This window comes from Oncorhynchus mykiss, chromosome 6 (genome assembly GCF_057628025.1).
Source record: "Oncorhynchus mykiss isolate SJ-2025 chromosome 6, ASM5762802v1, whole genome shotgun sequence".
Classification (NCBI taxonomy): Eukaryota; Metazoa; Chordata; class Actinopteri; order Salmoniformes; family Salmonidae; genus Oncorhynchus; species Oncorhynchus mykiss.
In genome coordinates, this window is record NC_143027.1 from 3491795 (window position 1) to 3563883 (window position 72089).

General features: G+C 44.2%; 1 protein-coding gene across 3 annotated transcripts; it reads left to right on the top strand.

The window, feature by feature from the left end:
• The first annotated feature begins 19726 nt into the window (after positions 1-19726).
• Positions 19727-35866, top strand: fst (follistatin). Of its 3 annotated transcripts, none has more exons than XM_021604949.3 (6): positions 19727-19958; positions 21372-21563; positions 21795-22013; positions 22476-22700; positions 28573-28803; positions 34269-35866. In XM_021604949.3, the coding sequence occupies exons 1-6, from the start codon at positions 19865-19867 to the stop codon at positions 34373-34375; spliced, it is 1068 nt and encodes a 355-aa protein (XP_021460624.1). In that variant the 5' UTR covers positions 19727-19864; the 3' UTR covers positions 34376-35866.
• The last annotated feature ends 36223 nt before the right edge of the window (positions 35867-72089 follow it).

Here is a 72089-nt window from a genome sequence, read left to right on the forward strand (position 1 = left end):
AGACGAGGGAATAGACCAGCAGGACGGATCCAGCAGGGACACAGTACATCACATAGCTGACAAAAGGACCGAGAGAAGCATTGATATGGTGAGTGACCCCCCTGTAAGGTTACTGTAGCGAGGTCAGGTCTGGTCTGACATGAAATTCAGTCAGCGAGCATGCAGCCCAGTACACCTCATACAAATATAATTTAATAGAATACCTTCGAATAGAACAAAATATAAGTTGGTTAAAATATACGTTTTCATTGGTTAAAATAATAGTAAGAGAATATGATTGACATTTCTTTTCTTCTTCAGTTGTTAATATTCATCGAGTTGAAAACCTAAAATGCTAAATTACTATTTTAAAACCACTATCCGGATCATTAACTCTCTGCCTCTGAGATATTCAGCCACTGTGCCATGGTCGAAGGCCAGGGGATGCAGCTAGATGGCTAGTAAGCCATGCAGTGTGAAAATAACACTAGGTCATTATCTAAAGCTAATGAGATGTGTGTGTGTGTGTGTGTGTGTGTGTGTGTGTGTGTGTGTGTGTGTGTGGTGTGTGTGGTGTGGTGTGGTGTGGTGTGGTGTGTGTCTGTGTGTGTGTGTGTGTGTGTGTGTGTGTGTGTGTGTGTGTGTGTGGTGTGGTGTGTGTGTGGTGTGTGTGTGGTGTGTGTGGTGTGGTGTGGTGTGGTGTGGTGTGGTGTGTGTGTGTGTGTGTGTGTGTGTGTGTGTGTTGTTTTTAATTAATCACGGCAGTACAAAGGCAGTCAGTCAGTCGCAGGCGGCAGCGCGGCTTAAGTCCAAATCAATGGCACAAGCCAGAGGCCCGGGCAGTCGATATTTTACGAAGTGCAAAAAATCCCTGCGAGTCTCAGGCTCCCTTTGACTGACCTCACACACACACACGCACACACACACACACACACAGTTTATTGGAGGCCCTGGGGTGTGAGTCAGCCTGGTTTGGTCTGAGGGCTAGCTGACTGGTCTGGTCCTAAGTGTTTCCTAGCTGCCTGGTCTGGTCCCCAGTGTTTCCTAGCTGACTGGTCTGGTCCTCAGTGTTTCCTAGCTGCCTGGTCTGGTCCTAAGTGTTTCCTAGCTGCCTGGTCTGGTCCTCCGTGTTTACTGTCTGACTACCCAGAAGGTCTGACTTCTCTTTGTTCCTTCCTTGAGTATAGACGAGGGAATAGACCAGCAGGACGGATCCAGCAGGGACACAGTACATCACATAGCTGACAAAAGGACCGAGAGAAGCATTGATATGGTGAGTGACCCCCCTGTAAGGTTACTGTAGCGAGGTCAGGTCTGGTCTGACATGAAATTCAGTCAGCGAGCATGCAGCCCAGTACACCTCATACAAATATAATTTAATAGAATACCTTCGAATAGAACAAAATATAAGTTGGTTAAAATATACGTTTTCATTGGTTAAAATAATAGTAAGAGAATATGATTGACATTTATTTTCTTCTTCAGTTGTTAATATTCATCGAGTTGAAAACCTAAAATGCTAAATTACTATTTTAAAACCACTATCCGGATCATTAACTCTCTGCCTCTGAGATATTCAGCCACTGTGCCATGGTCGAAGGCCAGGGGATGCAGCTAGATGGCTAGTAAGCCATGCAGTGTGAAAATAACACTAGGTCATTATCTAAAGCTAATGAGATGTGTGTGTGTGTGTGTGTGTGTGTGTGTGTGTGTGTGGTGTGTGTGGTGTGGTGTGGTGTGGTGTGGTGTGTGTCTGTGTGTGTGTGTGTGTGTGTGTGTGTGTGTGTGTGTGTGTGTGGTGTGGTGTGTGTGTGGTGTGTGTGTGGTGTGTGTGGTGTGGTGTGGTGTGGTGGGGTGTGGTGTGTGTGTGTGTGTGTGTGTGTGTGTGTGTGTGTGTGTGTGTGTGTGTGTGTGTGTGTGTGTGTGTGTGTGTGTGTGTGTGTGTGTGTGTGTGTGTGTGAGCAATGAAAAAAAATGGTGGTTCTTCTACTCCGATTCTGTTTGACTGAACAATTTTAGAAGCTTTAATTTTTTTTTTAAAGGCCCAGTTGTGGTCATAGTCTGTGTTTTAGATCAGCTAACTAACACTGTAAAAGTGTGAAGATATGTGATCAGTGTTATTCCCTGGTAGTTGCTGGTTGAAAACACTATCCACACAGGACCTACCAATCAGCAGGTTTGCATGAGCGAGAGTTTTTGTAATTTCCATCACCAGGCAGTGCATTTATTAACTGTCTGGGAGTCATCTGAGTGGGGGGCTGAAAACGAGTTTTTATTGGCAGAGAGGTTTGGAACTCTCTTTCTTATTGGCCAATAAGCGAGAAAGTTCCAAACCTCTCTGCCAATAACAGCTAGTTTTCAGTCCCCCCCACCCCCCACTCAGATGACTCCCAGACAGTCCTTGCAAAATAGTTGAATGAGAAATAGTTTTTGCTGAAAAGCCTTTTATTTGCCAATTTAATGGTCATCTTTTACAGTAAGATATTAAGATATACTGCTTTCACATTGAAAATTAAAAATTTAAAACATGGCAATATTTATATGGCCCCCTTACAAACAGGCCTATTTTTACCACACTATACCTCTGGTGTGCATGCCGTGCTGTGCAGATGTTGCTGGGGTCTATTTTCATAAATCCATTGAATATACATAAAACATGATTCCATGATGTATTTGTTTAGGCAAAGAAGCATCATGAGACTAATAAAATGTATTGTCAAACAATAGAATGCCATATTTTCAGTTTAATTACGTTATGTCAAAATTGAGGAAATCAAGAGTTTATTATTTTATTCATTAAATATACAAGACACACCTACCCGATCACAGTCAACACACATATACTGTATTTGTAGTAAGAGTATAACGCTATAATACCGAATAAAATACAAATAATGTTTTTCTCACACAGGAACTGTGGAATTGCTGTGATATAAAAGATATATTTTGAAAAATAGCCTTTTTTCATCCATGTTTCATCTCTTTCCTTACCGTCCACTTTGTTAGGGAGCAGGTACAGTCGTGGACAAAAGTTTTGAGAATGACACAAATAATAATTTTCACACTGTTTGCTGCTTCAGTGTCAAATTAACAGGCCTACCCTTGATTTAGGTTACATTATAGCATGCTAAATGTTTATGATCAGTAATTTAGGCTACATTATAGCATGCTAAATGTTTATGATCAGTAATTTAGGCTACATTATAGCATGCTAAATGTTTATGATCAGTAATTTAGGCTACATTATAGCATGCTAAATGTTTCTGATCAGTGATAGATTAACAAATGATTTAGGCTACATTATTACATGGTAAATGTTACTCGTCGGTGATTTAGGCTACATTATAGCATGATAAATGTTTCTGATCATTGATTTAGGCTACATTACATCATGCTAAATGTTTCTGATCAGAGCTTTAGGCTACATTACATCATGCTAAATGTTTCTGATCAGAGATATATGAACACTTGATTTAGGCTACATTATAGCATGATAAATGTTTCTGATCAGTGATTAAGGCTACATTTACAGCATGCTAAATGTTTCTGATCAGTGATTTAGGTTACATTTACAGCATGCTAAATGTTTCTAATCAGTGATAGATGAATACTTGATTTAGGCTACATTATAGCATGCTAAATGTTTCTGATCAGATAGATGAACCAACAAATAGATAAGGTATACCACCTCTGTCACGGTCGTCGTCCTCCTCGTCTGAGGAGGAGTAGTTGGAAGGATCGGAGGACCAAAATGCAGCGTGGTATGTGTTCATCGTGAATTTAATAAACAGAGAACACTAGAACAAACTATACAAAACAATAATGAATAATTACAAATAAAACGAATAATGACCGTGAAGCTATAGTAAGAACTGTGCTGACACAAGCAACTAACATAGACAATCACCCACAACCCACAATGACAAAACAGGCTACCTAAATATGGTTCCCAATCAGAGACAACGACTAACACCTCTGATTGAAAACCATGTCAGTCCAAACACAGAAACAGACAAACTAGACATCCAACATAGAATGCCCACTCAGATCACACCCTGACCAAACAAAACATAGAAACGTACAAAGCAAACTATGGTCAGGGCGTGACAGTACCCCCCCCCCCCCCCCTAGGTGCGGACTCCGGCCGCAAAACCTGAACCTATAGGGGAGGGTCTGGGTGGGCATCTGTCCGCGGTGACTGGTGCTGGACGTGGCCCCCACTCCACCATAGTCTTAGTCCACCTTAGTAGCGTCCTTTGAGCGGCGACCCTCGCCGCCGACCCTGGCCTGGGAACCCTAATAAATGGGCCCACAGGACTGAGGGACACCTCTGGACTGAAGGATACGTCTGGAATGAAAAAAATACACTGGACTGAGGGGCAGCTCAGGACTGAGGGGCAGCTCAGGACTGAGGGGCAGCTCTGGACTGAGGGACAGCTCCGGACTGAAAAGCAATTCCGGCATCGCCGGCGTGACAGGCGGCTCCAGCGGCTCCTGGCTGGCTGGCGGCTCTGGCGGCTCCTGGCTGGCTGGCGGCTCCTGGCTGGCTGGCGGCTCCTGGCTGGCTGGCGGCTCTGCCGGCTCCTGGCTGGTCGGCGGCTCTGGCGGCTCCTGGCTGACGGGCGGCTCTGGTGGCTCAGGACATACGTGCGGCTCTGGCGGCTCCTGCCTGACGGGCGGCTCTGGCGGCTCAGGACAGACGGGAGACTCTGGCAGCTCAGGACAGACGGGAGACTCTGGCGGCTCAGGACAGACGGGAGACTCTGGCGGCTCAGGACAGACGGGAGACTCTGGTGGCTCAGGACAGACGGGAGACTCTGGCGGCTCAGGACAGACGGGAGACTCTGGCGGCTCAGGACAGACCTGGAGACTCTGGCGGCTCAGGACAGACCTGGAGACTCTGGCGGCTCTTGACAGACGGGAGACTCTGGCGGCTCTTGACAGACGGGAGACTCTGGCGGCTCTGGACAGACGGGAGACTCTGGCGGCTCTGGACAGACGGGAGACTCTGGCAGCTCTGGACAGACGGGAGACTCTGGCGGCTCTGGACAGACGGGAGACTCTGGGGGCTAAGGACAGACGGGAGACTCTGGGGGCTAAGGACAGACGGGAGACTCTGGCGGCTCTGGACAGACGGCAGACTCTGGCGGCTCTGGACAGACGGCAGACTCTAGCGGCTCTGGACAGACGGCAGACTCTGGCGGCTCTGGAGAGACGGGAGCACCTGTAGGCAAAAGACGGAGAGACAGCCTGGTGCGGAGGGCTGGTGCGTGGAGGTGGCACTGGATAGACCGGACCGTGAAGGCGCACTGGAGATCTTGAGAGCAGGGCTGGCACCATCCGCCCTGGCTGGATCTTCACCCTAGCCCGGCAGATGTGGGGAGCTGGGATGTAGCGCACCGGGCTAAGCACGCGTACTGGGGACACCGTGCGTTCCACCGCATACACGGTGCCTGACCAGTCCAATGCCCGCCACGGTTAGCACGGCTAGGAGTGCTGTAGCTCTGAGCTGGCACAGGACGTGCAGGGCTAGGGAGGTGCACAGGAGGCCTGGTGCGTGAGGCTGGCACAGTCCTCACCAGACGAATGGCACGCACCTCAGGACGAGTATGGAGAGCTGACCCAGGTGACATCAACTCCCCGACACGCTCCGTCGGGCGGATGTCGTGCCTCATGCACCAACACAGCACCTCCCTCATAACTTTCTCCTCCAATTTCCCAATTAACTCCTTCACTGTCTCTGCTTCGCTCACCTCCAACACCGCCCTGACCGCCTCTGGTTCCCTCCTTGGCTCCTTACGGTAAACAGGGGGAGTTGGCTCAGGTCTGACTCCTGACTCTGCCACACTCTCCCTGTGCCTCCTCCCAAGAAATGTTTGGGGCTGCCTCTTGGGCTTCCAGCCGCACTACCGTGCTAGCTCCTCGTAATGCCGCCTCTCTGCTTTCGCTGCCTCCAGCTCTGCTTTGGGGCTGCAATATTCCCCTGGCTGCTCCCAGGGTCCTTTGCCATCCAAAATCTCCTCCCATGTCCAGGAGTCTTGTGATGCTGGCCGCTGCTGCTGCCCGTTACCACGCCGCTTGGTCCTTGGTTGGTGGGTGATTCTGTCACGATCGTCATCCTCCTCGTCGTGAATTTAATAAACAGCGAACACTAGAACAAACTATACAAAACAATAAACGAATAACGACCGTAAAGCTATAATAAGAACTGTGCTGACACAAGCAACTAACATAGACAATCACCCACAACGACAAAACAGGCTACCTAAATATGGTTCCCAATCAGAGACAACGACTAACACCTGCCTCTGATTGAGAACCATATCAGTCCAAACACAGAAACAGACAAACTAGACAACCAACATAGAATGCCCACTCAGATCACACCATGACCAAACAATAGAAACATACAAAGCAAACTATGGTCAGGGCGTGACAACCTCCCATTGCCCAGAGAGAAACCAATTAACCAAATAGCCTATACAGATGGAGGTTCAGTGAAACACAATCACATGGATTGATTATCAGGCAAGTCAGTGAAGTCGCAGTCTTTTGGTAAGGAGGAGGCCTATAGGACCGTGAGTGAAGAGCAAAATAATTCACTTGTTAATTAAACTACGTAACATGGCAAAATGTTATATTTAAATGAATCAACTAGACAAGATGATCAGGTGAGCAGCACTCACCTTAACATAACTAACATTTACTCCAGCCTAATTGTAGCCGAACCAATATCCAAATAGAGATTCATTTGAAAACAAAAGAAAATGCGACAGTTGTCTGAAAGCAGCATGTCCCAGTCAAAACGATCCTGAACTTAACCAATTGACCACACGCGGGTAGGCTATCACTTAAAATGTATTGCAAAGATTGGATGTTTTTTGGGTGTCTCAGTAAGCAACAATTTGAAACATGCCTTCAATTGCCTACTTTATTCCAATATGTTTTGTCATTCAGTGATGTTTATCCCCACGGTAATTCATCATGGTTCCATCCAGTTATGCTTTAAGAAAACATGCTTAGTGACGGGCCACGCAAAGAGATGGGCGAAGTGTCACGCCTCGTAAAGTTTACAACTGCCAGGTGGAGAGTGAGGTGGTGCTGCCTAGCCACCAACAAGAGTTTAAGAGAGTAGTGTGTGCCAATGTCGCCTCAGCATTATGGCTATGTTTCATACTAAACCGTAGGCAGAACTTTACCCAAACGATTACTAGGTTGTTTGGCGGAAACACAAGTTTTGGTTTTGATACCGGCAGTACCATTCAGACATAAAGAAAAAGTGGAAAGAAATTGACAGTATGGTTAAGATACCGGTATGGTAAAGTTGGCAGTATGGTAAAGTTGACAGTAAGGTAAAGTTGACAGTTTGGTAAAGTTGACAGTATGGTATAGATACTGGTATGGTAAAGTTGCCAGTATGGTAAAGTTGCCGGTATGGTATAGATACCGGTATGGTAAAGTTGCCGGTATGGTATTGTGATGGTATGGTAAAGTTGACAGAAAAACATCTTAGTATGAAATTAACTTATTTGCTACCCAGAAATAATTTTATTTTGATATAGAAATGGCAGCATTGGGCCTTTAAAAACCTTCCGAAGTCAGTGCAAAGAGACGAACAGACAGACAGACAGACAGACAGACAGACAGACAGACAGACAGACAGACAGACAGACAGACAGACCTTCCATTATACACCACATCCATTACATTCTCTATTTCACCTCACTTCACACTGCCTCTTCCACTTATGTGACAATGTTGTTCACTGACTACAGCTCAGCGTTCAACACCATAGTGCCCACAAAGCTCACCTTCCGCTGCAGCTGGATCCTGGACTTCCTTACGGACCGCCCCCAGGTGGTGAAGGTAGGCAAGAACACATCCGCCACGCTGACCCTCAACACAGGGGCCCCTCAGGGTTGCGTGCTTAGTCCCCCCCCTGTTCACCCACGACTGCGTGGCCAAGCACGACTCCAACAGCCTATAGGGAGGAGGTCAACGTCAGCAAGACAAAGGAGCTGAATGTGGACTACAGGAAATGGAGGTCCGAGCACGACCCCATTCACATCGAAGGGGTTTGTTGTAGAGAAAGGTCAAGAGCTTCAAGTTTCTCGGTGTCACGACATCACTACGGCATTAACATGGTCCACACACACATTCACACAAATGTGAAGAAGGCACAACAACGCCTCTTACGCCTCTTTCCCCTCAGGAGGCTGAAAAGATTTGGCATTGGCCCCTCAGTTCCTCCAAAGAGTTCTACAGCTGCACCATCGAGAGCATCTTGACTGGCTGAATCACCACCTGGTATGGCAACTGAACGGCATCCGAGAAGAAAAAGAAACGCACACCTATTTAGACGAGGTGCTGGCTAGAGGTGCTGGCTAGAGGTGCTGGCTAGAGGTGCTGGCTAGAGGTGCTGGCTAGCGGAGTAGAAAACTTGAAAATAAAAGAGAGCCGCACACTCTAGGAGCTGGGAGATGGAGATGGAGATGCAAAAATGTTATTAACCAACGTTACGACAGCCAAGCTGTCTTCATCAGGGTGTAATGATCGGCATCCAGTAGTGTGTACGGCCCAGTACATCACTGGGGCCAAGCTTCCTGCCACCCAGGACCTCTATACCAGGCAGTGAAGCCCTAAGCATTGCCAAAGACTCCGGCCACCAAAGTCATGGACTGTTCTCTCTGTTACCGCATGGCAAGTGGTACCGATGCACCAACTCTGGAATCAGCTTCTAACCTCAAGCCATAAGACTGCTAAATAGTTTGTCCAGCTAAGTAATGGATAACTATATGGAGCAAACACTGCTCCTACTATTTATTATCTGTCCTGATGCCTAGTCACTTTACCTTTATGTACATATCTACCTCAATGACCTCGTACCCCTGTACATAGCCGCGATACTTGTACCCCGTGGATATAGCCAAGTTATCGTCACTCATTGTGTATTTATTCCTTGTGTTATTATTTTTCTCTCTACATTGTTGGGAAAGGCCAACAAGTAAGCAATTCACTTGTTAGTCTACACCTGTTGTTTGTGAAGCATGTGATGAATACAATTTGATTTTGGTTTGAAGTTGGCTACTGTTATTGACACCTGAGTGAGACAAGGTAACAGCTGAGGCCAAAGACAGACACAAGTCAGAGAAGATGCTGTGGTCATATGGCGGAGAGGACTAAGTAAGTGAGAATGTACCGTTGTTGGCTGCCACTGTTGTAATTTGGCTTGGCTTCTCCGACCATGGCCAGTCCTTCTCATGTATAGCATACAGCCCATACATCGATAGCAGCCATTACAATTTGACTTGTGTTATTGGCTTCCATGGCTTCTCCGACCGTGGCTATTCCTTCAATATTGACCTGTTGCTATAGCCAGGCAGAACTGACAGATGACCCAGATTGATTTTTAGCTAGTTTAAGTTTTTTTTTCTGAAACTGATATTCAACGCAGACCACCATGGGAATGGGCCTCACTCACACATGCAAACACACACCATGGGGACAGGCCCTCAGTTCTCTGATCAATGTTACGGGTGCCTGTGAAGTCCAAGAGAATCAAGATAACACTCTGTACTTGGAGTGTCCAAACACACACACACACACACACACACACACACACACACACACACACACAGGAAAAAGTGCTTGTGCATCTAATTTCTCCTGAGACCCTGATCTAGTCAAGGTCGAAGCAAACCTATACCAATACTGCCATCGTCTGGCAACTTTATGTACTTCACATGGACAGTGAATATTAGAGTAGGCCTAATTTTATTCTTTGTAAATGACAGGAAAATATTCGATAACAGTAAATATCTTTCATCTGACAAGCAACACAAAACATACTGATCATGGACCTTGATAATAACGCAAGAGACATCTTATAAATAGTATCATAGCTTCTATAGTAGCTAAAGCAAATTTTATGTAAAAAAAAACATGATTTATTATATATATTTGTTTTAAAAACTTGAGCTAAGGATATGCCTTTTTTGGGGGGGGGGGGGGGGGACTTGGGACAGGCCTCTACTTCCCTAAACTCTGTGTACCAATCTGTAACCAACATCTTGATCAACTCGAAATATATCAACAGAAGTGTCTGAATATCTTATGAGAATTTGACAGTTGGAATGGTTGGTTCTAGAACATTAACTTTATATACTAATGTGCCAGTCACTCCGTACCCGGCCTAGACTAATCATGCTATGTACAATTTCATAAAACAGTTTATGGAAATTGTTTTTTAAATGCAGTAATAGTAATATTTTTGTCATTTTGACTTTTGATCAAATACCACCACCGACTCTTTTTCGCTGCCATATTAACGTTAATGCGCCAATTGAAACTCAACGAGAAAAGAGTTGATCGTTTTATTAACGTTTTATTTAAAAAAGTATGGATTTCAGCAAACAAAGAAAGGCACGCAGCTAGAGAAAGACAAACGCTGCATGGTAAGGGTTTAAGAATTTGTTAAGTTTTGTTTTAAGAGCCCCGACCCTTGTTCTGAACGTTAAAAGATTTGCAGGTTTGGTTCTTGGAAACAATATTTAATATTTAATGTGAGCATGAAATTATTTACGAAAAAAAAAAAAGCAAAGTTAAATTACTACACACCTATAAAGAGTTAGGATTCCCACACGGCCATATTTCCATTTTACAGCGCATGTTGACGTAAGACAGAAGAAGGACAGATGAGGAGAGAGGCGGACCTGTCCTAATTAGCGCTCTGCGTCACCTGTGTGTAAACACAAGACGGATGTCACAGACGTGTTGTCAGTGGAAACATACTGCCGGGTACAACTGTGTTAAAACCTGTTAAAACCGTGCAGTAAGTGTATATTTTGCTACCGTGAAATCATTTTGGTGTGATATGGAAGTAGAGGGTTTTATGTTTCTAGAACCATACCCGCAATGGAGAATCGGTTCACGTTTAGATGGAGTACTTGGCTCTTTTGGCACCCAGAGCCGATTCACATTGAAACGGGACATGTAAAGGTCCTTGGACGAAAAGTAACTTTAGACTCATTTACTCCGTTATTGAGCTTGTCTCTGTTCGACTCCATGCCTGTGATTTGCATGTGATTTGCATGTGATTTACATGTTATTTGCATGTGATTTACATCATGGACTTGGGTGTAGTCAGCAATCTCAGTGTTTGTTTATACAAATCCACAGGTTTATTGCTTTGAAAGCTATACCACTCCGGTTTATTCTGTGATTGTTTGGAGATATGTAGATGGTGGCCCAAACCCCTATCCTCCAGTAACCTCAGGGTAATTGTTTTGGTGGTCCCGAACCCCTCTATCCTCCAGTAACCCCAGGGCAATTGTTTTGGTGGTCCCAAACCCCTATCCTCCAGTAACCCCAGGGCAATTGTTTTGGTGGTCCCAAACCCCTATCCTCCAGTAACCCCAGGGTAATTGTTTTGGTGGTCCCAAACCCCTATCCTCCAGTAAGGTCATTGTTTTTCAATTGTGCATGTTTGTATTTCAGTTCATATTTATTGTTTATTCGTAAATGCAGTGTTCACATTTACAAGAAGTGTTGGTCGTGGTCTCTTGGTTTTTCTCTTCTGTGGTTTTGGCTTTCTGTGTGAACTCGGTCAGTTGTCTCACTGAAAAAAACGGCAGCATGATAGAGCCTAGTTCTACTTTCCATGGACTGTTGAGTTAGTGGTAACCTAGTTCTACTTGTTATGGACTATTGAGTTAGTGGTTACCTAGTTCTACTTGTTATGGACTATTGAGTTAGTGGTTACCTAGTTCTACTTGTTATGGACTATTGAGTTAGTGGTTACCTAGTTCTACTTTCTATGGACTGTTGAGTTAGTGGTTACCTAGTTCTACTTGTTATGGACTGTTGAGTTAGTGGTTACCTAGTTCTACTTGTTATTGAGTTAGTGGTTACCTAATTCTACTTGTTATGGACTATTGAGTTAGTGGTTACCTATTTCTACTTGTTATGGACTATTGAGTTAGTGGTTGCAATGCTGATACTTCACCCCCTGACAGCACACTTGTGTGTTTATAGACAGCAATATGACAAGAACGGGACAGAGAATATTGGCCTGTTATTTACATGAAAAATTAAAAGTTTATATAGGCAATTATTTAATAGCTGTGAAAATAAACCAGAACAGTATCTACATAATGTGGTTAAACGTTACCATAAGGATGTACACTAATCATGTATACTTGATCACTACTTGATATATATTTACTTAATAACTGTGATAGTGACACTACTTTAGGGCATACTCAGTGTGCCCATGTACATCGATTGAATCCTCCACTCATCATGAACAGTTGATTTGGTTTCTAATCGAGGAACCAACTGTTTCTTCTCCAGTAAAACTCTACCCTCACATCTGTCACCGAGCCGGTCGATAGATCAACGGTGGCCAGGAGGCTCAACATGGTGGGAAAGCAACGTCTGTCTGTCTGTCTGTCTGTCTGTCTGTCTGTCTGTCTGTCTGTGTGTCTGTGTCTCTCTGTGTGTCTCTCTCTGTCTCGCTCTGTCTCTCTCTCGCTCTCGCTCGCTCTCTCTCTCATATAAAAAAATAAATGGCTCCATGCAGGTGGTGTCACGGAATTCTAAGAGTGGCAGTGTGCCCTCTCCGACCACAACTGGTGCAGGAGGAGGCTCCTCCTCCGGTCGCCCTAGATGCAGCACCCCCTAACTCCATGGGTGTTGGAGCGGGAGTGCTGGGAGGTGGAACAAACAGGACCTGCTCTGGATGCCCACTAGCAGGTTGTCTAGCCGGATTGACATGTTGATGAGTTCGTCCAGAGTCACGACAGGCTAGCTCCCTGCGGACGTTCTCCCGACCTATAACGGTCCATCGGGGACCCTGTCATTCCACCCGGCGGCCAGGGTCCAAAACTCCAGCGTAAAGTCCTGCCTAAAGGTGGAACAGCCGTTCACTCACCGGTGGTGGGTGGTCGAACACAGCCCGGAAACGGCGGGTGAACTCAGGGTAGTGGTCCCTCGCTGAGTCTGGACCCTCCCAGACCACGTTGGCCCACTCCAGGCCTCTGCCCGTTAGGCAGGAGGCTCACACTCTCCTCTCCCGAGGGAGTCGGGCGAACGGTAGCCAGGTAAACCTCTAGCTGGAGCAAGAACCCCTTGAACCTCCCTCGGGATCGGTGGCAGCTAGTAGACCGGTGACGATGACCACCGAGGGAGAGGAGCCGCCCGAACGGGGAGAGGAGCCGCCCGAACGGGGAGAGGAGACAGTAAGTTAGGTGATGTCCTTCCCTCTCCCATCCAGGTGGGGGTAATGTCAGTAAGTCAGGTGGTTTCCTTCCCTCTAACCTCTCCCATCCAGGTGGGGGTTAACAGTCAGTAAGTCAGGTGATGTCCTTCCCTCTAACCTCTCCCATCCAGGTGGGGGTAATGTCAGTAAGTCAGGTGATGTCCTTCCCTCTAACATCTCCAATCCAGGTGGGGGTAATGTCAGTAAGTCAGGTGATGTCCTTCCCTCTAACCTCTCCCATCCAGGTGGGGTTAACAGTCAGTAAGTCAGGTGATGTCCTTCCCTCTAACCTCTCCCATCCAGGTGGGGTTAACAGTCAGTAAGTCAGGTGATGTCCTTCCCTCTAACCTCTCCCATCCAGGTGGGGGTTAACAGTCAGTAAGTCAGGTGATGTCCTTCCCTCTAACATCTCCCATCCAGGTGGGGTTAACAGTCACTAAGTCAGGTGATGTCCTTCCCTCTAACCTCTCCCATCCAGGTGGGGGTAATGTCAGTAAGTCAGGTGATGTCCTTCCCTCTCCCATCCAGGTTGGGGGTAATGTCAGTAAGTCAGGTGATGTTCTTCCCTCTAACCTCTCCGATCCAGGTGGGGTTAACAGTCAGTAAGTCAGGTGATGTTCTTCCCTCTAACCTCTCCCATCCAGGTGGGGTTAACAGTCACTAAGTCAGGTGATGTCCTTACTCCTCCCATCCAGGGTTGACAGGTGGGGGTAATGTCAGTAAGTCAGGTGATGTCTTTCCCTCTAACATCTCCCATCCAGGTGGGGGTAATGTCAGTAAGTCAGGTGATGTCCTTCCCTCTAACCTCTCCCATCCAGGTGGGGTTAACAGTCAGTAAGTCAGGTTATGTCCTTCCCTCTAACCTCTCCCATCCAGGTGGGGGTAATGTCAGTAAATCAGGTGTTGTCCTTCCCCCTCCCATCCAGAGTTAACAGGTGTCGGTAATGTCAGTAAGTCAGGTGATGTCCTTCCCCCTCCCATCCAGGTGGGGGTAATGTCATTGTGTCAGGGGAGACAGCAGATGTACCTGTGGGGGTGATTGTGGGCAGTGTGATTGGAGGTCTGCTCTTACTGGCTCTGTTGGTGGGGCTGCTGTGGAAGGTGAGGATCGGGGCCCGTATTCACAGTCTTGGAGTAGGAGTGCTGATGTAGGATCAGTTTGGCCTTTTAGATCATAATGAATATGACTATATGGACGGGGAGGACCTGATCCTAGATCATAATGAATATGACTATATGGACAGGGGGAGGACCTGATCCTAGATCATAATGAATATGACTATATGGACAGGGAGGACCTGATCCTAGATCATAATGAATAAGATGATATGGACAGGGAGGACCTGATCCTAGATCATAATGAATATGACTATATGGACAGGGAGGACCTGATCCTAGATCATAATGAATATGACTATATGGACAGAGAGGACCTGATCCTAGATCATAATGAATATGACTATATGGACAGGGAGGACCTGATCCTAGATCATAATGAATATGACTATATGGACAGGGGGAGGACCAGATCCTAGATCATAATGAATATGACTATATGGACAGGGAGGACCTGATCCTAGATCATAATGAATATGACTATATGGACAGGGGGAGGACCTGATCCTAGATCATAATGAATATGACTATATGGACAGGGAGGACCTGATCATAATGAATATGACTATATGGACAGAGAGGACCTGATCCTAGATCATAATGAATATGACTATATGGACAGGGAGGACCTGATCCTAGATCATAATGAATATGACTATATGGACAGGGAGGACCTGATCCTAGATCGTAATGAATATGACTATATGGACAGGGAGGACCTGATCCTAGATCATAATGAATATGACTATATGGACAGAGAGGACCTGATCCTAGATCATAATGAATATGACTATATGGACAGGGGGAGGACCAGATCCTAGATCATAATGAATATGACTATATGGACAGGGAGGACCTGATCATAATGAATATGACTATATGGACAGAGAGGACCTGATCCTAGATCATAATGAATATGACTATATGGACAGGGGGAGGACCAGATCCTAGATCATAATGAATATGACTATATGGACAGGGAGGACCTGATCATAATGAATATGACTATATGGACAGAGAGGACCTGATCCTAGATCATAATGAATATGACTATATGGACAGGGAGGACCTGATCCTAGATCATAATGAATATGACTATATGGACAGGGAGGACCTGATCATAATGAATATGACTATATGGACAGAGAGGACCTGATCCTAGATCATAATGAATATGACTATATGGACAGGGAGGACCTGATCCTAGATCATAATGAATATGACTATATGGACAGGGAGGACCTGATCCTAGATCATAATGAATATGACTATATGGACAGGGAGGACCTGATCCTAGATCATAATGAATATGACTATATGGACAGGGGGAGGACCTGATCCTAGATCATAATGAATATGACTATATGGACGGGGAGGACCTGATCCTAGATCATAATGAATATGACTATATGGACAGGGGGAGGACCAGATCCTAGATCATAATGAATATGACTATATGGACAGGGAGGACCTGATCATAATGAATATGACTATATGGACAGAGAGGACCTGATCCTAGATCATAATGAATATGACTATATGGACAGGGAGGACCTGATCCTAGATCATAATGAATATGACTATATGGACAGGGAGGACCTGATCATAATGAATATGACTATATGGACAGGGAGGACCTGATCCTAGATCATAATGAATATGACTATATGGACAGGGGGAGGACCTGATCCTAGATCATAATGAATATGACTATATGGACGGGGAGGACCTGATCCTAGATCATAATGAATATGACTATATGGACAGGGGGAGGACCTGATCCTAGATCATAATGAATATGACTATATGGACGGGGAGGACCTGATCCTAGATCATAATGAATATGAATATATGGACAGGGAGGACCTGATCCTAGATCATAATGAATATGACTATATGGACAGGGAGGACCAGATCCTAGATCATAATGAATATGACTATATGGACGGGGAGGACCTGATCATAATGAATATGACTATATGGACAGGGAGGACCAGATCCTAGATCATAATGAATATGACTATATGGACGGGGAGGACCTGATCATAATGAATATGACTATATGGACAGGGAGGACCAGATCCTAGATCATAATGAATATGACTATATGGACGGGGAGGACCTGATCATAATGAATATGACTATATGGACAGGGAGGACCAGATCCTAGATCATAATGAATATGAATATATGGACAGGGAGGACCTGATCCTAGATCATAATGAATATGACTATATGGACAGGGAGGACCAGATCCTAGATCATAATGAATATGAATATATGGACAGGGAGGACCTGATCCTAGATCATAATGAATATGACTATATGGACAGGGAGGACCTGATCCTAGATAAGCTTGTCTACTCTGGTAATGATGTATAGTATAGGTGATGTGTATATGATGTCTTTTTCATAGGATGTAATAGAGATATTGATCAAAAGGACTTAGGACTGAGGATATTGATTACTGTGTTCTGCCACAATCAGAATGTTAAAGAAAGTCTGTGATTTTCCTTTTTAGTTTGTTTTTTCTTTAGTTAATGAGATTGTGTACTTTAACCTTTTCTAAAGATAAAATATATGTATACAGTGGGCAAAAAAGTATTTAGTCAGCCACCAATTGTGCAAGTTCTCCCACTTAAAAAGATGAGAGAGGCCTGTAATTTTCATCATAGGTACACTTCAACTATGACAGACAAAATGAGATGAAAAAAATCCAGAAAATCACATTGTAGGATTTTTACTGAATTTATTTGCAAATTGTGGTTTTACCAACTTCTGTATTTAATTACTAAACATTTTACCAACTTCTGTATTTAATTACCAAACATTTTACCAACTTCTGTATTTAATTACCAAACATTTTACCAACTTCTGTATTTAATTACCAAACATTTTACCAACTTCTGTATTTAATTACCTAACATTTTACCATCTTTATTTAATTACCAAACATTTTACCAACTTCTGTATTTAATTACCTAACAATTTACATACAGTTCAAATCAAAATCAAATGCTATTGGTCACATACACGTGGTTAACAGATGCTATTGGTCACATACACGTGGTTAACAGATGCTATTGGTCACATACACGTGGTTAACAGATGCTATTGTGGATGTAGCGAAATGCTTGTGCTTCTAGTACCCGACAGTGCAGCAATATCTAACAATTTCACAACATAATTTCACACAAATGTAAGTAAAGGAAGGGAATTAATAATATATAAATATATGGAGGATCAATGTCAGAGCGGTATAGACTAAGATACAGTAGAAAGTATAGAATACAGTATATAGATATGAGATGAGTAATGCAAGATATGTAAACATTATTAAAGTGACTAGTGATGATTTCATTGGCCTTTCTGTGCTAGTGATGGCTGTTTAACAGTCTGATGGCCTTGAGATAGAAGCTGTTTTTCGGTCTCTCGGTCCCTGCTTTGATGCACCTGTACTGACCTCTGATAGCGGGGTGAACAGGAAGTGGCTCGGGTGGTTGTTGTTGATTATCTTTTTGGCCTTCCTGTGACATCGGCTGCTGTTGGTTACTCTTATACCATAGTAATTGAGTTGATTGTTTTTTCTTATTAAATTATTGATTTCCATATCATTAAAAAGGCATCCAAACTTAAGCTAAAAGCACAATTTCTGTAATTACTGATAACTAGGCGGAGACTAAATAAGGACATAGTTGGCCGAGGTGGTCGTTTTTGACAACCAGGTTTCAACATCATATTAGGTACAATATAGCAAAGCGTTTGCGCTCTTAGACGGCTGCCCAAGTATGGACGCATTGGGTGTGTGTGTGTGTGTGTGTGTGTGTGTGTCTGTGAAAAAAGCTCAGTGAACAGAAACAAATGGTTAGAAGTTGTAGGAGTTATGTTGTCAACATCACACTTTAACCCGATTTCCATGATTATAACATCGTTATGTTTCGCTCGCCAATCAAGTAGGCACAACTCAATTGTGTGTTCCGTAGCCTTCTAGGATATCCGGGGAAGTCAATTATCAGCTGAACCTTAATATAATATGTTATGGTATATGGTTAGGCAGGTTAGTTGGAAAATGATTGCTGCTTTTTTTAAAATTGTTTTAATATATATTTAATTGGATACCTCAAATTACCCTCAATCCAAATCCTCCGCATGAATGTAATTTCGATGGGTTAACAGTGTCAAGTATTCCAATAATGAAATGTTCTCGGTGTTTTTCGGGAAAAAAAATACTTAGCGCTAGAACATCGAGTAATTACACAATTAATATTCTAGTGTCTTGTAAATGTGAGTACAACTTGAGAGGACAAATGCCAAACCACAAACTTCCCTCATTGCACTTGTCTTGCCAAGACAGTTGTATCGCCGACGGTCTGCAGAAGAGGTCGCCCGTGGACCTCTGTAAAGACCGTTCTGTGTTCCATTGTGGGGGAGAGTTGACGGTCTAGTCTAGCCTAGAGACTATTTCATTCAATGAAATGTAATACTCGCCTTCACTCTGAAGCCTCTTCGGAAACAGGGTTGGTTATATTTATCAGCTTGACCTGACAGAGAAACCCAAACAACTGTCTCCTCTAATATTAGCGTCCCTCCCTGTACACTGCAATCTATTATTGTCATGCGGCACGGAGAGAGGTCATTCATTCCAATAGAGGACTCTTATTAAAAGATTAACACCTTCCATCCGCAGTTGATGGAAAAAAAATATCAGTTATCACCAAGTCATTTGAAGTTTGGGGAATTGGCGGTCTGCACCCTTGATAGACGTGTCTGTTATATGTGAATGAAATATGGATACATATATACTGATATTAGCCTAGCAATACTTTACAATTAGGCTACTGCTGATGTTACTACTATTATGCATTTAGTCTATAGCCATAACCGCTCATATAAGGAGCAATATCATTATAATCGCTATGTCACACCTATCAATAAATGAAATCAAATAGAAAAATATCAATTAATTAAATGTAGCCTTTTTAAATGATTAAGAGGTCACATTGAAATAAACAGTTAATGTACATTAATGAACATGATAGATTATTTTAAGATTTTGATATTTCGTTGTTTTTTTTTAATGAATTTATTTGCCACCTCAATGTATCCACGTCCAATTGATCCTCTGCGATGCATTTTTAAATTTGCACCACAGCAATTAAGCAAGTGTACTATTAATCTGCTATAAAGTGTACTTTTACCAAACTGCTGTGAACAGACAGAGAAAGTTGAGACTAATCACCTGATTTAGCATTGAAAGAGGTTTACGTGTAATGTAAAAATCCCCCCCCCCCCCTCTCTCCCTTTTCCCTCACCCCCTCCCCTACGGACCAGAAGACCGCCTACCACAGATAGACGACCCGAGACCCCTTATAGATTTAAAAAGAGACGCTGCATTCTCAGACTGACATTCATTCAGCACTCACAGCCACCTTTTAAACAGATGTACTCTGTTCGCTTAGCTGCTAGTGTCAATTTCCGATACCTTGTTCACTTCACTTCGTCTCCAGCACCATGCTCAGGATGCTACAGAAACTCCGTCTCCAGCCAGGGATGAGTCTATTATTGATATGGCTCTGTCATTTCATGGAAGATCAAAAAGTACAAGGTATGTTATTTATTTTCCAAATCTTTCGATAAAAATAGTTTTTATTTTATTTGATTTTTTTTACGTGTTTTTACCAGTGTAGCCTGTTCTGTCTGCGTCCTGGTGTACATTGAAACGTTGGCAGAGTTCAACACTTTTCAAAGGGACATTTCAACATTCTTTCCATTTGGTTTGAAGTTGCCTACTATTAGACAGAGCGTGTAGAAAACGACTGCCAACCAAACAGGTGCCAGAAGGTTTAAAAGTGAAATGATTGTTATAGTTTTGGAACCCATACAATCGAGCCAAATGGAATTATTTTTTGTTGTTGTTTTTTGTTTGTTGATTAATTTCATGACACAGATTTGTTGGTGTGGAAGGTGTCAATATAACATTCCGTGAAAATAATCTTCGTAGTAATTTATATAATACTTTGAAAAAGTAACAGTATAACTGAGTGTCATAGCAGTGCGCCTTGTATAATAACATTTACCTCAAACTGAGATCGAGTTGGAGTGCAAGTCAGAGATTTAGGTGGTTTGAAATTTGTGACCGCATATTATTGTGACGTATAAGAATGTCATTTATCTAAACATATTGCTTAAACGTTTACTTGTATATCTGCAAGGACAGGATTTACGATATGTTTGCCATATGGAGATATTATTATTATTTTTTTTAGCATTTGTTACATTGATAAGAATCAAATACAGTTGGTGCTGATAACGATACATATAGTTGACCTCGTACAACAGAAACGGTCCCTTTTCTGCCATCGACATAAATATCAACAACGTAGCCTGCGTTTTAAGTGCATCCTTAAAAAAAAAAAAAAGTTATAAATCACTTGTCACCTATTAGTGTCTTTATGTGTATTTTGGCAAAGTCTTGTTATGGTAGCTATTCGTTATAAATACTGCTATGATCGACGTGTCTCACGGGTGCTGTGAGACCAGGGATGCTCATAGATATTTGGAACAAAAGTGTATACAACTACTGTATTCGTAAAGATCATGTTTTCTTTTTACTGTTCGAGCGTTGATAAATCAAGAATTTCAAGAATACAGTTATGACGAGGCCAAGAGGAAGACATTCGATGACTGTTATAACTTGTGACATTATGTGATAGGCAATAGAACAAGATTGTTCAAGTCTGTGAACATGGAGAACTGAACACTATATATAAAAAGCAATAGAACATCTCAGTTAAAGGTCAGTATTTTCTTCAATGCTGTATCCTACTGGCCAGCTGTCAGTGTTGAACATTTATTGGTCACTGAATAAGAAAGTGTTAAAACTGTTGCATGATATTGGAGGGAAAAAAAACTGAGAGAGCGAGAGTGTGACTGACGTGTTGCGTCTGGATCAGGTTAGTCAGTAAGCGGCACGGCTTCAGACTGTAAAAAGACTGGGCTAATTTGTGTTTGTTTCCAGCTGGTAACTGCTGGTTACAGCAGGGGAAGAACGGGAGGTGTCAGGTGCTCTACGTACCGGGGATGAGCCGAGAGGAATGCTGTAGAAGCGGGAGGCTGGGAACGTCATGGACCGAGGAGGATGTACCCAACAGCACCTTGTTCCGGTGGATGATCTTTAACGGCGGAGCCCCCAACTGCATACCCTGCAAAGGTACAGGGATGTTTATATGATATGGCTCACATAATATGGCTAATAATAATATTTCACATCGTCGTTTTAGAGTGAAAGCATGTCCGATGAAATAATGTTTAACTTCGTTTAAATGTAAGTGAAACTAAATTAGACACATTTTCTCGTTAATAAACCTAATTGCATCTTAGCAATGGCTGTTCTCCATTTATTTAATATAATTGAAGAACATCGACATTTATTCCTCTCCAGAAACGTGCGACAACGTGGACTGTGGACCCGGAAAGAGGTGCAAGATTAACAGGAGAAGCAAGCCGCGCTGCGTCTGCGCGCCAGACTGCTCCAATGTCACTTGGAAAGGACCTGTCTGCGGATCGGATGGAAAGACATACAAAGACGAGTGCGCGTTGCTCAAGTCCAAATGTAAAGTCCATCTGGACCTAGAAGTGCAGTACCAGGGCAAATGCAAGAGTAAGTAAACCTGCAGTCCGATGCGCAAAACAGAACACAGCCGTATTATTCATATAGAACAATCAATTGGATTCATTCTGGTGTTGGATAAAAGGGCAAGCAAACACGACGCATTCCAAAATTGGATCCGCACATAAGTACGTAAAACATGCTCCATTGCTGTGTATGAATAGTGTTTTACTAGGCAGGTCAGTTAAGAACAAATTCTTATTTTCAATGACGGCCTAGGAATATTGAGTTGTTCAGGGGGTGGGTTGTTCTGTCTTGTTCAGTGGCAGAACGACAGCTCGGGGATTCGAACTTGCAACCTTTACGATTTACTAGTCCAAGGCTCTAACCGCTAGGCTACCCTAGTTGATTCATAGTAGATGTCTACTAGACATCTGAGTATAGATATGGTTAGTTTCTTAACTCTGCAGATATTAAGCATTGCATTCATTTTACATATTCTTGTTCTGACAGAGACCTGCCGTGACGTTTTATGCCCAGGAAGCTCCACGTGCGTCGTGGACCAGACAAATAACGCATATTGTGTGATGTGTAATCGGATCTGCCCTGAACAGAGGTCACCGGATCAGTTCCTGTGTGGCAACGACGGGATCATCTATGCCAGTGCATGCCATCTGAGGAGGGCGACATGTCTCCTGGGCAGATCCATAGGAGTAGCATATCAGGGGAAATGCATCAGTAAGTATTGTCTCCTGGGAACATCAGTCAGTATTGTCTCCTGGGAACATCAGTCAGTATTGTCTTCTGAGAACATCAGTCAGTATTGTCTCCTTGGAACATCAGTCAGTATTGTCTCCTGGGAACATCAGTCAGTATTGTCTTCTGAGAACATCAGTCAGTATTGTCTTCTGAGAACATCAGTCAGTATTGTCTTCTGAGAACATTGGTCAGTATTGTCTCCTGGGACCGACGGTCAGTATTGTCTCCTGGGACCGACGGTCAGTATTGTCTCCTGGGAACATCAGTCAGTATTGTCTCCTGGGAACATCAGTCAGTATTGTCTCCTGGGAACATCAGTCAGTATTGTCTCCTGGGAACATCAGTCAGTATTGTCTTCTGAGAACATCAGTCAGTATTGTCTCCTGGGAACATCAGTCAGTATTGTCTCCTGGGAACATCAGTCAGTATTGTCTCCTGGGAACATCAGTCAGTATTGTCTTCTGAGAACATCAGTCAGTATTGTCTTCTGAGAACATTGGTCAGTATTGTCTCCTGGGACCGACGGTTAGTATTGTCTCCTGGGACCGACGGTCAGTATTGTCTCCTGGGAAAATCAGTCAGTATTGTCTTCTGAGAACATCAGTCAGTATTGTCTCCTGGGAACATCAGTCAGTATTGTCTTCTGAGAACATCAGTCAGTATTGTCTTCTGAGAACACTGGTCAGTATTGTCTCCTGGGAACGACGGTCAGTATTGTCTCCTGGGAACATCGGTCAGTATTGTCTCCTGGGACCGACGGTCAGTATTCTCTCCTGGGAACATCGGTCAGTATTCTCTCCTGGGAACATCGGTCAGTATTGTCTCCTGGGAACATCGGTCAGTATTGTCTCCTGGGAACATCGGTCAGTATTGTCTCCTGGGACCGACGGTCAGTATTGTCTCCTTGGAACATCAGTCAGTATTGTCTTCTGAGAACATCAGTCAGTATTGTCTTCTGAGAACATTGGTCAGTATTGTCTCCTGGGAACGACGGTCAGTATTGTCTCCTGGGAACATCGGTCAGTATTGTCTCCTGGGACCGACGGTCAGTATTGTCTCCTGGGAACATCGGTCAGTATTGTCTCCTGGGAACATCGGTCAGTATTGTCTCCTGGGAACATCAGTCAGTATTGTCTCCTGGGAACATCAGTCAGTATTGTCTCCTGGGAACATCGGTCAGTATTGTCTCCTGGGAACATCGGTCAGTATTGTCTCCTGGGACCGACGGTCAGTATTTCTCCTTGGAACATCAGTCAGTATTGTCTCCTGGGAACGACGTTCAGTATTGTCTCCTAGGATAGACGGCCAGTATTGTCTCCTAGGAAAGACAGCCAGTATTGTCTCCTTGGAACATCAGTCAGTATTGTCTTCTGGGTACGACGGTCAATATTGACTCCTGGGAACATCAGTCAGTATTGTCTTCTGAGAACATCAGTCAGTATTGTCTTCTGAGAACATCAGTCAGTATTGTCTCCTAGGAAAGACAGCCAGTATTGTCTCCTTGGAACATCAGTCAGTATTGTCTTCTGGGAACGACGGTCAATATTGACTCCTGGGAACATCGGTCAGTATTGTCTCCTGGGAACATCGGTCAGTAGGCCTAAACATCAAATCAATGTGTATTTGTCGTGTGCGCGGAGTACAACAGGTGTAGACCTTAAAGTGAAATGCTTACTTACAGGAGACAGCATAGTGGGTCTGTCCAAAAACAACCCCCTAGCCCATACCCCTAGACACTACCCCCTGGACCAGGGGTGGGCAATTCCAGTCCTCGAGGGACTGATTGGTGTCACACTTTTGCCTCAGCTAACACATCTGACACTACCCCCTGGAGACTACCCCCTAGACACTACCCCCTGGACACTACCCCCTGGACACTAACCCCTAGACACTAGCCCCTGGACACTACCCCCTGGACACTAACCCCTAGACACTACCCCCTGGACACTACCCCCTGAACACTACCCTTTAGACACTACCCCCTGGACACTACCCCCTGAACACTACCCCCTAGACACTAACCCCTGGACACTACCCTTTAGACACAATCCCCTAGACTCTGTCCCCTAAATGTCCCCAATATTCTACCATTTAGACACTACCCCCTAGACTCTGTCCCCTAGACAATGTCCCCTAAATTCTACCCTTTAGACACTACCCTTTAGACACTACCCCCTAGACACTACCCCCTAGACACTAACCCCTGAACACTAACCCCTGAACACTAACCCCTGGACACAATCCCCTAGACTCTGTCCCCTAGACAATGTCCCCTAGATTCTACCCTTTAGATTCTACCCTTTAGACACTACCCCCTAGACACCACCCCCTGGACACTACCCTCTGGACACTACCCCCTGGACACTACCCCCTGGACACTACCCCCTAGACACTACCCCCTAGACTCTACCCCCTAGACACTACCCCCTGGACACTACCCCCTGGACACTACCCCCTAGACACTACCCCCTGGACACTACCCCCTAGACACTACCCCCTAGACACTAACCCCTGGACACTAACCCCTGGACACTACCCTTTAGACACAATCCCCTAGACTCTGTCCCCTAGACAATGTCCCCTAGATTCTACCCTTTAGACACTACCCTTTAGACACTACCCCCTAGACTCTGTCCCCTAGACACTAACCCCTGGACACTAACCCCTGAACACTAACCCCTGGACGCTACCCTTTAAACACAATCCCCTAGACTCTGTCCCCTAAATGTCCCCAAGATTCTACCCTTTAGATTCTACCCCCTAGACACTACCCCCTGGACACTACCCCCTGGACACTACCCCCTAGACACTACCCCCTAGACACTACCCCCTGGACACTACCCCCTGGACACTACCCCCTGGACACTAACCCCTAGACTCTACCCTTTAGATTCTACCCTTTAGACACTACCCCCTGGACACTACCCCCTGGACACTACCCTCTAGACACTACCCCCTTGACACTAACCCCTAGACACTACCCCCTAGACACTAACCCCTGGACACTACCCCCTGGACACTACCCCCTGGACACTACCCCCTGGACACTACCCTTTAGACACTACCCTTTAGACACTACCCCCTGGACACTACCCTTTATACACTACCCCCTGGACACTACCCCCTGGACACTACCCCCTGGACACTACCCCCTAGACACTACCCCCTAGACACTACCCCCTGGACACTACCCCCTGGACACTACCCCCTAGACACTACCCCCTGGACACTAACCCCTGGACACTACCCCCTGGACACTACCCTTTAGACACTACCCTTTAGACACTACCCCCTGGACACTACCCCCTGGACACTACCCCCTGGACACTACCCCCTGGACACTACCCCCTGGACACTACCCCCTAGACACTACCCCCTAGACACTACCCCCTGGACACTACCCCTAGACACTTAACCATATGGCTTAAACCTGTCCAAACCTCTAAACACTAACTTTACAGAGGCAGCCCAATCCTGATATTTTACCTAATTATTGGTTGTTCTGATTGCTCTGTGTTTGAAGTGTTTTCCACAGAGATCTAGATGTAGGGGGTTAGGGGTCTTTCTGTCAAATGTACTTTATACCAAGTGTATAATTGGACAAATACAGTGATCTTAAACAATATTGTCTGAATGTAGGCTGTACCTCATAGGCTGCTTCTCTCTGTCAACATTCCAGTACTTTATGTGTCCACTCTGCCAACATTCCACTACTTTTTGTGTCCACTCTGCCAACATTCCAGTACTTTTTGTGTCCACTCTGCCAACATTCCACTACTTTTCGTGTCCACTCTGCCAACATTCCACTACTTTTTGTGTCCACTCTGCCAACATTCCAGTACTTTATGTGTCCACTCTGCCAACATTCCACTACTTTTTGTGTCCACTCTGCCAACATTCCACTACTTTTCGTGTCCACTCTGCCAACATTCCAGTACTTTTTGTGTCCACTCTGTCAACATTCCAGTACTTTTTGTGTCCACTCTGACAACATTCCAGTACTTTTTGTGTCCACTCTGACAACATTCCAGTACTTTTTGTGTCCACTCTGCCAACATTCCACTACTTTTTGTGTCCACTCTGCCAACATTCCAGTACTTTATGTGTCCACTCTGCCAACATTCCACTACTTTTTGTGTCCACTCTTTCAACATTCCACTACTTTTTGTGTTCACTCTGCCAACATTCCACTACTTTTTGTGTCCACTCTGCCAACATTCCAGTACTTTATGTGTCCACTCTGCCAACATTCCACTACTTTTTGTGTCCACTCTGCCAACATTCCACTACTTTTCGTGTCCACTCTGCCAACATTCCACTACTTTTCGTGTCCACTCTGCCAACATTCCAGTACTTTTTGTGTCCACTCTGTCAACATTCCATTACTTTTTGTGTCCACTCTGTCAACATTCCAGTACTTTTTGTGTCCACTCTGACAACATTCCACTACTTTTTGTGTCCACTCTGCCAACATTCCAGTACTTTTTGTGTCCACTCTGACAACATTCCAGTACTTTTTGTGTCCACTCTGCCAACATTCCACTACTTTTTGTGTCCACTCTGCCAACATTCCAGTACTTTATGTGTCCACTCTGCCAACATTCCACTACTTTTTGTGTCCACTCTGTCAACATTCCATTACTTTTTGTGTCCACTCTGTCAACATTCCAGTACTTTTTGTGTCCACTCTGACAACATTCCACTACTTTTTGTGTCCACTGACAACATTCCAGTACTTTTTGTGTCCACTCTGACAACATTCCAGTACTTTTTGTGTCCACTCTGCCAACATTCCACTACTTTTTGTGTCCACTCTGCCAACATTCCACTACTTTATGTGTCCACTCTGCCAACATTCCACTACTTTTTGTGTCCACTCTGCCAACATTCCAGTACTTTTTCTGTCCACTCTGCCAACATTCCACTACTTTTTGTGTCCACTCTGCCAACATTCAACTACTTTTTGTGTCCACTCTGTCAACATTCCACTACTTTTTGTGTCCACTCTTTCAACATTCCACTACTTTTTGTGTTCACTCTGCCAACATTCCAGTACTTTTTGTGTCCTCTGTCAACATTCCACTACTTTTCGTGTCCACTCTGCCAACATTCCACTACTTTTTGTGTCCACTCTGCCAACATTCCAGTACTTTGTGTCCACTCTGCCAACATTCCACTACTTTTTCTGTCCACTCTGCCAACATTCCACTACTTTTTCTGTCCACTCTGCCAACATTCCACTACTTTTCATGTCCACTCTGTCAACATTCCACTACTTTTTGTGTCCACTCTGTCAACATTCCACTACTTTTTGTGTCCACTCTGCCAACATTCAACTACTTTTCATGTCCACTCTGTCAACATTCCACTACTTTTGTGTCCACTCTGCCAACATTCTAGTACTTTTTGTGTCCACTCTGTCAACATTCCACTACTTTTTGTGTCCACTCTGCCAACATTCAACTACTTTTCATGTCCACTCTGTCAACATTCCACTACTTTTTGTGTCCACTCTGTCAACATTCCACTACTTTTTGTGTCCACTCTGCCAACATTCCACATAAATTGAGGTTCTCAGAGCAGAGATTCTCCATTTGCTTTGGAGGTTCATTTCAGTATACAAGGCTGGTACTACTTTGTAGTTGCTGCTGTTTAGAAGTTGGCAACATCACCCACACCACAGCTGGGGTGTTTTCCTGGGAAGCGTTTCACTCCCTACTACATGGATACTTGAAACATAGGACATGACTCATTAACCACTACGGTTTCACGGTGATATGCCAAGCAGCACCAACGAGGTGTCAGTCTGATAAGTTCTGTCTTTCTTCTCCTCTCCTCTCTCTGGCTCCAGAGGCCAAGTCGTGCGAGGACATCCAGTGCAGTGTGGGGAAGAAGTGTCTGTGGGACGCCAGGATGAGCCGAGGCCGCTGCTCCCTCTGTGAGGAGGCGTGTTCAGAGAGCCGGATGGACGAGGCGGTGTGCGCCAGCGACAACACCACCTACCCCTCAGAGTGTGTTATGAAGCAGACTGCCTGCTCTCTGGGAACGCTCCTGGAGGTTAAGCATTCAGGATCTTGCAACTGTAAGTAATCACCACCGAGCGAGACAATTCCATCTTCTTTCCCAACAACAATCTCACCCTGACACCAATCCCTTCCTCACACCAATCCCTCCCCCCACATCTGACACCAATCTGTCCCTGACACCATTCCCTCCCCCCACTCTGACACCAATCCCCCCTGACACCAATCCCTCCCTGACACCAATCCTACCCCCCATTTCTGACACCAATCCCTCCATGGCACCAATCCCCTCCTGGCATCAATCCTAGCTGACACCAAACCCTCCCTGACACCAATCCCTCCCCCCACCTCTGACACCAATCCCTCCATGGCACCAATCCCCCCCTGACACCAATCACCTCCTGGCATCAATCCTAGCTGACACCAAACCCTCCCTGACACCAATCCCTCCCCCCATCTCTGACACCAATCCCTCCGTGGCACCAATCCCCCCCATGACACCAATCCCCCCCATGACACCAATCCCTCCCTGACACCAATCCCCCCCAACTGACACCAATCCCTCTCTGACATCAATCCCACCCTGACACCAATCCCCCCCATGATACCAATCCTTGCTGACACCAAGTCTTCTCTGACACCAATCCTCGCTGACACCAATCCCTCTGACACCAAGTCACCCCTGACTCCTGACTCTTCTTGAGCCCCCTCCCCTCTAACCCCCCACCTCCCTGCCCACCCACCCGGCACAGCTCAGCTTACACATCTGAAAGGACTTGAGATGAGAGAATTGCATGATTTTGTCTGTGTTGCTGGCTTCTTTAACTTTTAGCATTTTTTTCAGCCCAAAAAAATAATAATAAACAAAAAAGTTAATAAACAAAATATATCAATAGGTAAAGATAGTTAAAAAGAAAACTATTTCTTGGAAGTTGTTGAGATTATATGCTAACGTCATTACACTAACAAGCATTGATGGAGACTAACATTTGCAATTAAAACAATCATTGTATTTGAAGTCTAGATGAGTTAGTGGTCATAGACATCCCATAGTGATCTGCTGTACTCAAAAGCAGGTTAACTTAGAGTAACTGTCCAGTGAAAATCTCACTTTTAAAAGTTAAAATTCTGTTAACTCATAACAAAATAATGTTGTTAACTCATCCTACACGCTTATTTTCCCAAAGCATAAATTTGAGATAAAACACTTTTTTTTTTAAATGCCACCTAAAACTTGTCTCAAACTGACCGTTTTAAAATGGCTTTCTATTTCCTGACAGAGTGTGATGTCATACTACTGAGGAAGATGAGCTGGCCAATCAGCTGTCTACTCGCATTTAATTTTTTTAATCTCCCCACTAACACCAATCCCTCCCTGACACCAATCCCTCCCTGACACCATTCCCTCCCTGACACCAATCCCTCCTGACACCAATCCCTCCCCCCATCTCTGATGTTGGGGTACGTCCCGCAACATTCTGTTGTTGGGGTACGCCCCTTTTTTAAATGCCACCTAAAACTTGTCTCAAACTGACCGTTTTAAAATGGCTTTCTATTTCCTCACAGAGTGTGATGTCATACTACTGAGGAAGATGAGCTGGCCAATCAGCTGTCTACTCGCATTTAATTTTTTTAATCCCCCCCTGACACCAATCCCCCCCTGACACCATTCCCCCCTGACACCATTCCCCCCCTGACACCATTCCCCCCCTGACACCAATCCCTCCCTGACACCAATCCCTCCCTGACACCAATCCCTCCCTGAAACCAATCCCTCCCTGACACCAATCCCTCCTGACACCAATCCCTCCCCCCATCTCTGATGTTGGGGTACGTCCCGCAACATTCTGTTTTTCGGGTACGTCCCGCAACATTCTGTTGTTGGGGTACGCCCCGTAACATTCTGTTGTTGGGGTACGCCCCGCAAAATTCTGTTGTTGGGGTATGTCCCGTAACATTCTGTTGTTGGGGTACACCCCCCCGTAACATTCTGTTGTTGGGGTACGCCCCGTAACATTCTGTTGTTGGGGTACGCCCCGTAACATTCTGTTGTTGGGGTACGCCCCGTAACATTCTGTTGTTGGGGTACGCCCCGTAACATTCTGTTGTTGGGGTACGCCCCGTAACATTCTGTTGTTGGGGTACGCCCCGTAACATTCTGTTGTTGGGGTACGCCCCGTAACATTCTGTTGTTGGGGTACGCCCCCCCGTAACATTCTGTTGTTGGGGTACGCCCCCCCGTAACATTCTGTTGTTGGGGTACGCCCCCCCGTAACATTCTGTTGTTGGGGTACGCCCCCCCGTAACATTCTGTTGTTGGGGTACGCCCCCCCGTAACATTCTGTTGTTGGGGTACGCCCCGTAACATTCTGTTGTTGGGGTACAACATTCTGTTTTTGGGGTACGCCCCGTAACATTCTGTTGTTGGGGTACGCCCCGTAACATTCTGTTGTTGGGGTACACCCCCCCGTAACATTCTGTTGTTGGGGTACGCCCCGTAACATTCTGTTGTTGGGGTACGCCCCCTAACATTCTGTTGTTGGGGTACGCCCCGTAACATTCTGTTGTTGGGGTACGCCCCCCCGTAACATTCTGTTGTTGGGGTACTCCCCGTAACATTCTGTTGTTAGGGTAAGCCCCGTAACATTCTGTTGTTAGGGTAAGCCCCGTAACATTCTGTTGTTGGGGTACGCCCCCCCCGTAACATTCTGTTGTTGGGGTACGCCCCCCCCGTAACATTCTGTTGTTGGGGTACGCCCCGTAACATTCTGTTGTTGGGGTACGCCCCGTAACATTCTGTTGTTGGGGTACGCCCCGTAACATTCTGGTGTTGGGGTACGCCCCGTAACATTCTGTTGTTGGGGTAAGCCCCCCCGTAACATTCTGTTGTTGGGGTACGCCCCCCCGTAACATTCTGTTGTTGGGGTACGCCCCCCCGTAACATTCTGTTGTTGGGGTACGCCCCCCCGTAACATTCTGTTGTTGGGGTACGCCCCCCCGTAACATTCTGTTGTTGGGGTACGCCCCCCCGTAACATTCTGTTGTTGGGGTACGCCCCCCCGTAACATTCTGTTGTTGGGGTACGCCCCCCCGTAACATTCTGTTGTTGGGGTACGCCCCGTAACATTCTGTTGTTGGGGTACGCCCCGTAACATTCTGTTGTTGGGGTACGCCCCGTAACATTCTGTTGTTGGGGTACGCCCCCCCCGTAACATTCTGTTGTTGGGGTACGCCCCCCCCGTAACATTCTGTTGTTGGGGTACGCCCCGTAACATTCTGTTGTTGGGGTACGCCCCCCCGTAACATTCTGTTGTTGGGGTACGCCCCCCCGTAACATTCTGTTGTTGGGGTACGCCCCCCCGTAACATTCTGTTGTTGGGGTACGCCCCGTAACATTCTGTTGTTGGGGTACGCCCCGTAACATTCTGTTGTTGGGGTACGCCCCCCCGTAACATTCTGTTGTTGGGGTACGCCCCCGTAACATTCTGTTGTTGGGGTACGCCCCGTAACATTCTGTTGTTGGGGTACGCCCCGTAACGTTCCAACACAGAACAAGCTACTTTTTAACATACTTCTTTTTTTGGAAGTAAAATGACTGAATGAAATCTTTAAACACTGGACAGTTACTTTTTAATTTTGATGCAATTTTGTTTCTCAATATTATAGTTTTTATAAATATATATATTTTTTTTCTAGACAGCCACATAGGGGTCATATCCTTACGTCTTGTCAATTCCATGGTCACTTTGCTAATTATATATTACTCATCTATTTACATTTTTATTTTGGCTGTAATTAATCAGTAATTAAAAATGCACAGTATTGGCACACACCACTCTGCCAACATGTAATATAGTCAGAATGAAAACACACACCACTCTGCTATAACATGTAATATATAGTCAGAATGAAAACACACACCACTCTGCTATAACATGTAATATAGAGTCAGAATGAAAACACACACCACTCTGCTATAACATGTAATATAGAGTCAGAATGAAAACACACACCACTCTGCTATAACATGTAATATAGAGTCAGAATGAAAACACACACCACTCTGCTATAACATGTAATATAGAGTCAGAATGAAAACACACACCACTCTGCTATAACATGTAATATAGAGTCAGAATGAAAACACATACCACTCTGCTATAACATGTAATATAGAGTCAGAATGAAAACACACACCACTCTGCTATAACATGTAATATAGAGTCAGAATGAAAACAGTTACATAGTCATATATGTGCATAAAGTGATTGCTACGTTGGTGCCATTATAGCTAAGATTATTTAAGGTGAACCTTAACATGTAGACTACTTATTTCCACCAGTACTTTGAGCCATTCCTCCTTAAATAAAGTACTCACTAAACTGAGGTTACCTGCCATAAAATAGCCTAAAAAGAAATGAGTTACATGCCAAGTCACGATATGTCAAAGATGGTTGAATGTAATTTCCATCATGATGAATAAGTCTGGATATCATCCACTACACTATTATATGATCTGACTGACCTCCTAAATGTAAAAGTATCTTAAAGTATGTGTGGAGTACAACTCCCAAAAAAGGACCAACGTCATGATCACCTCATGGCGCAGAGGAAAGTGGCACTTTACAATTTGCAGATAATAAACAGAGGAAGCCAGGTTTGCGGTCAAATCCATTACAATTCCAGTCAATTAAAGAAAATGAACTAAATTAAAATTCCAAATGTCGTTTTATTGAAAAGCATTGAAGTGAATTGGAAGTGGAATGTCAGTGTGCTTCCTGAATTGAAAGAAATGGAAATGGGAATGAATAATGACTACTCATACTTCGCCTCAGTCTCTCTCTGTCTGCCAGTAGTCAATTAACATGTATACCATCTATATGCATTGACTTCCCTGTGTGCTAATTGTAGTGAATGTGTTGTTGCCTATCAAACACGAACATCCATTTGGATTGGATGATGAGGGACTGTCTGTCGCTTGTGTTGCTTTTTTATTTCCCCCCCCCCCCCTTGCTTGGTAGAGGTCGTAGGTCAAACTGCTGCGACACATAGAGACTCTCCGCCCAATGGCAGCAACTGTACTGTGTCTGAGACAAACGGAGAAACATAAAGAAACATGAGAACGAAACCAGCAAAACCCTACAACATAAACAAAAACACTTTTGTGTGTCTGACTGTCTGCTTTCAGGATTCTGCTGCCCAAAAAAAAGACCTGATCCATTCAACCCCTCAGATCGCCATGCCCCCTGACCCCCCCCCCCCCCTCCCTTTCCCACTCGCTGCTCTGCTGTCATAGCCCTGGCGTCCTAGACCTAGATTATGTAAACAATGTCTCATCATTATGGGATGGATGACTCAGTGCCAAGTCCCCTCTCGGCCCTGAAACATAACAGCACCACGAGGCTATACTGGGGCTTCGTGGAGGGACATGGGGCTTTTGAGAACAATTAGATAAATACTCTTCTGCTACATTGCTGTTGTGGTCCTTATCTATACAACAGCTACCATATATTCTCCCATCTAGCCATTACAGAAGCCCCGGAGGAAGAGGAGGAGGAGGAGGAGGAGGAGGAGCAGGAAGATCAGGACTACACGATTTATATCCACCTGTCCTCCTTATTGGATGGATAGGCTGTCTATCATATCCACCTGTCCTCCTTAATGGACGGATAGGCTGTCTATCATATCCACCTGTCCTCCTTATTGGATGGATAGGCTGTCTATTATATCCACCTGTCCTCCTTATTGGATGGATAGGCTGTCTATCATATCCACCTGTCCTCCTTATTGGATGGATAGGCTGTCTATCATATCCACCTGTCCTCCTTATTGGATGGATAGGCTGTCTATCATATCCACCTGTCCTCCTCATTGGTGGATAGTCTATCTTCCTCCCCTCCTTATTGGTTGGATAGACTGTCTATCTATCTGCCTGCCTGGTCTGCACTAGAGGGACAGTCCAAGGGCCTGGAACCATGTTCATACTGTACAGTCCACATGTGTATGCTTATATATATTTTTTTAAAGAGGCAAAAGTATACATTTAGTTCAGTTCTAGATGTTTTATTTATACATTTGGTTTGTGTTTTTATAATTTATACAGTTAAACACTGTACTTACTATCTACCATGTTATTTCTACCACCAGTTTGTTTTTTATTTTTTATCATGGTTCTTTTTAGTTTTCATTATTTTTTTTTTATATTATGAAGACATATATTTCTCCAAAGAGAAGCAGTGTTATTTATTAAGTATCCATCTTCTTTCTGTAAATGGCATCGTTTTTCCCTGAGCTGTAAAAAAAAAAAGACAAAAAAAATCAAATCTGCTTTATGTTCACGTGAACTTTTATTATCACAGATGTTTATCATTCACACATTAACTCCATGTTTAACCTTCCTACGTGTTTATTTATGGGTTATCTATCTTATCCGTCAATCGTTTATATACAGAAAATGTTTCTGCTTTCTTGTTTACACCTCGTTGTAACTGGCCAAAGGGAATTCTTGTCTGTTCTGCGGTGGAACGGTGCTTTCGTATGGTGCAACGTGGTTATAGCTGGTAAGCCCCTGGTCCCAGATCTTTTGCCTTACTCCATTATTGTCGAGCTATTGTTTGGCATGACAAGTACATGAGTTGGCAAAAGAGCAGAAACCACCTGGCAATCAGGATATGGTGATATTAGTGAGGCTACTCCTCTACAAACGGTTTCCCAATGGAGTGTTTTACCCAGAAGTCACTCAGTAGTAGTATTTTATATATAATACATGTTAGAAAATATATGTTTTTTTTTTGGGACAACACTTGATTTTGTCCGAAAATGTGCCGTGAACAAATGTTGTGTGCTGCCAATGTTTTGTTCGATATTGCTCTTGCAGAGATCACCTGACTAGGATGCTACAGAGACGTACGTATGTAGCATATCAAACATGCTTTCTTTTTTTTCCACTGTTGTTGTTGTTTTCAGAATGCATTTTTTTATTTTCAAACATCACAAGAGAAATACAATTAGACGTCTGTAGTTTTGTATTTTTTTTAATGTAAATGTCATATGTACATACAAAGGGTGATGGTATTTGTACAGATATGAAAGAGTGAAACAATAAAATATAATATTCCCATATGTTTTGTATTTACTGATTACTGGAGTCTATCATTAGATATTTACTGGAGTCTATCGTTAGATATTTACTGGAGTCTATCGTTAGATATTTACTGGAGTCTATCGTTAGATATTTACTGGAGTCTATCGTTAGATATTTACTGGAGTCTATCGTTAGATATTTACTGGAGTCTAAAGTTAGATATTTACTGGAGTCTAAAGTTAGATATTTACTGGAGTCTATCGTTAGATATTTACTGGAGTCTATCGTTAGATATTTACTGGAGTCTATCGTTAGATATTTACTGGAGTCTATCGTTAGATATTTAATGGAGTCTATCATTAGATATTTACTGGAGTCTATCGTTAGATATTTACTGGAGTCTATCGTTAGATATTTACTGGAGTCTATCGTTAGATATTTACTGGAGTCTATCATTAGATATTTACTGGAGTCTATCATTAGATATTTACTGGAGTCTATCATTAGATATTTACTGGAGTCTATCATTAGATATTTACTGGAGTCTATCGTTAGATATTTACTGGAGTCTATCGTTAGATATTTACTGGAGTCTATCGTTAGATATTTACTGGAGTCTATCGTTAGATATTTAATGGAGTCTATCATTAGATATTTACTGGAGTCTATCGTTAGATATTTACTGGAGTCTATCGTTAGATATTTACTGGAGTCTATCGTTAGATATTTAATGGAGTCTATCATTAGATATTTACTGGAGTCTATCGTTAGATATTTACTGGAGTCTATCGTTAGATATTTACTGGAGTCTATCGTTAGATATTTACTGGAGTCTATCATTAGATATTTACTGGAGTCTATAATTAGATATTTACTGGAGTCTATCATTAGATATTTATTGGAGTCTATCATTAGATATTTACTGGAGTCTATCATTAGATATTTACTGGAGTCTATCATTAGATATTTACTGGAGTCTATCATTAGATATTTACTGGAGTCTATCGTTAGATATTTACTGGAGTCTATCATTAGATATTTACTGGAGTCTATCGTTAGATATTTACTGGAGTCTATCATTAGATATTTATTGGAGTCTATCGTTAGATATTTACTGGAGTCTATCGTTAGATATTTACTGGAGTCTATCGTTAGATATTTACTGGAGTCTATCGTTAGATATTTACTGGAGTCTATCATTAGATATTTACTGGAGTCTATCATTAGATATTTACTGGAGTCTATCGTTAGATATTTACTGGAGTCTATCATTAGATATTTACTGGAGTCTATCATTAGATATTTACTGGAGACAATCATTAGATATTTACTGGAGTCTATCATTAGATATTTACTGGAGTCTATCATTAGATATTTACTGGAGTCTATCATTAGATATTTACTGGAGTCTATCATTAGATATTTACTGGAGTCTATCATTAGATATTTACTGGAGTCTATCATTAGATATTTACTGGAGTCTATCGTTAGATATTTACTGGAGTCTATCATTAGATATTTACTGGAGTCTATCGTTAGATATTTACTGGAGTCTATCATTAGATATTTACTGGAGTCTATCATTAGATATTTACTGGAGTCTATCATTAGATATTTACTGGAGTCTATCATTAGATATTTACTGGAGTCTATCGTTAGATATTTACTGGAGTCTATCATTAGATATTTTACAACCAACGATACCAAAACAACTATGTCTTTTTCCAAATCGTTCCTCATATTAGATATTTAACACAACCGTTCAAAAGTTTGGGGTCGCTACGAAATGTCCTTGTTTTTGAAAGAAAAGTTGGAAAAAATTGTCCATTAAAATAACAGAATTGATCAGAAATACAGTGTAAACATTGTCAATGTTGTAAATGACTATTGTAGCTGGAAACAGCAGATTTTTTATGGAGTATCAACATAGGTGTATAGAGGCCCATTATCAGCAACCATCACTCCTGTGTTCCAATGGCACGTTGTGTTAGCAAATGCAGGTTTAGCATTTAAAAAGGCTAATTGATCATTAGAAAACCCTTTTGAAATTATGTTAGCACAGCTGAGAACTGTTGTTCTGATTAAAAAATAAATAAAACTGTCCTTTAGACTAGTTGAGTATCTGGAGCATCAGCATTCGTGGGGTTGATTACAGGCTCAAAATGGCCAGAAACAAAGACATTTCTTCTGAAACTCATCAGTCTATTCTTGTTTTGTGAAATGACGGCTATTCCATGAAAGAAATTGACAAGTAACTGAAGATCTCGTACAACGCTGTGTACTACTCCCTTCACAGAACAGCGCAAATTGCCTCTAACCAGAATAGAAAGAGGAGTGGGAGGCCCCGGTGCACAACTGAGCAAGAGGACAAGTACATTAGAGTGTCTAGTTTGAGAAACAGACGCCTCACAAGTCCTCAACTGGCAGCTTCATTAAATAGTACATGCTAAGTAACAGTCTCAACATCAACAGTGAAGAGGCGACTCCGGGATGCTGGCCTTCTAGGTAGAGTTCCTCTGTCCAGTGTCTGTGTTCTTTTGTCCATCTTAATCTTTTCTTTTCATTGGCCAGTCTGAGATATGGCTTTTTCTGTGCAACTCTGCCTAGAAGGACAGCATCCCTGAGTCGCCTCTTCACTGTTGACGTTGAGACTGGTGTTTTGTGGGTACTATTTAATGAAGTTTCCAGTCTTTTCCTTCTTCTTCTACTTCTTTGTCTAATATCCCATGATCCTATAATAGCCTATATTCATTTAAGCATCTCAGAGTTGGAGTGCTGATCTTGATATAGGTTCTGTTTTGCTTTTTAGATCATAATGAATATCATAATGATCTATAATGAATATCATAATGATCTATAATGAATATCATAATGATCTATAATGAATATCATAATGATCTAAAATGAATATCATAATGATCTATAATGAATATCATAATGATCCATAATGAATATCATAATGATCTATAATGAATATCATAATGATCTATAATGAATATCATAATGATCTATAATGAATATCACAATGATCTATAATGAATATCATAATGATCTATAATGAATATCATAATGATTCATAATGAATATCATAATGATCTATAATGAATATCATAATGATCTATAATGAATATCATAATGATCTATAATGAATATCATAATGATCTATAATGAATATCATAATAATCTATAATGAATATCATAATGATCTATAATGAATATCATAATGATCTATAATGAATATCACAATGATCTATAATGAATATCATAATGATCTATAATGAATATCATAACCTATAATGAATATCATAATGATCTATAATGAATATCATAATGATCTATAATGAATATCATAATGATCTATAATGAATATCACAATGATCTATAATGAATATCATAATGATCTATAATGAATATCATAATGATCTATAATGAATATCATAATCTATAATGAATATCATAATGATCTATAATGAATATCATAATGATCTATAATGAATATCATAATCTATAATGAATATCATAATGATCTATAATGAATATCATAATGATCTATAATGAATATCATAATGATCTATTATGAATATGACGACATGGATGCCATGATCCTCTTCGTTAAGGAGGTATAAAGTGTAGAGGACTTCATGTCAAAAGTTTTAGAACACCTACTCATTCCAGGGTTTTTATTTTATTTTTCATTCTATTTTCTACATTGTAGAATAATCGTGAAAACATCAAAACTATGAAATATCACATATGGAATCGTGTAATAACCAAAGAAAATGTTAAACAAATCAAAAATATTTGATATTTGACATTATTCAAATAGCCACCCTTTGCCTTGATGATAGCTTTGCACACTCTTGGCATATTCTTAACCAGCTTCACATGGAATGCTTTTCAAACAGTCTTGAAAGATCTCCCACATATGCTGAGCACTTGTTGGCTGCTTTTCCTTCACTCTGCGGTCCGACTCATTCCAGACCATCTCATTTGGTTTGAGGTCATCTGATGCAGCACTCCATCACTCTCCATCTAGGTAAAATAACCCTTAGACAGCCTGGAGGTGTGTTGGGTCATGGTCCTGTTGAAAAACAAACGATAGTCCCAATAAGCCCAAACCAGATGGGATGGCCTATCGCTGCAGAATGCTGTGCCTTGATTTCTAAATAAATCACAGACAGTGTCACCAGCAAAGCACCCCCACACCATTACACCTCCTCCTCCATGGTTCACGGTGGGAAATACACATGCTGAGATCATCCGTTCACCCACAACGTGTCTCACAAAGACTCAGCGATTGGAACCAAAAATCTCAGATTTGGACTCCAGACCAAAAGACACATTTCCACCAGTCTAAAGTCCATTGCTCGTGTTTCTTGGCCCAAGAAAGTATATTCTTATTATTGGTGTCCTTTAGTAGTGGTTTCTTTGCAGTAATTTGACCATGAAGGCCCTTTTCACGCAGTCTCCTCTGAACAGTTGATGTTGAGATGTGTCTGTTACTTGAACTTTGTGAATCATTTATTTCGGCTACAATTTCTGAGGCTGGTAACTCTAATGAACTTATCCTCTGCAGCAGAGGTAACTCTGGGTCTTCCTTTCCTGTGGCGGTCCTCATGAGAGCCAGTTTCATCATAGCGCTTGATGGTTTTTGTGACTGAACTTGAAGATACTTTCAGAGTTCTTGAAACGTTCCGTATTGACTGACCTTCATGTCTTAAAGTAATGATGGACTGTCGTTTATCTTTGCTTATTTGAGCTGTTCTTGCCATAATGTGGACTTGGTATTTTACCAAATAGGGCTATCTTCTGCATACCCCCTTAATTAAATTGTCACAACACAACTGATTGGCTCAAGAAGGAAAGAAATTCCACAAATTCACTCTTAAGAAGGTATACCTGTTAATTGAAATGCATTCCAGTTGACTACCTCATGAAGCTGGTTGAGAGAATGTCAGGAGTGTGTAAAGCTGTCATCAAGGCAAAGGGTGGCTGCTTGAATGATTTCAAATATTAAATATATTTTGATTTGTTTAACAATTATTTTTTTTTGGTTACTCCATGATTCCAAATGTGTTATTTCATAGTTTTGATGTCTTCACTATTATTCTACAATGTAGAACATAGTAAAAATAAAGATAAAGCCTTGAATGAGTAGGTGTTCTAAAACTTTTGACTGGGATTGTTTGTCTGTGTGAAACGGAGTGTATGGGGCCGGATTAGGAGATCATAGGCATTTAAAAAAAAAACAATCTACAGATTAGTCTTCTCTTTTCTGTTGTAGGCATTTGCTCTCCAAATTGTACGTTTGTCCCGTGATTGTATATTGAAATTTGCAAAAGAGAAGCAGACAACCGCAACCAAACATAGAAATATAATCGATCGATGGAAGTTCCCATTCAAATCAGGACTGGCAGCCATTTGCCAGTGTACCCATGAGTTTAACAGTTAAATTGCCAGGGCTAGAGGTTCCATAACCCTTCTATAGATTATATGTCTATAGCCACAACAAGCTGTGTATTTGATATGCATGCTGTCCAAACCGCAGCCTTCCTGACGGCAGACATACTGGTAACTACCAAAATAAAGGAAACACTTGAGTAAATGAGGAATACAAAGTTGATGTTATGGTGTGGGGTGCATTTTCCTAGCTTGGTTAAGGTCCACCAGTAGAATCTATGCCAAGGCGCATTGAAGCTGTTCTGGCAGCTTGTGGTGGTCCAATATCCTTTAATATTTTTATGATGATGTCCTAAATTTTGTCAATTACTTTTATGCGCTTGTAACGAAATTTAATCCACAGTTATTTTTTTTAAAACTGTTGATCCTCTGTGGATAAATGAGTGTCTGGTGTATTTTGAACATTGAGAGTTGGCTCCACTCTCACAGAGCAACAATTATTTTTTTTCAGATCCTCAGAGAGTTCTTTGCCATGAGGTGCCATGTTGAACTTCCAGTGACCAGTCAGTATGAGGGAGTGTGAGAGCGATGACACCAAATTTAACACACCTGCTCACAATTCACACCTGAGCCCTTGTAACACTAACGAGTCACATGACACCGGGGAGGGAAAATGGCTACTTGGGCCCAATTTGGACATTTTAACTTTGGGGTGTTCTCACTTTTGTTGCCAGCGGTTTAGACATTAATGGCTGTGTGTTGAGTTATTTTGAGGGGACAGCAAATGTACACTGTTATACAAGCTGTACACTCACTACTTTACATTGTAGCAAAGTGTCATTTCTTCAGTGTCACATGAAAAGATACACTCAAATATTTACAAAAATGTGAGGGGTGTACTCACTTTTGTGATATACTGTATATAAATATATCTAATGTACACTACATATATAATATATAATATAAACTATATATCTAATATACAGAGCATTCGGAAAGTATTCAGACCCCTTGACTTTTTCCACATTTTGTTACGTTACAGCCTCATTCTAAAAAATATTAAAAACCCCATAATGACAAAGTAAATGTAGAATTATTCAGACCCTTAATCAGTACTTTGTTGATTACAGCCTTGGGTATGACATTACAAGCTCGGCACACATGTATTTTGGGAGTTCCTCCCATTCTTCTCTACAGATCCTCTCAGGTTGAATGGGGAGTGTCGTTGGTTCTCAGCTATTTTCAGGTCCAGATGATGATCGATCGGGTTTGTATTTCTATTTGTTTTTATTATTGATTCCCAAGGCAGCAGATTTCACAACAAATTAGGTGTGTGCCACTACCACTTATCCGACCGATTCGGTCTTATGTAGAAAAATATGAATGCTTTTTTTTTTTTTTTTACATTGGATAAGAGTAGAGACTGGTATATCATAGACTGCAGTTGAGAAAGAATGGGAAAGTAATTCAATTTTTAAGAAGATGGTCCTTAAATAATTTGGTACGCCTACTGGAGAGCTCTTCTTTGTCTACACCCATTCAGCATCGTTCACACCTTTAGCCCCACCCATCTTAAGCCCTTAGCCCCAACCATCTTAAGCCCTTAGCCCCACCCATCTTAAGCCCTTAGCCCCACCCATCTTAAGCCCTTAGCCCCACCCATCTCTTTAAGGATTCACACATTAGGCAAACACACACCATAAATTAAATCAAATCCAATTTTATTTGTCACATACACATGGTTAGCAGATGTTAATGGTCACATGGTTAGCAGATGTTACTGGTCACATACACATGGTTAGCAGATGTTAATGGTCACATACACATGATTAGCAGATTAGCAGTTAATGTGAGTGTAGCGAAATGCTTGTGCTTCTAGTTCCGACAATGCAGGAATATCCAACGAGTAATCTAACCTAACAATTCCAAAACGACTACCTTATACACACAAGTGTAAAGGGATAAAGAATATGTACATAAAGATTTATGAATGAGTGATGGTACAGAACGGCATAGGCAAGATGCAGTGGAGGTATCGAGTACAGTACATACATATGAGATGAGTAATGTAGGGTATGTAAACATTATATGAAGTGGCATTGTTTAAAGTGGCTAGTGATACATTTATTACATCAATTTTTCCGTTATTAATGTGGCTGGAGTTGAGTCAGTAATTGGCAGCAGCCACTCAATGTTAGTGGTGGCTGTTTAACAGTCTGATGGCCTTGAGATAGAAGCTGTTTTTCAGTCTCTCGGTCCCAGCTTTGATGCACCTGTACTGACCTCGCCTTCTGGATGATAGCGGGGTGAACAGGCAGTGGCTCGGGCGGTTGTTGTCTTTGATGATTTTTATGGCCTTCCTGGAACATCGGGTGGTGTAGGTGTCCTGGAGGGCAGGTAGTTTGCCCCCGGTGATGCGTTGTGCAGACCTCACTACCTCAGTTACCCGCCAAATTGTGGAGTCAACAAAAGTCATAAATAGCAGTATAAATCTTCACTTACCTTTGCTGATCTTTGTCGGATTGTAAAATTATATTATATGAATCTCCCCAACAGTTATTAAAAACAACTGATCATTACTATTCATCATGAAAATAGCACTTATAACAGGGTATCCACAAGTCCAAAAGTATCTAAAGAGATCAATGTGGACTTAAGAGTTTTGTTCTTGCCAACCAGTACACACCTGATTCAACTAATCAGCTAATCATAGACTTCAAGAAAGACATGCTTACTTGAATCAGGTGTGTTACTGCTTTGTTATAAAAACAAAAAAAAAGAACCCACACTGGTCCTCTGTGGATAAGAAGCCATGTAACAACGACCATAACACCACACTGGTCCTCTGTGGATACGAAGCCATGCAACAACGACCGTAACACCACACTGGTCCTCTGTGGATAAGAAGCCATGCAACAATGACCATAACACCACACTGGTCCTCTGTGGATAAGAAGCCATGCAACAACGACCATAACACCACACTGGTCCTCTGTGGATAAGAAGCCATGCAACAATGACCATAACACCACACTGGTCCTCTGTGGATAAGAAGCCATGCAACAATGACCATAACACCACACTGGTCCTCTGTGGATAAGAAGCCATGCAACAACGACCATAACACCACACTGGTCCTCTGTGGATAAGAAGCCATGCAACAACGACCATAACACCACACTGGTCCTCTGTGGATAAGAAGCCATGCAACAATGACCATAACACCACACTGGTCCTCTGTGGATAAGAAGCCATGCAACAATGACCATAACACCACACTGGTCCTCTGTGGATAAGAAGCCATGTAACAACGACCAGACCATAACACCATGCTGGTCCTCTGTGGATAAGAAGCCATGCAACAACGACCATAACACCACACTGGTCCTCTGTGGATAAGAAGCCATGCAACAATGACCATAACACCACACTGGTCCTCTGTGGATAAGAAGCCATCCAACAATGACCACAACACCACACTGGTCCTCTGTGGATAAGAAGCCATGCAACAATGACCATAACACCACACTGGTCCTCTGTGGATACGAAGCCATGCAACAATGACCATAACACCACGCTGGTCCTCTGGATAAGAAGCCATGCAACAACGACCATAACACCACACTGGTCCTCTGTGGATAAGAAGCCATGCAACAACGACCATAACACCACACTGGTCCTCTGTGGATAAGAAGCCATGCAACAATGACCATAACACCACACTGGTCCTCTGTGGATAAGAAGCCATGCAACAATGACCATAAACCACACTGGTCCTCTGGATAAGAAGCCATGCAACAATGACCATAACACCACACTGGTCCTCTGTGGATAAGAAGCCATGCAACAATGACCATAAACCACACTGGTCCTCTGTGGATAAGAAGCCATCCAACAATGACCACAACACCACAACACCACACTGGTCCTCTGGATAAGAAGCCACGCAACAATGACCATAACACCACACTGGTCCTCTGGATAAGAAGCCACGCAACAACGACCAGACCATAACACCACACTGGTCCTCTGTGGATAAGAAGCCACGCAACAATGACCATAACACCACACAACTTTTAATACATTATCTGAAAGCTGATTCACATTTTCTGTACTGCTATTGTTGTTAATTTGTTCAACTTGTCTTCCTAAAACCTGCCTGGAGACTGTTACAAAATCTCCCTCTACTGTGTTGACAAGGTGCAGGTGGTGGACCCAAAATCACAATCATCTGGATGAATGAAGGACAACACCTGCACGAGCAGTTGCCCAATACTCATCTTCTTGTCCCTCATTTGTTATCCAACACTTACAGGTAGGTCTTCTATACCTGATATCTTCAACCCTTATTTTATTTTTCTCTCTCTGATTGTCTTTTTCTCACTCTGCATTTTATTTAAACAAGGCAGCTCAGTTAAGAACAAATTCTTATTTAAAATGACGGCCTACAACAGCAAAATCCTCTCCTAACCCGGTCGACACTGGGCCAATTGTACACCTCTCTGTGGGACCCCTGGTTAACAGCCGGTTGTGATACAGCACGGGATTGAACCAGGGTCTGTGTTGACGCCTCTAGCACTGATATGCAGTGCCTTAGAGTGCTGCGCCACTCAGGAACTACCTGTCTTAGAGACAAAGGTTTGTAAATGTTCCTAAATGGTCATAGTATTGGTAAAGCCACCATGTCTAGATGGATAATTGTATTTTTTTGTATTTTAATCAACTTTAACTGAATTAAAAAGCAATGTTCATCGAATATTAGGGATATCAACACACTATCCACATAAGAATGTGTTCTTAACTGACATGCCTAGTAAAAAAAGGTGGGATTTATTTTTGACATTTGAATTAACCAGGTAAGTCAGTTAAGAACAAATTCGTATTTACAATGACAGTCCAGGAACAGTGGGGTTAACTGCCTTGTTCTAGAGCAGAACAACACATTTTTACCTTGTCAGAACTAGGTGTTCCCCTTTCCCCTAAAATACTCTAGTGCGAGTCTCCTCCATGCTACTGGGAAATAGGATGTGGGGGATAGAGATTTGTTTTGAATGCAGCCTAGTGATGATGCATTTCACGTAGCTTCCACCTTTGGGATACGTTCCAGGTGTTCCCCCTTTTTAATATTAGATAGGCCTATTCCAAGACTCCCACGAAGAAGAACCCATAGCGTGAGCATCCATGGCTGTTCATTTCTAGCCCCTGTTGTCCCTGGACCCTGCTACCTCAGCTCGGTCTATTCACTAGGAAGTAAACGAGCCAAAACAAGGAGGGACCTACCTGAATTTGGAACCATAAAAGAAGCACTTGTTTTCTTTTTTCCATTGCAAAATGATTTGCTACCTTGTGTACTAATGAATATGACCCTGGATGAATCTGACTGAACTGTGTCTGACTGAAGAGAAACAATGGTGGTGAGTTCAGTGGGTCTGCCTGCCCTCGACTGACTGTCCGGTTTGTCTCCCTAACTTGCTCTCTGGCCAGGCTGGGTAAAGTCGCTGTTTTGTGACAATCCAGCACGTTCACTGCCCGGGCATTGGTTGTAGTCATCAGCCTGCTGACAACCTGGTTCACCAGGACACTGCCCTTTTCAGTGCCCCGGCTGCCCCTCCATGGACTGGGAAAGCCAGTCTCCTCCATGTTATGGGGTAATGGGATGTAAAAGACTAAGGCACGAGTCTCCTCCATGTTGCGGGGTAATGGGATGTAAAAGACTAAGGCGCGAGTCTCCTCCATGTTGCGGGGTAATGGGACATAAAAGACTAAGGCACGAGTCTCCTCCATGCTACGGGGCAATGGGATGTAAAAGACTAAGGCGCGAGTCTCCTCCATGCTACGGGGAAATGGGACGTCAAAGAATAAAGCGCGAGTCTCCTCCATGTTACGGGGAAATGGGATGTGGGGGATGGAGATTTGTTTTGAATGCAGCCTAGTGATGTTGCAATTCTCATAGCTTCCACCTTTTTAATATTAGATAGGCCTATTCCAAGACTCCCATGAAGAAGAACCCATAGCGTGAGCATCCATGGCTGTTCATTTCTAGCCCCTGTTGTCCCTGGACCCTGCTACCTCAGCTCGGTCTATTCACTAGGAAGTAAACGAGCCAAAACAAGGAGGGACCTACCTGAATTTGGAACCATAAAATAAGCACTTGTTTTCTTTTTTCCATTGCAAAATGATTTGCTACCGTGTGTACTAATGAATATGACCCTGGATGAATCTGACTGAACTGTGTCTGACTGAAGAGAAACAATGGTGGTGAGTTCAGTGGGTCTGCCTGCCCTCGACTGACCGTCCGGTTTGTCTCCCTAACTTGCTCTCTGGCCAGGCTGGGTAAAGGCGCACTGTTTTGTGACAGTCCAGCACGTTCACTGCCCGGGCCTTGGTTGTAGTCATCAGCCTGCTGACAACCTGGTTCACCAGGACACTGCCCTTTTTCATCTGAGTTTGCAGTGGGATTTAACTGGGTTTCAGTGCCCCGCCTGCCCCTCCATGGACTGGGAAAGCCAGTCTCCTCCATGCTACGGGGAAATGGGACATTCAGTGCCCCGGCTTCCCCTCCATGGACTGGGAAAGCCAGTCTCCTCCATGCTACGGGGAAATGTGACGAAAAAGACTCAAGCGCGAGTCTTCTCCATGCTACGGGGTAATGGGACATTCAGTGCCCCGGCTTCCCCTCCATGGACTAGGAAAGCCCGTGTCCCTCACTGGGAGGTGTGCACCTTAATGCTTCGTGACAAGCTATCAGCCAGTAGTCTACGTTGTCATTCACATGTCACAGATCCCCCCCCCCCTCCCCAGTCTACCCCACAGACACAGTCTCCCTGGTATCCTTAGGGCTCTGTTGGCTGGCTAGGCTTGCTGCTTTTTCGTGACAAGCCAGCACGTTCACTTCTCCACACAGAGCCATCCCAGTCCTTCTTCAGGCACTCGGTGGCAGTGAGCCGGGGACATTTGGCCGGTGAGCCAACATAAAGTCTGTCGTCAACTCATCAGCAGACCAGGGTTATATGAGTATTTGAAATCTTTCAAATATTTTAGCTGTGTTTGATTGAGCTTGGCTGGTGTGATGGAACCGATCAAATAATTCTAACAGCCCAAAAGGCTCTCCAGGTAGGCTGCAGGTAGGCTCCAGGTAGGCTGCAGGTAGGCTGCAGGTAGGCTCCAGGTAGGCTGCAGGTAGGCTGCAGGTAGGCTCCAGGTAGGCTGCATGTAGGCTCCAGGTAGGCTCCAGGTAGGCTGCAGGTAGGCTGCAGGTAGGCTGCAGGTAGGCTCCAGGTAGGCTCCAGGTAGACTGCAGGTAGGCTCCAGGTAGACTCCAGGTAGGCTCCAGGTAGGCTGCAGGTAGGCTGCATGTAGGCTGCAGGTAGGCTGCAGGTAGGCTCCAGGTAGGCTGCAGGTAGGCTCCAGGTAGGCTGCAGGTAGGCTGCAGTTAGGCTGCAGTTAGGCTCCAGGTAGGCTCCAGGTAGGCTGCATGTAGGCTGCAGGTTGGCTGCATGTAGGCTGGGATGCAAACAATTAAAGTATTTGAAAGATGTAAATTATATTGATTTATTTTGTTGTCACATCCACTGGATTGGTGCAGTGAAATGTGTTGTTTTACAGGCCCAGCCGTAGTAGTACAGCGCCCCTGGAGAAAATAAGGGTTAAGCGCCTTGCTTAAGAGCACATCGAAGAGTTTTCACCTTGTCGGCTCGGTATTTGAATCAACAACCTTTCGGATACTGGCCAAATGCGCTATGCGCTAACCACTAGGCTGCTTGGCGCCCCAATGTTTGAAAATACTGTTTGAACCCTTGCATGTCGGGTTAACAACAAGCAGGAGCCTGAAACTCACCAGACAGAACTGATGGGGAAAGAATGGAATCCCTCTGTCTGTCTGTCTGTCTGTCTGTCTTTCACTTTCCCCTCCCTCCCTCCCTCCCTCCCTCCCTCCCTCCCTCCCTCCTCTACTCTGGGACTCCCTCCCTCCCTCCCTCCCTCCCTCCCTCCCTCCCTCCCTCCCTCCCTCCCTCCCTCCCTCCCTCCTCTACTCTGGGACTCCCTCCCTCCCTCCCTCCCTCCTCTACTCTGGGACTCTAGTCCTCCCTCCCTCCCTCCCGCCCTCCCTCCTCTACTCTGGGACTCTATTCCTCCCTCCCTCCCTCCCTCCCTCCTAACCTTCTTCTACTCCAACTTTATGCATGCATCATGGCTCTTACAGGGAAGGAAAATCATCACAGCCTGTCTGTCTGTCCCTTCTCTCCTTTCACTTTCCCCTCCCTCCCTCCCTCCCTCCTTTCTTCCCCTCCACTGAGTCCTCTGAGACGGTTAATTTTCGCGGAAGTTCCTAACTTGTTTCCATAATGCTGTGTGTGTGTGTGAGATTGTGTATGCCTGATTCTTTGCATGAACCGTCTGTTCTGACTTCCTGTGTTGCAGGTCGGTGAGCCTGATGGGATGGAGGCTGGCAGAGAAAGCATGACGAGAAGCAACTCATCACCGTGGATGAGAAGCTGATGAGTAATAGGCCACACACACAGGGTTCTACAGTGCAACCATTTTACTTGTATGTGCATCTTAATATTTTTCTGTGCGAACTGGAATTTTTATTTAGTAGTGCCAGTGCGCCTAGACTAGAATTTATGGATTCTATCTTTAATATAATGAAGGATTGTAGATTTATTAAACTGAAGAATTCTGGAAAAATAAAATGACTATATTCTAGTCTGACTGGGCCTCTATTCTGGGACTCTATTCTAGTCTGACAGGGCCTCTACTCAGGGACACGATTCTAGTCTGACAGGGCCTCTACTCTGGGACTCTATTCTAGTCTGACAGGGCCTCTAGTCTGGGACTCTATTCTAGTCTGAGAGGGCCTCTACTCTGGGACTCTATTCTAGTCTGAGAGGGCCTCTACTCTGGGACTCTATTCTAGTCTGAGAGGGCCTCTACTCTGGGACTCTATTCTAGTCTGACTGGGCCTCTACTCTGGGACTCTATTCTAGTCTGACTGGGCGGCGCTCCTAGTGGCCGGGGACGTTAATGCAGGCAAACTTAAATCAGTTTTACCTCATTTCTACCAGCATGTCACATGTGCATAGGCGGCGCTCCTAGTGATTGGTGAATTTAACTTTAACTTAAATCTGTTTGACCTCATTTCTAATCAAATCAAATCAAATCAAAATGTTATTTGTCACATGCGCTGAAAACAACAGGTGTAGTAGACCTTACTGTGAAATGCTTACTTTACAAGCCCTTAACCAACAGTGCAGCTCAAGAAACAGAGTTAAGAAAATATTTACAAAATAAACTAAAGGACAAAAATATAATAAAATTAAAAAACTAAAACAAGAAAATCACACAACAATAACAAGGCAATATACAGTGGGTACCGGTACCAAGTCAATGTGTGGGGTACAGGTCAGTCGAGGTAATTTGTAAAGTAACTATATTTAGATCATAAACAGTGAGTAGCAGCTCTGTAAAAACAAGGTGTGGTGGTCAATGTAAACAATCTGGTGGCCATTTGATGAATTGTTCAGCAGTCTTATGTCTTGAGAATGGCTTTTTTTAAAAACTTTTATTTAACTAGGCAAGTTAGTTAAGAAAAAAATCTTATTTACAATGATGCCCGAGGAATAGTGGGTTAACTGCCTTGTTCAGGGGCAGAATGACAGTTTTACCTTGTCAGCTCAGGGATTTGATCTAACAACATTTCATTGAAAACAGCTTAGCGTTCAGCACCATAGAACCCACGAAGCTCCATGCGCTAACCACTAGGCTACCTGCCGCCCCAGGCAGTGATGCAACCTGTCAGGATGCTCTCAATGGTGCAGCTGTAGAACCTTTTGAGGATCTGAGGAACCATGACAAATCTTTTCAGTCTCCTGAGGGGGAAAATTTGTTTTCGTGCCCTCTTCCCAACTGTCTTGGTGTGCTAGGACCATATTAGTTTGTTGGTGATGTGGACACATCTCGAGCCGCTCCACTTCAGCCCCGTTGATGTGAATGGGGGCATGTTCGCACTTTTTTCCACATTGTCCCCGATCAGCTCATTTGTCTTGCTCACATTGAGGGAGAGGTTGTTGTCCTGGCATGACTGCCAGGTCTCTGACCTCCTCCTTATGTCTCATCGTTGTCGGTTATCAGGCCTACCATTGTTGTGGTTGGCCATGCAGTTGTGGTTGATCAGGGAGTAGAGGAGGGGACTAAGCACGCACCTCTGAGGGGCCCCAGTGTTGAGGATTAGCGGGGAAGATGTGTTGTTGCCTACTCTTACCACCTGGGAGCGGCCTGTCAGGAAGTCCAGGATCCAGTTGCAGAGGGAGGTGTTTAGTCCCAGGGTCCTTAGCTTAGTGATGAGTTTCGTGGGTTCTATGGTGCTGAATACTAATCTGTTGTCAATGAACAACATTCTCACAGAGGTGTTCCTTTTGTCCAGGTGGGAAAAAGCAGTGTGAGTGCGATTGAGATTGCATCATCTGTGGATCTGTTGTGGCGGTATGCGAATTGGAGAGTGGGTCTAGGGTTTCCGGCATGATGGTATTGATGTGAGCCATGACCAGCCTACTTCATGGCTACCGATGTGAGCGCTACATTATGGTTACCTTAGTTTTCTTGGGCACAGGGACTATAGTGGTCTGTTTGAAATGTGTAGGTATTACGGACTCGGTCAGGGAGAGGTTGAAAATGTAATTGACAACACTTGCCAGTTGGTCAGCGCATGCTTTGCGTACACGTCCTGGTAATCCGTCTGGCCCCCGTGGCTTTGTGAATGTTGACCTGTTTAAAGGTCTTGCTCAAATCAGCTACGGAGAGCGTGAATTCACAGTTGTCCGGAACAACTGGTGCTCTCATGCATGCTTGAGTGCTGCTTGCCTCGAAGCTTGTCTGGTAGTCTCAAGACACTGGGCAGCTCACAACTGGGTTTACCTTTGTTGTCCGTAATAGTTTTATAGCCCTGCCACATCCAACGAGCGTCAGAGCCGGTGTAGTAAGATTCAATCTTAGTCCTGTATTGACGCTTTGCCTGTTTGAGGCGTCGTCTGTATTCGGTACATGTGACCAACACAGTTTGATTTGATTTTGATTTGACATGTTGAGTGTGGAATCATCACATGCATAGTCATTCTTGCTTTGTATAAGAACAGTGGCAAATCATGCATTAATAATAGAGAATAGTAACGGCCCAAGGGAACTGCCCTGAGGGACACCCCACGGTACATATCTGATGTTAGAAAAGTTTCTGTTGGATAAATAACTCTCCAACCTTTTGATGGCAGTTGATGTAAAGACATGTCAAGTGAGTTTCTTCAATAACAATATATGATAAATACCATCAAAGGCTGCACTGAAATCTAAAAATACAGCTCCAACTGTGATCTTATTCACCATGTATTTTAACCTATCATTAGTCATCTGAGTCGATACAGTTGAGTGCCCTTTTCTCTATATGCATGCTGAAAGTCAGTAATTCACTTGTTCTCTGAAAAATAGCATTGTATTTGGTCAAACACAATCCTCTCCATCAGTTTACTGAGAACATTTAGCAAACTGATTGGGCGGCTTTTAGAGCACGCGAAGGCCTACTATTTGTAATCACACACTCCTTTAGGCTTTAAATAAGGGTGGCTAATATTCTCAGTAGTTTCAAGGTTGTCTATACCTCGTGGCGTATCATTAGTAATGGATAACAATAGTTGTTCCACCTCTTCCACACTTTCTTGACCTCTCCCACACTAAATAAAACATTTTTAAAAAATAATCTTTCATTATTTGATATTTTATACAAAAATATAACGGTTCAATGTTGTCATTTTCCCTTCTGAGTTTTTTTTTCTTCCCTTTCTACTATTGAAACAGTCGTTGAAATGTTATCGAAAGGTTTTGCATCAACTTCCATGAACAATGGAGATGAATCGTGTTGTTATATTATAGAATTATATAATTTAAGGTACAAGGTGTATGTGGAGCATGTACATGGAGATTTCCTATTCTAGATATAGCTGATTAAAGATGCCGGTAGAAGAACAACAAACTACATGTCATCAAACAGATTTGAAATTGTATTTATTTATTATTTTACCTTTATTTAACAAGGCAAGTCAGTTAAGAACAAATTCTTATTTTCAATGACGGCCTAGGAACAGTGGTTTTAACTGCCTGTTCAGGGGCAGAATGACAGATTTGTACCTTGCAACCTACTGGTTACTAGCCCAACGCTCTAACCACTAGGCTACACAACACCATCCTCAACTCATAAAGCCTGTTTCTCCTTTCTCTGAAGGTTTCCTCCCTACACATTAGATCATACAGAAATCCAAGGTCTTCACAGCTTGTTGTCCTTCTCATCTGTCCACATTGTTGTATAACAAAACATAAGATGGCTTGGCCTAAACATTGATAACCAGCCGCATGCTTGCTTTGAACATGGTTAGCTATATACGGTACACCGAGTTTAAAAATGATTAAGAACACCTGCTCTTTCCATGACATAGACAGACCAGGTGAAAGCTATGATCCCTTATTGATGTCACTTGTTAAATCTACTTCAATCAGTGTAGATGAAGGGGAGGAGACAGGTTAAAGAAGGGTTTTTAAGACTTGAGACATGGATTGTGTTATGTGTGCCATTCACAGGGTGAATGAGGGTGAATGGGCAAGGCAGAATATTTAAGACAACAGATGCCTTTGATGTATGATCTAATGTCGGACTGGTTTGTGATCTGCAATCCTGCTGGGTTTTTCTTGCTCAACAGTTTCCTGTGTGTATCAAGGGGTGGGGGATGGTCGTGCAACTCAATATTAGGAATGTGTTCCTAATGTTTGGTATAACCAATGTATATAGCTACGTTATAAGACAAACACGATTTTGAGACCGTCCTTGGAAAGCACTATTTAAAGAAAATGTATTATTATTAAAGGTAAATGTAAAAAAATAAATGTCCAATTCCTCATCTCCAGCACCACACCAAATGGCGCGTTTCTATTGTAGTAAAAAAGACAGAGGAAGATAAATGTTTCCAATGACATCATTGGTTTTCATCGCATTGCCAACTAAACACTTGGGGGGCAGGGTAGCCTAGTGGTTAGAGGGGGAGGCAGGTAGCCTAGTGGTTAGAGGGGGAGGCAGGGAGCCTAGTGGTTACAGGGGAAGGCAGGTAGCCTAGTGGTTACAGGGGAAGGCAGGTAGCCTAGTGGTTAGAGAGGGAGGCAGGTAGCCTAGTGGTTAGAGGGGGAGGCAGGTAGCCTAGTAGTTACAGGGGAAGGCAGGTAGCCTAGTGGTTACAGGGGAAGGCAGGTAGCCTAGTGGTTGGAGGGGGAGGCAGGTAGCCTAGTGGTTAGAGGGGGAGGCAGGTATCCTAGTGGTTAGAGGGGGAGGCAGGTATCCTAGTGGTTACAGGGGAAGGCAGGTATCCTAGTGGTTACAGGGGAAGGCAGGTTGCCTAGTGGTTAGAGGGGGAGGCAGGTATCCAAGTGGTTAGAGGGGGAGGCATGTATCCTAGTGGTTAGAGGGGGAGGCAGGTATCTTAGTGGTTAGAGGGGGAGGCAGGTAGCCTAGTGGTTAGAGTGTTGGACTAGTAACCGTAAAGGTTGGAAGATCGAATCCCTGAGCGGACAAGGTAAACATCTGTCATTCTTCCCCTGAACAAGGCAGTGTTAACCCAACTGATCCTAGGACGTCATTGAAAATAAGAATTTGTTCTTTATCTGACTTGCCTAGTTAAAGAAAGGTTAAGTAAATCAATGTTCTACTAATTGGTTGATGATGTCATTGGAAACATTAAGCTTAATATATTTTTTTCTACATAGAAATGTATATGTTGATTTATTTTATTTTATTTCATTTCTGGTTTGGGGTCGATCAGCTTTAATACAGCAGATAGATTGTGGCTTCCATCGATGCACTTGGCTGCATCATTTCCATATTTTTATGTGTAAACATACAGCACCAGATTTGTGAAGGAAGTCGGCCTATAGGACAGCATGAGTTGGAGACAGATGAAGGTTGTCGGCCTATAGGACAGCAGGAGTTGGAGACAGGTGAAGGTTGTCGGCCTATAGGACAGCAGGAGTTGGAGACAGGTGAAGGTTGTCGGCCTATAGGACAGAATGAGTAAAACGAGGCAGATGAAGTAGAGGCAGCGAGGGTGGCGATGCTGCAGGGTGATGAGAGATGGTTGTGGGCACTGTGTGGGGCAGGAGATATGTCCTACCTAGACCACAGCTGAGCTGACCACCCAGAGACTGACAGACATACAAGCCTTTGGCCAGCCCAGGGTTTCTCTCTCTCTCCGTTTGTCTCTGTCTCATCAGTCCTCACAGCAGGGGCCACCGTGAAGAGAAGCAGAGGAGAAAAAGGGTTGAAATAATTGGAGAATTAGGAGCAGATAAAAGGGACAATGAAAACATTTTTGCCAAGAAGCCGGTGCTTCAGCATTGTGGGCCACAGAGGTTTCATTATATTGTAGTGGAGGAGAGAAACATAATGGCCCGATCAGAGAGGGACAGAGACCCGTTATGCAGACACGGACACTAACCTACGCTGGCTCATGTTCAGTCTCCCGACAGGACAAAACAGTCCGGAAAGAATAAACGATTGATGTTGTTTTTCTTGTTGCCACGGCGGTGTACCTTCACACGATCATCAACTCTTCTTTCACACGAGAGGGTTTGGTAGGGGGAATGAGAAGGAGGGAGAGGGTTAGGGAGGGAGAGGGTTAGTTAGGGAGAATGAGAAGGAGGGAGAGGGTTGGGGAGGGAGAGGGTTGGGCAGGGAGAGGGTTAGTTAGGGAGAATGAGAAGGAGGGAGAGGGTTAGGGAGGGAGAATGAGGGAGAGGGTTAGGGAGGGAGAATGAGGGAGAGGGTTAGGGAGGGAGAATGAGTGAGAGGGTTGGGCAGGGAGAATGAGAAGGAGGGAGAGGGTTAGGGAGGGAGAATGAGAAGGAGGGAGAGGGAGAGGGTTAGGGAGGGAGAATGAGAAGGAGGGAACAGGTTAGTTAGGGGGAATGAGGAGGGAGAGGGTTAGGGAGGGAGAATGAGGGAGAGGGTTAGGGAGGGAGGGAGAATGAGGGAGAGGGTTAGGGAGAGAGAATAAGAAGGAGGGAGAGGGTTAGGGAGGGAGAATGAGAAGGAGGGAACATGTTAGTTAGGGGGAATGAGAAGGAGGGAGAGGGATAGGGAGGGAGAATGAGGGAGAGGGTTAGGGAGGGAGAATGAGGGAGGGTTAGGGAGGGAGAATGAGGGAGAGGGTTAGGGAGGGAGAATGAGGGAGAGGGTTGGGCAGGGAGAATGAGAAGGAGGGAGAGGGTTAGGGAGGGAGAATGAGAAGGAGGGAGCGGGTTAGGGAGGCAGAATGAGAAGGAGGGAGAGGGTAAGGGAGGGAGAATGAGGAGGGAGAGGGTTGGGGAGGGAGAATGAGAAGGAGGGAGAGGGAGAGGGTTGGGCAGGGAGAATGAGAAGGAGGGAGAGGGTTGGGCAGGGAGAATGAGAAGGAGGGAGAGGGATAGGAAGGGAGAATGAGAAGGAGGGAGAGGGTTGGGCAGGGAGAATGAGAAGGAGGGAGATGGTTAGGGAGGGAGAATGAGAAGGGGGGAGAGGTTTGGGCAGGGAGAATGAGAAGGAGGGAACAGGTTAGTTAGGGGGAATGAGAAGGAGGGAGAGGGTTAGGGAGGGAGAATGAGGAAAGGGTTAGTAGGGGAATGAGAAGGAGAGAGAGGGTTGGGCAGGGGGAATGAGATGGAGGGAGAGGGTTAGGGAGGGAGAATGAGAAGGAGGGAGAATGTTACGGAGGGCGAATGAGGAGGGAGAATGAAAAGGAGGGGATGAGTTAGTTAGGGAGAATGAGGAGGGAGAGGGTTAGGGAGGGAAAATGAGAAGGAGGAAATGGGTTAGTTAGGGGGAATGAGGAGGGAGAGGGTTAGTGAGGGAGAATGAGAAGGAGGGAGAGGGTTGGGGAGGGAGAATGAGGAAGGAGAGGGTTAGGGAGGGAGAATGAGAAGGAGGTAGAGGGTTAGTGAGGGAGAATGAGAAGGAGGGAGAGGATTAGGGAGGGAGAATGAGGAAGGAGAGGGTTAGGGAGGGAGAATGAGAAGGAGGGAGAGGGTTAGTGAGGGAGAATGAGAAGGAGGGAGAGGATTAGGGTGGGAGAATGAGGAAGGAGGGAGAGGGTTAGGGAGGGAGATTGAGGAGGGAGAGGGTTAGGGAGGGAGAATGAGAAGGAGGGAATGGGTTAGTTAGGGGGAATGAGGAGGGAGAGGGTTGGGGAGGGAGACTGAGAAGGAGGGATGTGGTTAGGGAGGGAGAATGAGAAGGAGGGAACAGGTTAGTTAGGAGGAATGAGAAGGGGGTTGAGGGTTAGGGAGGGGGAAGGAGCAGGAGGGAGAGGGTTTGGCAGTGAGAATGAGAAGGAGGGAGAGGGTATGGCAAGGAGAATGAAAGGGAGGGAGGGTGTTAGTTAGGGGGAATGAGAAGGAGGGAGAGGGTTGGGCAGTGAGAATGAGAAGGAGGGAGAGGGTGAGTTAGGGGGAATGAGAAGGAGGGAGGGAGGGAGGGAGGGTGGGAGGGAGGGAGGGAGTGAGGGAGCCGGGGTTGGAGGGAGGGAGGGAGGGAGGGAGGGAGGGAGGGAGGGAGGGAGGGAGGGAGGGAGGGAGGGAAGGAAGGAAGGAAGGAAGGAGGGAGGGAGGGAGGGCGGGAGGGAGGGAGGGAGGGAGCCGGGTGGGAATACTAGTCTTGTTGGGTCATTTTGCCAACGTCCGTGGTCTGTTCATAGCTAACACGCTACCAATAGGTGTGAAATTGCTTTTGTGTTCACAAGACCAGTTATGCTGGATTGCACACTATTGTTCTCAATCAAGATGCCAAATTCCAGAGAACTATGCCTCTGCTGCTCTGCACTCTCCTCTCCCATTGCTCCGCTCTCTCCTCTCCCCTGCTCCGCTCTCTCCTCTCCCCCTGATCTGCCCTCTCCTCTCCCCTGATCTGCCCTCTCCTCTCCAATGATCTGCCCTGTATTCTCCCCTGCTCTGCCCTCTCCTCTCCCGTGCTCTGCTCTCTCCTCTCTCCTGCTCTGCTTCTCCTCTCCCATGCTCTGCCCTCCTCTGCTGTCCCCTTCTCTGCCCTCCTGCACTCTCTGCTATACCTTCCCCTGCTATCCGTACCTTCCCCTGCTCTCTACTGCTCTGCCCTCTCCTCTCCCCTGCTATGCCCTATCCTCTCCCCTGCTCTGCCCTCTCCTCTCCCCTGTTGTGCCCTCTCCTCTCCCCTGCTCTGCCCTCTCATCTCCCATGCTCTGCCCTCTCCTCTCCCCTGCTCTGCCCTCTCCTCTCCCTTGCTCTGCCCTCTCCTCTCCCCTGCTCTGCCCTCTCCTCTCCCCTGCTCTGCCCTCTCCTCTCCCATGCTCTGCCCTCTCCTCTCCCATGCTCTGCCCTCTCCTCTCCAATGATCTTCCTTCTCCTCTCCCCTGCTCTGCTTCTCCTCTCCCATGCTCTGCTCTCCTCTGCTCTCCACTGCTATGCCCTCCTAGCCTCCCCTTCCCTCCTCTCCCCTCCGCTGTCCTCCTACCCTTATCTCCTCTGCCCTCCTCTGCCCTCCCCTTGCTCTGCCCTCCTCTGCCCTCCTCTGCCCTCCTCTGCCCTCCCCTTGCTCTGCCCTCCTCTGCCCTCCCCTTGCTCTGCCCTCCTCTCCCCTCAGCTGTCCTCCTACCCTTCTCTCCTGTTCTCTCCTCTGCCCTCCCCTTGCTCTGCCCTCCTCTGCCCTCCCCTTGCTCTGCCCTCCTCTGCCCTCCCCTTGCTCTGCCCTCCTCTGCCCTCCTCTGCCCTCCTCTGCCCTCCCCTTGCTCTGCCCTCCTCTGCCCTCCCCTTGCTCTGCCCTCCTCTGCCCTCCTCTGCCCTGCGCCGACCAGCTTTTGTTAGTAATTCTTATTTGATTAAGCATGCTGTGGACCTCCAGGACCCGGCTGGTAGGCTGCCACTGATACACAGCTTGACACGGTGTGTGTGTGTGTGTGTGTGTGTGCGCACACACACACACACACATACACATACACACACAGAAATAGATGGTTGATCTAGTTTAGTCTTCTGTTATGAATCCTGCCTTTGAATTATATCTCATGAGTAGCAGACTGAGCTTTACCTAGCAAAGACTTATAGATGACCTGGAGCCAGTGGGTTTGGCGACGAATATGTAGTGAGGGCCAGCGAACGAGGCATACAGGTTGCAGTGGTGGGTAGTATATGGGGCTTTGGTGACAAAACAGATGGATGGCACTGTGATAGACTACATACAATTTTCTTGAGTAGAGTGTTTGAGGCTATTTTGTAATGACATCGCCGAAGTCAAGGATAAGTTGGACAATCAGTTTTACGAGGATATGTTTGGCAGCATGAGTGAAGGAGGCTTTGTTGCGAAATAGGAAGCCGATTCTAGATTTAATTTTTGATTGGAGATGCTTAATGTGAGTCTGGAGGGAGAGTTTACAGTCTAACCAGACACCTAGGTATTTGTCGTTGTCCACATATTCTAAGACAGAACCGTCTAGAGTAGTGATGGTGGGCAGGTGCGGGCAGCGATCGGTTGAAGAGCGTGCATTTAGTTTTACTAGCATTTAAGAGCAGTTGAAGGCCACAGAAGGAGTATTGTATGGCATTGAAGCTCGTATGGAGGTTTGTTAACCTCTTGAAACTATGGGGGCGCTATTTAATTTTTGGATAAAAAAACGTGCCCGTTTTAAGCGCAATATTTTGTCACGAAAAGATGCTCGACTATGCATATAATTGACAGCTTTGGAAAGAAAACACTCTGACGTTTCCAAAACTGCAAAGATATTGTCTGTGAGTGCCCCAAAACAGGAAGTGAGCAAAATTTTTGAGGCGCTGTTTTCCATTGTCTCCTTATATGGCGGTGAATGCGCCAGGAACGAGCTTTCTGCCGTTTCCCTAAGGTGTCTGCAGCATTGCCGCAGTCATCCCCCTCTTCAAACGGGGCGACACCCTGGACCCAAACTGTTACAGACCAATATCCATCCTGCCCTGCCTATCTAAGGTCTTCGAAAGCCAAGTCAACAAACAGATCACTGACCATCTTGAATCCCACCGTACCTTCTCCGCTGTGCAATCTGGTTTCCGAGCCGGTCACGGGTGTACCTCAGCCACGCTCAAGATACTAAACGATATCATAACCGCCATCGATAAAAGACAGTACTGTGCAGCCGTCTTCATAGACCTTGCCAAGGCTTTCGACTCTGTCAATCACCGTATTCTTATCGGCAGACTCAGTAGCCTCGGTTTTTCGGATGACTGCCTTGCCTGGTTCACCAATTACTTTGCAGACAGAGTTCAGTGTGTCAAATCGGAGGGCATGCTGTCCGGTCCTCTGGCAGTCTCTATGGGGGTGCCACAGGGTTCAATTCTCGGGCCGACTCTTTTCTCTGTATATATCAATGATGTTTCTCATGCTGCGGGCGATTCCCTGATCCACCTCTACGCAGACGACACCATTCTATATACTTCCGGCCCGTCCTTGGACACTGTGCTATCTAACCTCCAAACGAGCTTCAATGCCATACAGCACTCCTTCCGTGGCCTCCAACTGCTCTTAAACGCTAGTAAAACCAAATGCATGCTCTTCAACCGTTCGCTGCCTGCACCCGCACGCCTGACCAGCATCACCACCCTGGATGGTTCCGACCTTGAATATGTGGACATCTATAAGTACCTAGGTGTCTGGCTAGACTCTAAACTCTCCTTCCAGACCCATATCAAACATCTCCAATCGAAAATCAAATCAAGAGTCGGCTTTCTATTCCGCAACAAAGCCTCCTTCACTCACGCCGCCAAACTTACCCTAGTAAAACTGACTATCCTACCGATCCTCGACTTCGGCGATGTCATCTACAAAATTGCTTCCAACACTCTACTCAGCAAACTGGATGCAGTTTATCACAGTGCCATCCGTTTTGTCACTAAAGCACCTTATACCACCCACCACTGCGACTTGTATGCTCTAGTCGGCTGGCCCTCGCTACATATTCGTCGCCAGACCCACTGGCTCCAGGTCATCTACAAGTCCATGCTAGGTAAAGCTCCGCCTTATCTCAGTTCACTGGTTACGATGGCAACACCCATCCGTAGCACGCGCTCCAGCAGGTGTATCTCACTGATCATCCCTAAAGCCAACACCTAATTTGGCCGCCTTTCGTTCCAGTTCTCTGCTGCCTGTGATTGGAACGAATTGCAAAAATCGCTGAAGTTGGAGACTTTTATCTCCCTCACCAACTTCAAACATCTGCTATCTGAGCAGCTAACCAATCGCTGCAGCTGTACATAGTCTATTGGTAAATAGCCCACCCATTTTCACCTACCTCATCCCCATACTGTTTTTATTTATTTATTTTTCTGCTCTTTTGCACACCAATATCTCTATCTCTACCTTTACATAACCATCTGATCATTTATCACTCCAGTGTTAATCTGCATAATTGTAATTATTTGCCTACCTTCTCATGCCTTTTGCACACAATGTATACATAGACTCCCCTTTTTTCTACTGTGTTATTGACTTGTTAATTGTTTACTCCATGTGTAACTCTGTGTTGTCTGTTCACACTGCTCTTCCTTATCTTGGCCAGGTCGCAGTTGCAAATGAGAACTTGTTCTCAACTAGCCTACCTGGTTAAATAAAGGTGAAATAAAAAAAAAATAAAAAAATTGTGATGTATTTTTTAGGCATATCATTGGAAGAATGGCCATAAGAGACTACATTTACCAGGTGTCCGCCCGGTGTCCTTTGTCGAAATTGGTGCGTAATCTTCAGCTGCAAGCATTCTTCCATGGGATTCAGAGGAGAAAGCAGACTTCCACGAACGATATATCATCGAAGAGATATGTGGAAAAACACCTTGAGGATTGATTCTAAACAACGTTTGCCATGTTTCAGTCGATATTGTGGAGTTCATTTGGAAAAAAGTTTGGCGTTTTGATGACTGAATTTTCATTTTTTTTTTCGTTTTTTTTTTCTCGGTTTTGAACAAAACGGAGCGATTTCTCCTACACAAAGAATCTTTTTGGAAAAACTGAACATTTGCTATCTAACTGAGAGTCTCCTCATTGAAAACATCCAAAGTTCTTCAAAGGTAAATTATTTTATATGAATGCTTTTCTTGTTTTTGTGAAATTGTTGCCCGCTGAATGCTACGCTAAATGCTACGCTAGCTATCAATACTGTTACACAAATGCTTGTTTTGCTATGGTTGAAAAGCATATTTTGAAAATCTGAGATGACAGTGTTGTTAACAAAAGGCTAAGCTTGAGAGCTAGCATATTTATTTCATTTCATTTGCAATTTTCATGAATAGTTAACGTTGCGTTATGGTAATGAGCTTGAGGCTGTATTCACGATCCCGGATCCGGGATGGCTAGTATCAAGATTAACACAGTGTCCAAAGAATGGCCAGAAGTATACAGAATGGTGTTGTCTGCGTAAAGGTGGATCAGAGAATCACCAGCAGCAAGAGCGACATCATTGATATATTTACAGAGAAAAGAGTCGGCCCGAGAATTGAACCCTATGGCACCCCCATAGAGACGGCCAGAGGTCCAGACAACAGGCCCTCCGATTTGGCACACTGAACTCTATCTGAGAAGTAGTTGGTGAACCAGGCGAGGCAGCCATTAGAGAAACCAAGGCTGTTGAGTCTGCCGATAAGTATACGGTAATTGACAGAGTCGAAAGCCTAGGCCAGGTCGATGAAGACGGCTGCACAGTACTGTTTTTTATCGATGGCGGTTATGATATTGTTTAGGACCTTGAGCGTGGCTGAGGTGCACCCGTGACCAGCTCGGAAACCAGATTGCATAGCGGAGAAGGTACGGTGGGATTCTAAATGGTCGGTGATCTGTTTGTTCACTTGGCTTTCGAAGACCTTAGAAAGGCATGGTAGGATAGATATAGGTCTGTAACAGTTTGGGTCAAGAGTGTCACCCCCTTTGAAGAGGGGGATGACCGCAGCTGCTTTCCAATCTTTGGGAATCTCAGACGACAACGAAAGAGAGGTTGAACAGGCTAGTAATAGGGGTGGCAACAATTTTGGCAGATAATTTTAGAAAGAAAGGGTCCAGATTGTCTAGCCCGGCTGATTTGTAGGGGTCCAGATTTTCGAAGACTTTAGAAGTACTTTATTACTCTCCCTGGAGACTCTTCTTACTTCTTACTCTTCTTGGACTTTACAGTGTCCATAAAACTTTTTGGAATAAGAGTATTGTATTTAAAACCTGTTGCGGCTAGACGTTCCGCCAGCGAAATATTTAACTTCCGTAAAATCACAATTGCAATACACCAAATAAAGCATAACTTGTTAATCCAGATTTCTACCTACCTTGTCAGATTTCAAAAAAGGCTTTACGGCGCAAGCAAACCATGCGATTATCTGAGGACATCATGCAAACACATGAAAATCATATTTCAACCAAGCAGGTGCGACACTAAAGTCAGAAATAACGATATAATTCATGCCTTACCTTTGAAGATCTTCTTCTGTTGGCACTCCAATATGTCCCAGCAACATCACAAATGGTAATTTTGTTCGATAAATTCCTTATTTTTATCCCCAGAATGACCATTTATTTGGCGTGTTTGATTCAGAAATACACCGCTTCCAACCCGCCCAACGTGACTACAATTGATCTAATAAGTTACCTGTAAACTTGGTCCAAACATTTCAAACAATACAACTTTAGGCATCCTAAAACGTAAATAATCATTACAATTTATGACGGAATATACTGTGTTCAAGAGACCACTTGGCTTGACACTCAGACTGAACAGCCCTACTTCTTCATTTCTCAAAGGAAAAACATCAACCAATTTCTAAAGCCTGTTGACATCTAGTGGAAGCCATAGAAACTGCAACCAGGTGCCTCATAAATCTAGTCCCCCATAGAAAACAATAGAAAACACAGTGACCTCAAAAAACATTTTCCTGGATGGTTTGTCCTCGGGGTTTCGCCTGCCAAATAAATTATGTTATACTCACAGAGATTATTCTAACAGTTTTAGAAACTGTAGAGTGTTTTCTATCCAAATCTACCAATTATACGCATATCCTAGCCTCTGGGCCTGAGTAGCAGGCAGTTTACTTTGGGCACGCTTTTCATCCGGACGTGAAAATACTGCCCCCTATCCCAAACAGGTTTTACGTTTTGTTGTTGTTGTAGTCTTTACAGTAACATTAATCTAATGTTACACTCCCACTTAACATTTTCCCCCTCTAATAGCACTGTATTAACTGATAGCTACTTATTGATGATAAATGTATTGATAAATGTACTGAGATTATGTGGTTGTCTCACCTAACTATCTTAAGATGAATGCACGAACTGGAAGTCGCTCTAGATAAGGGTGTCTGCTCAATGACTAGAATGTAAAAGGTGAATGTAATCTCTAAATGTAAAAAAAATGAATATAGACATTAATAACTGCTTTTCTATAACTTCCACTGTATGTTTTATTCTGGAGTGGGAGTACCTTTTCTATAACTTCCACAGTATGTTTTATTCTGGAGGAGGAGCCAAGACTTTTAAACTCATAATTTGTTATTATTAGTATCATGACATTGTGTGCAACTCTAATCGCAATCCTTCTCCCGTAAAGCGATTGTGAAGCTTTGTTATAGTTGTCGTCTAATGTAAATAATGGTTTTACGAGAGAGGGGAGAGGACAGGAGATGGGAAAGAGGAGAGGAGAGATGAGAGGAGCGAGGAGGAGATGAGATGGAGGAGAGGACCACGAGGTATTCAGGGCATGGTCCTTCAGTGCCAGCTGGCTTGTTTGTCATCAACTGGCAGCTGTGACTAGTGTCCTGTCTGGTCTGTTTGGTGCCATTTCATCTTGTTATTTCGTCTCGTTATCTTTTGAAGTGTAGCTTGGTCACATCATTATGGAGAGACTAGACTAGTTTTTTTTTTGTTAAAATAAATAATTGATCCCTTCTAACATTGTAAGGTGATGATTACGTAAATGGGGTTTAATTTGTTTTAAAATTATTGCCACCTACCTTCTATTTAAATTGTTGTGGTTTCTTAGTACTGAGAGGAGTAAAATGTCTCCCCATATCTCAGACGTTGATGAACTGAAAGTGTCTGTCCAAACTGAGTAGAGTAGGTGAGCTCTCTCAAATCAAATCAAATCAAAACAAATTGTATTTGTCACATGCACCGAATACAACAGGTGAATACCTTACAGTGAAATGGTTTCTTACAAGCCCTTAACCAACAGCAGTTTTAAGAAAATACCCCCCCCCCCCCCTCCAAATAAAAGTAAGAGATAAGAATAACAAATAATTAAAGAGTAAATAACAATAGCGGGGCTCTATACTGGGGGAACTGGTACAGAGTCAATGTGGAGGCAATGTGGAGGCTATATACAGGGGATACCGGTACAGAGTCAATGTGGAGGCTATATACAGGGGATACCGGTACAGAGTCAATGTGGAGGCTATATACAGGGGATACCGGTACAGAGTCAATGTGGAGGCCATATACAGGGGGAATTGGTACAGAGTCAAAGGGGCATCTGTGATGAAGTAATTTAGGTAGTATGAACATGTAGTGATGTTAAAGTGGCTTAGATAATAAAGAGAGTAGCAGCAGCGTTCCGGGGGGGGGGGGAAATGTAAATAGTCTGTAAATGTAAATGGGTAGCCATTTGATTAGCTGTTCAGGAGTCTTATGACTTGGGGGTATAAGCTATTTAGGAGACTCTTGGACCTAGATTTGGAGCTTTGGTACCACTTGCTGTGCAGTAGATGAACGAACAGTCTAATACCAGGGTGGCAATTTTTAGGGCCCTCCTCTGACACCGCCTGGTATAGTGGTCCTGGATGGCAGTTAGCTTGGCCCCGGTGATGTACAGGGCCATACACATTACCCTCTGTAGTGCCTTGAGGTCGGAGGCCGAGCAGTTGCCATACCATGCAGTGATGCAACCCGTCAGGATGCTCTCAATGGTGCAGCTGTAAAACATTTTGAGGATCTGAGGACACATGCCAAATCATAGATTTTGTCGTGCCCTCTTCACGACTGTCTTGGTGTGTTTGGACCATGTTAGTTTGTTGGTAATGTGGACGCCAAGGAACATGAAACTCTCAATCTGCTCCACTACAGCCCCGTCGATGAGAATGGGGGCGTGCTCGGTTGCTCTTTTTCCTGTAGTCCACAATCATCTCCTTTGTCTTGATCAAGTTGAGGGAGATGTTGTTGTTGTCCTTGCGGCACACGGTCAGGTCTCTGACCTCCTCCCTATAGGCTGTCTCATTGTTCGGTGATCCGGCCTACCAGTGTTGTGCCATCAGCAAACTTAATGATGGTGTTGGAGCCATGCCAGGCCGTGAAGTCATGAGTGAACAGGGAGTGCAGGAGGCTGAGCACGTACCCCTGAGGGGCCCCAGAGTTGAGGATCAACTTGGCGGATGTGGTGTTACCTACCCTTACCACCTGGGGGTGGCCGGTTAGGAAGTCTAGGATCCAGTTGCAGAGGGAGGTGTTGAGTCCCAGGGTCCATAGCTTAGTGATGAGCTTTGAGGGTGCTATGGTGTTGAACGTTGAGCTGTAGTCAATGAATAGCATTTTCACAGGTGTTCATTTTGTCCAGGTGTGAAAGGGCAGTGTGGAGTGCAATAGAGATTGCATCATCTGTGGATCTGTTGGTGCGGTATGCAAATTGGAGTGGGTCTAGGGTTTTTAGGATGATGTGGTGATGTGAGCCATGGCCAGCCTTTCAAAGCATTTCATGGCTACAGACTTGAGTGCTATGGGTTGGTAGTCATTTAAGCAGGTTACCTTAGTGTTCTTGGGCACAGGGACTATGGTGGAGTGCTTGAAACATGTTGGCATTACAGACTCAGTTAGGGACAGGTTGAAAATGTCAGTGAAGACACTTGCCAGTTGGTCAGCGCATGTTCGGAGAACACGTCCTGGTAATCCGTCTGGCCCTGCGGCCTTGGGAATCTTGACCTGTTTAAAGGTCTTACTCACATTGGCTACGGAGAGCTTGATCACACAGTCGTCCAGAACAGCTGATGCTCTCATGCATGTTTCAGTGTTACTTGCCTCGAAGCAAGCATTGAAGTTATTTAGCTCACCTGGTAGGCTCGTGTCACTGGGCAGCTTTCGGCTGTGCTTCCTTGTCGTCTGTAATAGTTTGTAATAGTCTGCCACATCCTACGAGCGTCGGAGCCGGTGTGATTCAATCTTAGTCCTGTATTGACGCTTTGCCTATTTGATGGTTTGTCAGAGGGCATAGCGGTATTTCTTATGAGATTCCGGGTTGGAAGCGGCAGCTCTACCCTTTAGCTCAATGCAAATGTTGCCTGTAATCCATGGCTTCTGGTTGGGGTATGTGCGTACAGTCACTGAGGGGACGACGTCGATTAAGCCAGTGACCTATGTGGTGTCCTCCTCAATGCCATCGGAAGAATCCCGGAACATATTCCAGTCTGTGGCAAAGCAGTCCTGTAGTTTAGCAACTGCTTCGTCTGACCACTTTCTTATAGATCTAGTAACGGGTGATTCCTGCTTTCATTTTAGCTCGTAAGTAGGAATCAGGCGGATAGAATTATGGTCAGATTTGCCAAATGGAGGTTGAGGGAGAGCTTTGTACACGTCTCTGTGTGTGGAATAAAGGTGGTCTAAATGTTTTCTCTCCTCTGGTTGCTCATTTAACATCTTGATGGCTCTTCCAAATTTTTGACTGGTACAGTATGTACTTACCTATCCAATGCAGTTGGGACAGCGGTTGCTTGTGAGTGAATGTATTAATGTCCTCTATATTGTTAGAGTATGCAACATGATGAACTGACTGGTTTAAATGTGTATGATGTGACAATGAGATGCCCAAGCCCCTCCCGCTTCTCCTTCACCCAAATCCAGACAGCTGATGTTCTGAAAGAGCTGCAAAATCTGTATCCCTACAAATCTACTGGACTAGACAATCTCGACCCTCTCTTTCTAAAATTATCAGCCGAAAATGTTGCAACGCCTATTACTTGCCAATACAACCTCTCTTTCGTATCGTCTGAGATCCACAAAGAATGGAAAGCTGCCGCGGCCATCCCCCTCTTCAAAGGGGGAGACACTCTAGACCCAAACTGTTACAGACCTATATTCATCCTGCCCTGCTTTTCTAAAGTCTTCGAAAGCCAAGTGAACAAACAGATCACCGACCATTTAGAATCCCACTGTACCTTCTCCGCTATGCAATCTGGTTTCCGAGCTGGTCACGGGTGCACCTCAGCCACGCTCAAGGTCCTAAACAATATCAAAACCTTCATCGATAAAAGACAGTACTGGGCAGCCGTCATCTTCGACCTGGCCAAGGCTTCCGACTCTGTCAAATCACCGCATTCGTATCGGCAGACTCAAAAGCCTTGGCTTCTCAAATGACTGCCTCGCGTGGTTCACCAACAACTTCTCAGATAGAGTTCAGTGTGTCAAATCGGAGGGCATGTTGTCCGGACCTCTGGCAGTCTCTATGGGGGTGCCACAGGGTTCAATTCACGAGCAGACTATTTTCTCTGTATATATCAATGATGTCGCTCTTGCTGCTGGTGATTCTCTGATCCACCTCTACGCAGACGACACCATTCTGTATACATCTGGCCGTTCTTTGGACACTGTGCTAACAAACCTCCAAACGAGCTTCAATGCCATACAACACTCCTTCCGAGGCCTCAAACTCCTTTTAAATGCTAGTAAAACTAAATGCATGCTCTTCAACTGATTGCTGCCCGCACTCTCCCGCCCGACTAGCATCACTATTCTGGACGGTTCTGACGTATAATATGTGGACAACGACAAATACCTAGGTGTCTGGTTAGACTGTAAACTCTCCCTCCAGACTCACATTAAGCATTTCCAATCCAAAATTAAATCTAGGACCGGCTTCCTATTTCGCATTAAAGCCTCCTTCACTCATGCTGCCAAACATACCATCGTAAAACTGACTATCCTACCGATCCTTGACTTCAGGAATGTCATTTACACAATGGCCTCCAACACTACTCAGCAAATTGGATGTAGTCTATCACAGTGCAATCCGTTTTGTCACCAAAGCCCCATACACTACCCACCACTGCGACCTGTATGCGCTCGTTGACTGGTCCTCGCTAAATATTTGTTGCCAAACCCACTGGCTCCAGGTCATCTATAAGTCTATGCTAGGTAAAGCCCCGCCTTATCTCAGCTCACTTGTCACCATAGTAACACCCACCCGTAGCACACGCTCCAGCAGGTATATTTCACAGGTCACCCCCAAAGCCAACACTTCTTTGGCCGCCTTTCCATCCAGTTCTCTGCTGCCAATGACTGGAACAAATTGCAAAAATTCTCTGAAGCTGGAGACTCATATCTCCCTCACTAACTTTAACCATCAGCTGTCAGAGCAGCTTACCGATCACTGTACCTGTACATAGCCCATCTGTAAATAGCACACCCAACTACCTCATCCCCATATTGTTATTTATACTCTTGCTCTTTTGCACCCCAGTATCTCATCATCGGCACATCTATCACTCCAGTGTTAATTCTAAATTGTAATTATTTCGCCTCCATGGCCTACTTATTGCCTTTACCTCCCTTCTCTTCTACATTTGCACACACTGTACATAGATTTTTCTATTATGTTATTGACTGTACATTTGTTTATGTGTAACTCTGTGTTGTTGTTTTTGTCGCACTGCTTTGCTTTATCTTGGCCAGGTCGCAGTTGTGATTGAGAACTTGTTCTCAACTGGCCAACCCGGTTAAATAAATAATATATATACATTTAATTATTTTCTGTTGTAATCTATTATATTCTATAGTTCTATAATATTATACTCTGTCCTATAGTTTCCTATTATTATTTTATTATGTTCTATTATTTTCTATTCTATACTATTATATTATATTATATTTAATTATATTATTTTATATTATTTTCTATTCTATAGTGTTCTATTCTATATTATTATATTCAATTCTATAGTATTCTATTCTGTTCTTTATTATTATATTCTATAGTATTCTATACATTTCTATATAATTCAATTATATTCTATAGTATTCTATTCTATTGTATTATATTACATTCTATATTTTTCTTTTCTATTCTATAGCATTCTAAAAAATTCTATCCTACTCTGTTCTATTCTATTATATTCCATATGATTCTGTTCTATTCTATTCTATAGTATTCAACTCTATTCTGTAGTATTCTGTTCTATTCTATATTATTATTTTCTGTAATATTCTATTCTATTCTACAGGATTCTAATCTACATTATTCTATTCTACTCTATAATTTTCAATTCTATAATTTTCTATAGTATTGTAGTATTCTATTCTATATTTTTATATTCATTCTATAGTATGATATTCTCTTCTATAGCATGTTATTCTATAGTATTCTATAGTATTCCCTTCTTTTCTATAGTATTCGATTCTATTCTATAGTATTCTATTCTATTCTATACTATACCATTCTATATGATTCAATTATTGTCATGTATTGTCATGTTGTGTCTTGTTTCTGTCCTTTCTCTACACCCTTTCTCCCTCTGCTGGTCGTACTAGGTCACCTTTTCTCCCCCTCTTTCCCCCAGCTGTTCCTTGTCTCCTCCTAACTACCTCGTCACCCCTTTTCCCACCTGTTCCCTTTTTTCCCTCTGATTAGTCCTCTATATCTCTCTCTGTTTTTGTTCCTGTCTTTGTCGGATTCTTGTTTGTGTTTCATGCCTGAACCAGACTATCGTCATGTTTGCTGCAACCTTGTCCTGTCCTGTCGGAATCTGCCGGTCCATCTGAGCCTACCTATGTTTCGTTATTAAAGAAGCTCTGTTTACGTTAATTCGCTTTTGGGTCCTCATTCACGCACCTTAACAGAAGAATCCGACCAAGAATGGACCCAGCGACTTCGGATCCTCTCCACTCAGCCGTCGAGATCCAGGGGGCGATGCTAGGCAGACACGAGCAGGAATTGTCTGCTGCTCGACATGCCGTTGAGACCCTGGCCACCCAAGTCTCCAACCTCACAGAACAGGTTCACCATCTCCGCCTCGATCCACCGGCCACTTCCAGGGCTTTCGAATCTCCGGAGCCCAGAATCAATAACCCGCCGTGTTACTCAGGGGAGCCCACTGAATGCCGCTCGTTCCTCACCCAGTGTGATATTGTGTTTTCTCTCCAGCCCAACACTTACTCCAGGAGCACTGCTCGTGTCGCCTACGTCATATCTCTCCTTACTGGACGGGCTCGTGAGTGGGGCACGGCAATCTGGGAGGCAAGGGCTGAGTGTACTAACCAGTATCAGGACTTTAAGGAGGAGATGATACGGGTTTTTGATCGATCTGTTTTTGGGGAGGAGGCGTCCAGGGCCCTGTCTTCCCTATGTCAAGGTAATCGATCCATAACAGACTACTCTATTGAGTTTCGCACTCTTGCTGCCTCCAGTGGCTGGAACGAGCCGGCTTTGCTCGCTCGTTTTCTGGAGGGTCTCCGCGCAGAGGTAAAGGATGAGATTCTCTCCCGGGAGGTTCCTTCCAGCGTGGATTCCTTGATTGAACTCGCTATTCGCATTGAGCGACGGGTTGATCTTCGTCACCGAGCTCGTGGAAAGGAGCTCGCGTTCTCCGTTGCCCCCCTCTCCGCATCACTACCATCTTCCTCTGCCGGCTCGGGTGCTGAGCCTATGCAGCTGGGAGGTATCCGCATCTCGACTAAGGAGAGGGAACGGAGAATCACCAACCGCCTCTGTCTCTATTGCGGTTCTGCTGGTCATTTTGTCACTTCATGTCCAGTAAAAGCCAGAGCTCATCAGTAAGCGGAGGGCTACTGGTGAGCGCTACT

Excerpts from the sequence above, each read along its gene's own strand:
- fst (XM_021604949.3), top strand. The coding sequence starts at position 19,865 with ATGCTCAGGATGCTACAGAAACTCCGTCTCCAGCCAGGGATGAGTCTA. Across the intron at positions 19,959-21,371 it reads GGAAGATCAAAAAGTACAAG|CTGGTAACTGCTGGTTACAG; the intron begins GTATGTTATTTA and ends GTTTGTTTCCAG. Across the intron at positions 22,014-22,475 it reads GTACCAGGGCAAATGCAAGA|AGACCTGCCGTGACGTTTTA; the intron begins GTAAGTAAACCT and ends TTGTTCTGACAG.